We start from the raw sequence: 72,089 nt of genomic DNA on the forward strand, positions 1-72,089 counted from the left end.
GTTTAGTATATTTCCAGTATTTTCAAAGCTTGAGATTTTCTTAATAACCTTTTTTATTTTACCCAAACTTACCAAGAGTGCTAATAATTCTGAAGCTGACTGCATGAATGGCTACGATGTACGTAAATGTGTTTGTTTGTAAATGTGTTCTCCGTCGTTCTTTCCTCCAGCCATCTGTTTACAATCGTTTAGCAAGTCAGGAAGCGAGCCCTCCCTCTTTTCATCCTCCCGCTTCAAAAGGATGATCGGAGGAGCAGCAAGCCAGTGAACAAAACAGAAATGATGGAGAGATGGTGAGCAGTCAAATCTGAAACGTATTGATTTATTCAATCATTTTCCTGCACATCACAACACACACTCATTCATGCATCCAGACCTAAGAGTGAGTTTGAGCAGACAGTCTTATTGGCATGTTTTTGAGAGGTACTTGGAGACAACTCGGGCAGATGCAGAAACACCACACCTCCTCACAGACGGTGATAAAAAATGGGTTTGAACCCAGATCAGAACACTGGAGCTGTGCAGTAATACTACTATTAGCTTTTTTAATGTTCTGAAAATGAGCGGCACGGTGGCTCGGTGGGTAGCACTGTCGCCTCACAGCAAGAAGGTCCTGGGTTCGATTCCCGGGTGGAGTGAGCTGTGTCCTTTCTGTGTGAAATTTGCATGTTGTCCCCGTGTCTGCATGGATTTCCTCCCCAAAGGTCTGGTTTCCTCCTACACGGGCAGAAAATTCCCACAAACATATTCAAAATTTACAACCCCAAATCAGAAAAAGTTGGGACAGCATGGAAAATGCAAATAATAAAAAAAACACAGTTTCTTACATTAACTTTGACTTTTATTTGATTGCAGACAGGATGAACTTGAGATATTTCATGTTTTCATTTCATTTATTAATAAACATCCATTCCTGCATTTCAGGCCTGCAACACATTCCAAAAAAAGTTGGGACAGTAAAGCATTTACCACTTTGTAATGTTGCCATTCCTTTTCACCACACTTAAAAGACGTTTTGGCACCGAGACAACCAAGTGATTTAGTGTTACAGCTTTTATTTTGTCTCATTCTTCCTGCAAACACGTTTTAAGATGTGAAACAGTATGGGGTCGCTGTTGTCACATTTTTCATTTCAAAATTCTCCACACATTCTCTATTGAGGACAGGTCAGGACTGCAGGCAGGCCAGTCCAGTACCCGTACCCTCTTTTTCTGCAGCCATGCCTTTGTAATGTGTGCAGCATGTGGTTTTGTATTGTCTTGTTGAAAAATGCATGAACGTCCCTGAAAAAGATGAGTCTTGAAGGCAGCATATGTTGCTCTAAGATCTCAATGTACTTTTCTGTATTAATGCTGCCATCACAGATGTGTAAATGACCTTTGCCCAGGGCACTGACACAGTCCCATATCATGACAGACTCTGGCTTTTGGACTTGTTGCTGATAACAGTCTGGATGGTCCTTTTGGTTTTTGGTCTGGAGCACACACGTCCATTTTATTCCAAAAAAAGACCTGGAATGCTGATTCATCTGACCACAATACACGTTTCCACTGTGTGATGGTCCATCCTAGATGCCTCCAAGCCCAGAGAAGTTGACACAGTTTCTGGACATGGTTAACATAAGGCTTCTTTTTTTCACTGTAAAGTTTTAAGTAGCATTTGTGCATGTAAATCTGTATTGTACAGCTTAACAAAGGTTTGCCAAAGTAATCCCTCACCCATGTGGTTATATCAGCTATTGTTGAGTGGCGGTTCTTGATGCAGTGCCGTCTGAAGGATCAAAGATCACAGGCATTCAGCTTAAGCTTGTGCCCTTGGCCTTTACGAACTAAAATTCCTCCTGATGAAATATGCAAATCCCTTCCAATCTTTCTTTGAGGTTCATTGTTTTTAAACATTTCAATCAGTTTCTCACACATTTGTTGACAAACTGGAGATCCTCTGATCATCTTTACTCATCAAAGACTCAGCCGTTCCTGGATGCTGCTTTTGTACCAAACCATGATTACAATCACCTGTTGACATCACCTGTTTGGAATCACATCATTATTTAGTTTTTTCACCTCATTATTAGCCCTAAATTGACCCCGTCCCAACTTTTTTTGGAATGTGTTGCCGGAATGGATGTTAACAAATGAAATGAAGTTGAGCAGACAAAACATTAAATATCTTGGGTTCAAACTGTCTGCAATGAAATAAAAGTCAAAGTAAATGGAAGAAACGCTGCATTTTTACTTTATTTGCATGTTCAATACTGTCCCAACTTTTTCTGATTTGGGGTTGTATTTGCTCTATTTACTGTACTTACTGTACTTACACTGTGCTAGAGCTGCTGTAACACTCGAATTTTCCCCATGGGGATCAATAAAGGAACAAAAAGCCTTTCCAGGGCCACTCAGGTGGCACAGCGGTAAAAACAGACGCTGGAACCAGAGATGAGGAAAGAGTGCTCTCAGGGTGTGTCTCTCCGTACACAACGCTGAGCTGCACTGCACTCGTCAAAAGTGTAGGTGATAAGATGCATACGGCATGCTGCCCACGTGCCCGGAGGGGGCGTGGGTTAGCTTCGTTCTCCTCAATCAGAGCAGGAATCGGCATTGGTGGAGAGGAAGCATGACGCAATCGGGCAATTGGACGTGATAAAAAGGGAGAAGAAGGGGAGAAACTGCATAAAGAAAATATTAAAAATATATATATATTTTCCTTTCCAGACAAGTAGAGACTGTTACAGTGTCAAAAAATCATGTTTGTGCCAGTGTTTTGAGAGTAAGAAAAAGAAAGTCAACTAAGCTTGTGGGTACAGTGTCCACATATTTCACTTACTGACACAAAGGAAACTAGAACAGTGGGGGAAATAAAAATGAACCCCTAATCCTCACTGTTCCCCTTTAATAATCACTGTTCCTCCCTTATCTTTCCAGCTCCATCTCTGCACTGTCTCTCTTGCACCTCCTGTCTCTCTCACTTCTCGCTTGCGCTACAAACAATGAGCCCTCGCAGATGCAGCTTCCCACCACGGTTCAGGCGACGCCCACTCCACTCTGGGCAGTCGACTGGGGCCCCACGCAGCCTCTAGAAGATGACACCCACCACTTTCCGTCTTCTCAGGACGCAGATGGCGTGAACCCGGCCACACCCGAGGCGTGGCCGCGGCGCAGAAACGCGCTGCCCGACCAAACCCAGCAGCATCCTCTGACCATTGACGCCAATGACTCAACAGACGGGCAAGAACGAGATGCAGAAGAAAGAGAGATGGAAGAAGGTGAGAGCTGTTTTTTTGCATTTTTTAATCGTATCTAAATCCCCGATTGCATTACGCTTCCTCTCTACTGATGTTGACTTCCATTCTGACTGAGGAGAGCCGTGACTAACACACGGCCCCTCTGACACGTGCAGTAGCCGACTGCCTCTTTTCACCTGCACGAGGCGGGTTCATGGGGCTCAGTTTTTTTAGCATGGAGAGTCACGCACTGATTCCACTTAGAGAATACAGTCTAAGCAATTGAGGGTTAAGAGCCTTGCTCAAGGGCCCAACAGTGGCAACCTATCAGCAGTGAGATTTGAACCGGCAACCTTCCGCTAGGCTACAAACTGCCCTAGGTCACAAAATTCCTAGGTCACTGCTCTACTACTGTTCAAAGCTTTCTTTCTTTTTTGGAATATTGGCTCCTACTGTGGTTTGGTGGAGTCCAGTCTTTAGTTAATGTCATTTTTATGGTTCAATGATGTGCAATTGTTCACTGTGAGAAATATAACAGAGGCAGTTACGTTTTTGCCATGTTCCCCTAATGTAATCCTTGCCAATTCCCCTATTACAAATCTCTTGCTGCTTGCACCACCCCAGTGCTGGCCGAAACTTGAAGCTGAAACTTCATCACACATGCAGTTGCTGGTAGTGGTAGCTCAGTGGTTAAGATGCTGGACTAGTAATCATAAGGTTGCTGGTTCAAGCCTCACCACCACAACTGTTGGGCCCCTGTTAACCCTTAATTGCTCAAACTGTAATCAGTCATAAATATAAGTTGCCAAATGCTGTAAATGTAAATATCTAATAATATGTGGACGCTAACAGGTGTATAAAATCAGTAATATGCTTAAACGTGGTAGTATTAGTTTGGGAAAGACCCTAAACTGTTCCAACATGACTGTGCCCCAGTACACATATTAGGCCATGGTTGGAAGAGTCAGTTGTGAAGGAGCCTCAGTGGTCTGGGATGGGACTTTAATTGCAAGCTGGGTCTTTTTGTTCAACTTTGGTGCCTGATCTCAACTCAGAAGTGCTCTTTTGACTAAATGAGCTACAGACACACTCTACAAGCATTTGAAAAGCCTTGACTTCCCATCAAGTGATAATCATAAAAAATGGGACGGAACGCTGTATTAATGTCCAACAACCCACATACCTTTGCCATATTGTATAGCCCCAGCATGGAAAAATGCACATAATAAAAAACACAGAGTTTCTTACATTTACTTGTATTTGACTTTTATTTGATTGCAGACAGGATGAACCTGAGATATTTCATGTTTTATCTGCTCAACTTCATTTTATTTATTAATAAACATCCATTCCTGCATGCCAGGCCTGCAACACATTCCAAAAAAAGTTGGGATAGTAAAGCATTTACTACTATTTTGGACTGATAACAGTCTGGATGGTCCTTTTCATCTTTACGTCTGGAACGCACAATACACGTTTCCACTGTGTGATGGTCCATCCTAGATGCCTCCGAGCCCAGAGAAGTCGATGCCAAAGTTGATTCTGGACATGGTTAACATAAAGCTTTTTTTTTGCACAATAAAGTTTTAAGTGGTATTTGTGCATGTGACTCTGTATTGTAGTGCTTGTCAAAGGTTTGCCAAAGCAATCCATCACCCATGTGGTTATACCAGCTATTGTTGAGTGGCGGTTCTTGATGCAGTACCATCTGAGGGATCAAAGATCACGGGTGTTCAGGCCTTTGTTTAATGATATTATGCACTGTAGAGGGAGAAATATGCAAATCCCTTCCAATCTTTCTTTGAGGTACATTGTTTTTAAACATCTCAATCATTTTCCTACGCATTTGTTGACAAACTGGAGATCCTCTGATCATCTTTGCTCATTAAAGACTCAGCCATTCCTGGATGCTGCTTTTGTATCAAACCATGATTACAATCACCTGTTGACATCACCTGTTTGGAATCACATCATTATTTAGTTTTTTTACCTCATTACTAGCCCTAAACTGCCCCCGTCCCAACTTTTTTGGAATGTGATGCAGGCCTAAAATGTAGAAATGAAGGTTTATTAATAAATGAAATGAAGTTGAGCAGACAAAACATGAAATATCTCTCATGAAGTGTTTTGATTTGTGGTTGTATATTTCTGCACTACTTTTATAATATTAATTTTTTACTGTGTCTGTACGAACAAAATGACAAATCAGGTAATTAAATATGACTAGATTAGATGCATTAAAATGCAATATTGACATGTTGCTATGGCAAACACTTCAAATAAAATAAATCCTTATTAAAAATTCACCAAAGCAGACATCAAAGTCTGTATTTTATAACAGGTAATTGCAAGCCTGTTCCTGTTGATTTCCAGACACTGTTGTTTCCACCAGCACAGAAGAAAAAAGATGTGGATGTTGATAAGGGACTGATTGTTTATAGCTTCTACGTATAATGAAAGTACAAGTCTGGATTGAACACTGATTTTATGGCATGTCATCATTTTTTTTTACCAACCGCATTTCCAGATAATGGAATAGAAATAAGAATCTGTATTTTGTTGAATCCTTGAACCTTTATTTAACTGATAAAAGTAAAAAGAAAAGATTTGCAATGTTTTCACTGGTCAACCTGATTATATTTTGTGAATATGAAAGAATTTTAAACTTAAATCCTGCAACAAACTCACAAAAGTGTGGACAGACATATGTTTACTAAGGTGTAACATCACCTTTTCTATTAACTACACTTTTTAATCATGTGGGAACTGAGGATACCTCTTGTTGCAGTTTTGCAAGTGGAATCTATGTCTATTCTGGCTTGATACGAGACTTCAGCCGCTCTACAGTCTGTAGTCGCCGTTGTCTGATTCTCCTCTTCATGATTCGTCATACATTTTTAATAGCAGACAGATCCGAGTGCACATGCACTCTGTGTCTGTCTGGCCTGTCACTGTCTTGCTGACATAACCATAGATCTACTGGAAGAAATGACTTGATGGCAGCATATGTCTCTTGAAAATCCCAATATACTGTACATTTTACTTCAATAATACCTTCCAGTGTAATATTAAATTTGTTGTGAAATTCAAAATGTAGAGTTTGTGTTTAGTGATTTAACATTTTTCATTTGCGTAACATGAAATATGAAGCGTCCTAGCAATTCTACAGCAATTAAGTTAGTCTAGCAGACTTTTCTGTGGTTAGTGTGCTGACAATGTTTGATGTATGTGTTTACATATTGAGGGCATTTTGTTCCTTTAAGGATTCTATAATCAAAATAACTATATAAGTGTGCTTCTCTACACACGTGATCGTCTCTCTGTAGTCTGTGCTGCACCTCAAAAGAACAAACCAGTAAAGTTTTATGCTCCTGATTGTTTGTCTATGTACAGTTTACATCTCTCTGTATGAACTCAGCAAACTCTAAAGACTCTAAAGCAATCGGTTAGATAAAATGTCCAAGATGTTGAAGTCTAAAGCAGCTAAAGTCACAACTCAGGTAAATGAGTTTGGAAAACTCCCAACCAATTCTGTGGACGCAGAAGGGGGTGTGTCAAAACATGTCAGAGTATTTACGTATCCGTTAAGGTAGGCTGTGCTGATTATTGTAGCTTCTATTTATTCTAACAGCTTTCTATTAATTTATGAGTTAAAATGTGAAATGTGGCTCTTTTCTTTTAAAATCCATAAAATCTGTGATTTTTGAAAAACGAGGTCCTTAAAATTAAGCACATTTTCCTGTGAATTTAGTAGGGCTCTAATAATTCCCTATGGCACATGCAAGCCATATGCCGTGGGTGCTGATGCACTCCCATGCCATGACAGATTTTGGCTTTTGCACCTTTTACTGATAACAGTCTGGATGGTCCTTTTCGGCTTTGGCAGATAAAACTCGACGGTCATTTTTCTCAATAACATGCTTCAATGTGGACTCATCTAAACACAGCACACTGTCTTTTAAACTGTCTTTTGTTACATTTGAGATTAACTCAGGCTCGGAGAGCTCATGGGACCAAAGTACAGCCTTCTCTTTGCTTAACCTAAGCTTATTTAAATAATGTAGTTTGGGTCATATCTACTCACACTGTGGTTTTAAGAAAACAGCCTAACCTACTGTATGTCAGCTTGAAGCTAGAAACTAAAAAATCATCCATGAAAATTTGCATCATTTTTGTGATCATCTCAACTGTTTGGAGAGTCTCATAGGAAAATACTGTGTCCACTAGTAAAAATATGTTATTTGTTTGTTGTTGGTATAGTCTCAGGTAACCAAGAAATGCAAATAAATACATTTTTAAACATTATTTTCTTGGTGAGACCATTAATTGGTTAACAGAGTTTCAGGTTGCATTTCTGTATGCAGCGGCGGACTGTTTTAAGTGACAATGGTTTTCCGAAGTACTTCAGATCCCACGCGGCTATATTATTCACAGTAGCAGGAATGGTTTCTCATGCAGTGCTGTCTAAGAGCTCAAAGGTTGCACAAGGTTCTATAAACTTCTTAATCTAATTTTCCCATCTCAAACTGTTCTGATTGTCTTGCAGGCTTCAAATTCTAAATTTGTTTATATTTACAACATAAGATCAAGTTAGTCAGCCAAAACATTGTCAGTTATACATATGCCTCACAGCTACAGGGTCCTAAAAACCTGGGTTCAAAACTCATCTCTGGTCACTGTAAATATTCGTATCTGTCATATTCTTCCCACGTCTACAAGGGTGTCCTCCTGGTACATAGGTACCATTCTTCCCACCTCACAAAACGTATCATTAGTTAAACTGGCTACCCTAAATTGCCATGGATTTTAAGTAAGTGAAAGGGTTTTAAGGATAGGATGTATTTCTGTCCTGTGATTAGTATTCCTGATCAGTATTAAGGGCAGTTGTCGCCTAGTGGTTAAGGTACTGGACTAGTAATCGAAAGATCGCTGGTTCAAGTCTCACCACTGCCAGGTTGCCACCTTTGTGCCCTTGAGCAAGTCTCTTAACCCTCAATTGCTTAGAAAATATGCTGTCATGGTACTGTAAATCGCTTTGGATAAAAGTGTCTGCTAAATGCCGTAAATGTAAATTACAGAGGATTGATGAATAACTGAATAAATAAACATTCCACGTATCCTCAAAGTTTACAGGTTAGGTTACAGTTGAGGTTACAGACCTCATTAATTCATATTTTCGATCTTTAATATCATTTTCTAAGGCTTTTATGAAGCTGTTTGGTTTACCTGACTTGTTATGATTTGAAAGTCATCTGAAAATGTGTTGAGCCCCATCCCATATTTTATTAATAAGCTTTATGACTTACTTATTGATTACTTATTGAATAGAAGCCCCATCCCTCCTATTTTTTCTGTTCTACATCACCACTATGTACTTTATATCAACATGCTACATTAGTTTAGGGACGCTGTATATTCTATAATGCATAACAGTGCCACCCAGTGGTGAAAAACTTCAATTCATACCTTTAATTCACGCATTCACGTTTCTGTATCTCATCTCTGTAACAGAAAATTAAAGCAGCATTACATTTTATTACAATAATGTTTTAATAAGTTTATCACATGTAGATCCTCTGCTAAATAAATCCCTGTGCGTTTGCTGTTACTATGGAAGCAACTTTAGAACCAGCGCATTAATATGTTTCTGTAATTTGCCTGCCAGTTGTCAGCACTTTCTATTTTCTTCAAAACATAATAAACACCTCTGATAAACCAGAATAAGAATTGAAACAGAAGTGTGGTATAATATCCTATGAGTAATTTGTTCCGTTCATACAATATAATGCCAAAAGTATGTGGACACCTGACTGTGAACATGTTGGACATTCCTTTTTTTAAAAGCATGTACATTCCTACATTCAAGTAAGCTCCTCATTTTGCGGCTATGGTATATGGGTGCATTAATGCCCACATTGGTCCCCTTGGTGTGGAGGCCTATATTGGGATTTTGAGACATATGCTGCCAAAAAGGGGACGTAATTTTCTGTTAATTCCACTTTTATTTTACCAAGACAATACCAGGCACTCATTTTGCACGTTCTACGAGGGATCTTTAAAAAGTTTCTGGCCGCTAAGGTGGTGCAGCGGTAAAATACACTAGCACACCACAGCTGGGATTTCGAATACATCATATCAAATCTCAGCTCTGCCATCCAGCTGGGCTGGGCGGCTATATGAACAATGTTTGGCTGTTGTTCATCTAGGTAGGGAGCCAGATAGGGACCTCATTCCTGATGCAATTACAACCTCTGCTGGCTGATTGATGGCGTCTACACAGAGTAGAGGAATAATGCTGATCAGGGTGTGGCTCTCCATGCACAAATCTGATCTGCATATTAAACTCGCCTCATGCAGGGAAAAAATGCTGTCGGCTACTGCTCACGTGTCGGAGGGGACGTGTGTCAGTTCGCTCTCCTCTATCAGGGGCGAGGGTCAGCACCAGTAGAGAGGAAGCATAACACAATTGGGTAAAAAAATTGGACGCGCTGGCGCCCAGGTGGCGCAGTGGGATATTCCGCTAGCACACCAGCACCGAGTTTCTGAACTCCTCGGTTTAAAACTCAATGTCGCCACCGGTCGGCTGGGCATAATTGGCAGTGCCTGCAGCAGATACTAATTGGCCAACGTATCTGCAGGGTGGGGGCCGGACTATGTGTGGGTGGGTGGGTCTTCATATGCTGTGTAAGGACCCTGATTGGTGGAAGAGACGCCTGTGCAGAAAGCAGGGGCAAGAAGAGGAGGGCTGTACACGTGTCGGAAGAGGCGTGTACAGCGACGTGCTCTCCTCGGATGCAATCTGGTATCTCTCAGCAGCAGAAGACAAAAATGAGTGTGCTAAATCGGGAGGAAAATGGGGAGAAAATGCATTAAAAAACATTGGACGCACTAAATAGACACAGAGTGCGTGTGTTTGACTGGCCTGCCTGCAGTCCAGATTTATCTCCTATTAAAAATGTATGAAGAGGAGAATCAGACCACGGTGACTATAGAATATTGTGCAGATTAAGCCTTGTATTAGGAAAATTTGGTGAACATTCCACTGTAACAATTATTATCTACAGTTCCCAAATGATTAATAGTGTAACTGGGAAATAAGGTTTGTATCATAACGTGACTTTTTTCTTAATAGAAGGTATTAATTTTAGGACTTTATTTAGCACAGATCTTTGCTCCTCTAACCACTGAGTGCCTCCACTCTAGCCCTACAGTAGATTTAGACATTGTCACGTGTGGTTATTGATTTATAAAGGTCAGCACACCTTTCTCTAGTTTCACTTGTGTCGTCTTTAATCTTCCTCCAGTTGCTAAACGATTCGATTTAAAATCAATTTTTATTTGTTTTACCTAAGATGTATTCCCTAAAGAAAATAAATGTCACGCATGTTTGATTAATTCATGTAAACTAAGTCCATGTTTATTTCACCAAGACAATACCAGGCCTCGTTCTGCAGTACTATGAGGGATCTTCAAAAAGTTTACACACTTTTATTACTTTTTTTTTTCTTTTTTCTTTTTTTTTTCCCTTTTTCTCCCACTTTAGCGCATTCAATCCATTTCATTCTACCCGTCAATCATCCTCTCACTAATGCTGGTCTTTGCTCCTGATTGGGGAGGACGAGGCTGCTCCACGCCCCCTCCGACACATGCACAGCAATCAAACATCTTATCACCCACACTTGACGAGTGCAGTGTGGTAGAGCGCTGTGCACGGAGGGCCACACCCCCTATCGTGCTCCTTCCCCATCTCCGTGCAGGCGCCATCAATCAGCCAGCAGAGGTCGTAATCGCACTAGTCTGAGAGAGAGTCCCCATCCGGCTTAGTCCCGCCCCTTATCTGAACAACAGGCCAATCGTTGTTCATGTAGCCGCTCAGCCTCAGCCGGCAAGGTAGAGCCGAGATTCGATACGATGAGATCTCAGCTCATGAACAGCGTGTGTTTACCGCTGCGCCACCTGAGCAGCCACACTTTTATATTTTGTACTAGAGCATGTAGAGCCAAAAGTATGTGGACACCTGAACATGAGCTTGTTGGACATCCCATTTCAAATCTATGGTCATGGGCATGGATTTTCACGCACACTTTGCAGCTTTAACAGCTTCCGCTCTTTCGGGAATGTCTTCCATTTTTGGAAGTTTTGGAATTTGTGCCCATTGAATGTTGCATATAAGTTGGAAGCTTATCAGTTTTTTTTATATTATTGATTTAGAGGGGTCTGAACATTTTTTTTTTTTTTTTTTTTTTTTTTTTTTACTATTCTTCCCCACTTTTTCCTCCAATTTTCTTCTCTAATCTAGTTGTGTTCAATTACCCTTGCATGCTCTATACTGATTCGACCCTTCACCGCTGACTGAGGACGCCTCTCAACTGACATACGCCCCCTCCGGCACGTACAGTCAGTACAGACTGCATTTTTTACCTGCATGAGTCGAGTTCATACACTGACGGGCACTGTGTATGGACAGCCACACCCCCATCAGCATCATTCTTCAGGCCTGTGCAGGTGCCATCAGTCAGCCAGCAGGGGCCGCAGTTGCACCAGTTATGAGGACCTATGGTCCGACCTTTTACCCCTATGAACAACAGCCAATTGTTGTTCATGCAGCCGCCCAGCTCAGTCGGAAAGGCAGAGCTGAGATTCGATACAATGTATTCAAAACCCCAACTCTGGTGTGCTAGCATACTTTTTACCGCTGCGCCACCTGAGTGGCCCGGGCTATGAACATTTGTTTAAAGAAATAGTGTACTTCAAATAGAGGTTAGATATTATTTAGTTTTACCAAGGCTGTCAGTAATTCCATATATTTTGAGAAACATTGGTCCCCTTGGTGTGGAGGCCTATATTGGGATTTTAGAGAGACATATGCTGCCAAAAAGGGGACGTAATTTCCTGTTAAGTCAACGTTCATTTCACAAAGACAATACAAGGCCTTGGGCTGCTCAGGTGGCGTAGCGGTAAAAACACACGCTGGAACCAGAGCTGGGATCTCGAATACAATTTATAGAATCTTAGCTCTGCCTGCCGGCTGGAGGAGCAGCCACATGAACAACGATTGGCCTGTTGTTTAGATATGGGTGGGACTAAGCCGGATGAGGTCTCTCTCTCATGACTGGTGCAACTACGACTGATGGCGCCTGCACAGAGATGAGAAAAGAGTGCTCTCAGGGTATGTCTCTCCGTACACAATGCTGAGCTGCACTGCACTCGTCAAAGTGTAGGTGATAAGATGCATACGGCATGCTGCCCACGTTTAGCTTCGTTCTCCTCAATCAGAGCAGGGATCGGCATTGGTGGAGAGGAAGCATTTATATATATATAAAGACAATACAAGGCCTCATTCTGCACGTACTACGAAGGATCTTCAAAAAGTTTCTACACTTTTATATTTTATACTAGAGCATGTAGAGCCAAAAGGAATGTGGACACCTAAATATAAGCTCCCTAAATATAACATCCCATTCCAAATCCATGGGCATTATTACAAATTTTCACACACACTTTGCAGCTTTAACAGCTTTCACTCCTTTGGGGATGTCTTTGAAATTTTTGCCCAATGAAATATAAATTATATTATATACACCGATAATAACATACACCTTCATAATATTGTGTTGGTCCAACATTTGCTGCCAAATCAGCCCTGACCCATCGAGGCATGGACTCCACTAGACCCCTGAATGTGTGCTGTGGTATCTGGTACCAAGATGTTTGCAGCAGATCTTTTAACTCCTGTAAGTTGCGAGGTGGGGCCTCCATGGATCGGACTTATTTGTACATCCACATGATATAAAAGAAAACGTGATTCATCAGACCAGGCCACCTTCTTCCATTGCTCCATGGTCCAGTTCTGATGCTCACGTGCCCATTGTTGGCGCTTTTGGTGGTGGACAGGGGTCAGCATGGACATCCTGACTGGTCTGCGGCTATGCAGCCCCATAAACAACAAACTGTGATGCACTGTGTATTCTGACACCTTTCTATCAGAACCAGCATTAACTTCTTCAGCAATTTCAGCTACAGTAGCTCGTCTGTTGGATCGCTCCCCATGTGCATCAATGAGCCATGACCCTGTCGTTGGTTTACCACTGTTCCTTCCTTGGACCACTTTTGATAGATACTGATCACTGCAGACCGGGAACACCCCACAAGAGCTGCAGTTTTGGAGATGCTCTGACCCAGTCGTCTAGTCATCACAATTTGGCCCTTGTCAAACTCACTCAAATCCTTACACTTGCCCATTTTTCCTGCTTCTAACACATCAACTTTGAGGATAAAGTGTTCACTTGCTGCCTAATATATCCCACCTACTAAGAGTGCTGTGATGAAGAGATAATCAATGTTGTTCACTTCACCTGTCAGTGGTCATAATGTTATGCCTGGTCGGTGTATAGTGTACTTCAAGTTTGATGGCAGCTAATTAACCCAAGGATATTTTCCAAAACCTTTCTTCCACAGTTTCACCAGGGATGCCAGTAATTCCCTATATTTTAAGGAACAAGCTAAACAAAAGGAAAAGATGAACTGAATCATTACAGCTGCTGTGATATTGTAGTTATATTTCTTACACACTGCTCTCTGCTCTTTATTGCACTCGCTTTGTACCTCAATCTGAAACTGCTGTTTATTCAGTCTCTCTGTTTACATTTCCCAATCCATTTGACTCTCTTTTTCTTTCTGTGTCTCTAGTGGATCCTCAGTTCTATGTGACCGTGACTATCTCGTCCCTTCTGATTTTCTCGGCGCTCATCATTTCAGCCAAGTTCTGGTGAGGGGATTTCAGAGCTTTATCCGTGCTTCTTGTTATCCAGTGTGTTTGCAGTTGTCTTGTGTGTGACTGTGTATATGTGTGTGTCTTTGGAAACTCTGAAGTTTGGACACTCCATGTGGTGTTAATTTTGTAAGTGAAAATAAGTTAACACATCATCTGCAGGATTTGATTATAGTTACTTTCTGCCAATTTTTTTTCTCCTGATTTAGTGTAGTCAATTTGTCATCCACTGCTGGGGGATCCCTGATTGCAGTCGAGGTGGGTATATTGCTTCTCATGCCTCCTCGCCCACGTGCAGCCCTTAGTGGAACCCTTTCCCACCTATGCACTCTGCACAGGCGCCTCCTTATCTGCCAATCAGAGTCCTTACACAGCGTTTAAAGACCCCACCCACATAGTCCGGTCATCCTGCCCTGCAGGCACTGACATGTATGCCAGACTGGTGGCAATGCCGAGTTTCGAACCGAGGGGTTCAGAATCTCAGCGCTGGTGTGCTAGCGGAATATCCTATCTGCCATTTTTTTTTCAAAATCTTTAAACAATATGTCCAAAAGAATGTGGACACAGCTTCTGATTATTCAGTAGTTCAGCCACACCCATTACTAACAGGTGCACACAGTTAAGCATACACAAATCCCATTTCTGGAAAAAAGTTGGAACGTTTTAAAAATACAGTAAAAACAAGAATTTGTGATGTTTTGAGTCTTTTAAACCTTTATTGAAGTGACAAATATACAATGAAATTACTTGTGTCATGTTTTGGCCAACCACCTTTATCGACTATTAAAAAGTAGGATGCAAGTAGAAGTAAAAGAAGAATGCCTTTATATAACATATATACATTTACACGTGTACACTACAATAAAATTCTTCTTCCATGTATTCCAGCTTGTTTGGAAGCTGGGGGCAGAGCGTGGGGTCATTCATTGTACAGCGCCCCTGGAGCAGGCAGGGTTAAGATCCTTGCTCAAGGGCCCAACAGTGGCTGCATTGCAGAGCCTGGGTTTGAACCGACAATCTTCCAACTGATAGCCCAAAACTCTACCCACTAGGCTACCACTGTCCTTTACCACTTCATAAGAGAATACAAGTTTGCACATAATTTAGGTTTTTCCCATCCACCATACATAATATTGTGAAAAGATTCTGGGAATCTGAGGAAATTTCAGTCTATGTAGGGCAAGGATGTCAAACTCATTTTCACCTAGCGAAACATCTGCATTATGGTGGCCCTCAAAGGGCCGATTGTAACATGTCCTGCTGTGATTGCAGTCTGCCTTTGAAGTCATGGACAATTTGTTGTTTTTCTTGAAGGCTAAATTCTGTGTTTGGTGTCAAAATGCCAAATTTATACTGTATATTTATAATGTATATCTACATTTATATTGTACTCCTTTACCACAGACATGGCCTCATAACACAGAGATGTACCGTTTTTTCTTCTTGAAGCACAAACTTGTAATCACTTTCCCATCTTTCATTAAATCACCTCCTTCTGCTTCAATTTTCTCTTCTTGTACATTTTTGGATTATTTGTAAATATTTCTCAACATCACTTGTTGGTAAACCGCCTCAGTTAAACGCTGATGTGGAAACACTGCCATCAAGTGGCGGGATGCGGTCACTTTGTGGGTCACAAAATCGGCATGCATTGAGGAAGATGCAGTTTATGTACGATTTTACAGGATATTTTACTTCATATTTTCTGTTAGTTTTACATGTTCTTAATTTTAGTTCTTAATTTTTCCTTATGTAAAGCACTTGGATTTGCTGCTGTGTTTGAAAGGTGCTATACAAATAGTCTTGCCCTGCATTGCCTATTTACAGCAGACATTGTCTCAAGCCAAGGGCAACAGTGGCAAGGAAAAACTACCTTAAAATTTCAGTCTCAACAGGAACCCATCCTCCTTGAGTGGCCTTGAGAATAATTACAATAAATTGGATTCAAATAAACCATACATACATAAAAAAAGAAGAAAAAAGAGTTCTATATTATTCAGTCTAGTCTGTAATAAAGTCAGTAGTGAGTTCTGGACATTTTTTATGCAGACACGGCAGATTCCCAAAGGAAAAGAACTCAGTGGCCTACACAGAGACTCCACTGACCACCTATGGAATAAATTGAAACTTTTACCACAAATGTGCTTTTAAGTGAATGGCCACAATTCCCAAAGAGAATCTGTCAAATCGACTGTCAAAACACTTTCCTGAAGAGTGCAGTGCTCTGTGGAGTTGGGGCTGCCACTCAATGTGCCATTCCACCCAATGGGTGCCATTTGTGTGTAGTTACTTCCTTTTTTTAAATCTTTGTTCAACACTAAATCTAGTAACACATACTTAACTACTGAGAATGTGTATTGCTTAATCTCAGGCAACTTTTTTGAATTTGTTGAATTTTCACAAGGTTTCTACATGGATTATGGTTGTATATGAGTAACAGGACTAAATGTAACAGGACTGAGTTTTTAACATAGAATTAGTAAATACATGAAAGGAAGCGTAAGGATTTGAGCGAGTTTGACAAGGACCAAATTGTGAAGGCTAGACGACTGGGTCAGAGTATCTCCAAAACTGCAGCTCTTGTGGGGTGTTCCCGGTCTGCAGTGGTCAGTATCTATCAAAAGTGGTTCAAGGAAGGAACAGTGGTAAACCGACGACAGGGTCATGGGCAGCCAAAGCTCAGTGATACACGTAGGGAGCGAAGGCTGGCCCCTGTGGTCTGATTTAACAGGCGAGCTACTGTAGCTCAAATTGCTGGAGAAGTTAATGCTGGTTCTGATAGAAAGGTGTTGCGTATGGGGCTGCAGATCGGTCAGGGTGCCCATGCTGACCCCGTCCACCGCCAAAAGCGCCAACAAAAGGCACATGAGCATCGGAACTGGACCATGGAGCAATGGAAGAAGGTGGCCAGGTCTGATGAATCACATTTTCTTTTACATCAAGTGAATGTCCGGGTGCGTGTGCGTCGCTTACCTGGGGAACACATGGCACTAGGATGCACTATGGGAAGAAGGCAAGCCGGCGGAGGTAGAGTGATGCTTTGGTCGAGGTTCTGCTGGGAAACCTTGGGTCCTGCCATCCATGTGGATGTTACTTTGACACGTATCACCTACCTAAGCTTTGTTGCAGACCATGTACACTCTTTTATGGAAACGGTATTCCCTGATGGTTGTGGCCTCTTTCAGCAGGATAATGCACCCTGCCACAAAGCAAAAATGGTTCAGGAATGGTTTGAGGAGCACAACAATGAGTTTGAGGTGTTGACTTGGCCTCCAAATTCCCCAGATGTCAATCAAATCAAGCATCTGTGGGATGTTCTGGACAAACAAGTCTGATCCATGGTGGCCCCATCTCGCAACTTACAGGAGTTAAAGGATCTTACCACAACACACCTTCAGGGGTCTAGTGGAGTCCATGCCTCAACGGGTCAGGGTTGTTTTGGCAGCAAAAGGGGGACTAACACAATATCAGGAAGGTGGTCATAAAGTTATCCTGATTGGTGTACATTTATACATGTACAGTCCTGGGGACGGAAATGGCACAAATTCAACTGAATAGCCCTTATATTAATGACTATGATTTTGGAATGATAGCTGTCCATAAGTGGCATAGCCAGTACTGACATTAACTATTATGACATTACCACTTATGATAGCTTATAACCCTGGCATGATGGCATTACCTAACTCCTGGTTTGAGTAAAATGTTACTAAGGTTTGTTTATTCTCACTAAAAGAAGAAATAATGGAAAGAGAGTCCAAACCTCAGCACAAGACTGGATGTGTTTAAATCTGGGCATGAGTGTGTGTGTGTGTGTGTGTGTGTGTGTGTGTGTGTGCATTTAGACTTAACAGAGCGGAACAGCAGCTCTTCCTGCAGTTATCTAGTCATCAAGTGGAAGCAGTATGGCCGAGTCTGTTATTGTGAAAGACGTCGTAGTTTTCCATTGAATGTTATCAAGCAGCCGCCTGCACGCACATCAACGTTCACTGTTTGAATTATCTTAACCGCAGCAGTTCATCAAACCTGCAGATAATTCTGAAGATTTATCGATTTCATCAGTTCCTGAATCCCAGTCTCTGTTAAGGCAGTGTAAAAATGATGCAATATCGCTACTGAGATATGAAACTCGGCTGGAGCTGGAATTTATTGGTTTTATTTAAAAGGTTTTCCTCACCCTGCAGCAGGTTAGTGATCTGTAAACACCATGTCATGACCTGACACAACCACATAAACTTTACCCCCCCCCCCCCCCCCCCTTTTTTATTTTATTTTACACTTGATTTGGTTTAATACACTATATAGCCAAAAGTATGTGGACACCCCTTCCACACCCCTTGCCCGTTTCAACCACATTCATTACTAACAGGTGTATAAAATCTAATATATTAATGAAATGATATGCTTTTAACTTTGTAGCAACCAGTCTAAGATCACCATATGCAATAATAAGCATGGTGAAAAGCACACTGCTACTGGCCTTGAAGTGATGAAAGTCAAGTGATGAATCAAGACAATATTTTGTAGTTTCTGACTTGGCTTGGTCTCAGTATTTACTTAATTATTCAGTATTCACTGGTCTTTAAAGATTTGGCTTTGGCCTTGTTTGAGACAACCAGTCTTTTTGTAAATGTACTCAAATTATGCCACGTTCACACTACACGACTTTCCAAGTCGTCAGGTCGCTGTACAGTTCACACTACACGACTGGATCTCTTGTAATCGGGAGTCTTTCAAGTCGGTGTGGGTTTCACACTACACGACTGATCGGCGATAGGGGGTTTCACACTACACGATCAATCACCAAATTCAAACACCAAATCAATCACTGGAATTGCAGGTGAGCTTCTCTGGTCTCTCAAACTACGTTTTGTCACGAAAACGCGAGAAGTGACGAAGGGTTTAACAATACCACGTCCAAAAATGCACGTCAACAACGATCAAAGTTTGTGCGCTGATGTGCAGCGTAAAAACAAAGAGGAAAAATAAATGAATCTGAGTGGATTTGGCTACGTGAACAGCATGGATTGTTCTGTAGTGAGTTGGACGTTAATTAATATTTTTGTAATGCAGTGTTGGTGTTATGTTTTGTAGAGAACGATCAGGTCAGAAATACTGTAAAACGTGTGTGTGTGCCAATGTATTCTGATATAAACTATATTATGCCCCTGTCCCACCTTTTTACAACTCCTCCCCTGCATTTCCCCTCACCCCGTATCTTGCATTCTCATTAACTGTTCGACATCGCACTCATTGCCAGTTGTGCGACTCAGATCCAGATATCTGACATGCTAGAAATCTCGCTTCGGTCGCCGAGCGCTCGGGTAGAGTTGTTGAGCAGTTCACACATAGCGATCGAGAGCCGAGTTTCGATCGCCGAGCCAACGCCGAGTTGCTCCCGAGCCGGCAAATCTAGCGCTGACCAGTCGCAGAGCGAAAATCAGGGCAAAAATCGTGTAGTGTGAACTAGGCTTTAAGGATACTGATAATTAAAACTACCCAGTAACCAGATGCAGAAAAACAGATGGGATAAGTGTTTTCCTGTCTTCAGACATAATGCTTTTCATTTGAATCGAAACATCTTAAGACTTATTTTCTGTTCTGTTATCTGTCCAGAAAAAAAATAGTTTTGACAGACAAGAGACCTTTGGGTGCTTAGATGTTACCTTGGGTTCCCTTGTGACCTCAGAGACTATTACATACACTGTATGTTGGAGTGATCTTAGAGGTTAACAGTGGTCTTAACTTTTTGACATTTGTGCACAATTTGTCTAAATGTGGATTGGTGGAGTCTAAACCCTTTCCAGCCTAATAAACATTGATCACTTATTATAACGTCATTATTATTATTATTACATGGATAATTTACACCTCACAGCAAGAAGCTGTGTGGAGTTTGCATGTTCTCCCTGTGTCCATGTGGGTTTTCTCAGGGAGCTCTGGTTTCCTCCCACAGTCCAAAAACATGCAGTCAGGTTAATTAAAGCTACAAAAATTACCCTAAGTGTGTGTGAATGTGTGTGTGTGTCAGTTCGTCCTGTTTCCTGCCCTTCGCTGAATGAATCAGACCCACAGCGACACTGACCAGAATAAAGTGGTAATAAAATGGACAATAAATGAACAGGGATAGTCTGATGAAGTTGAAATGGGGGCATATTAAAATGCTAATGAGAACAGCCTAAAGTACAGTCACATTTGAACAGAAATTTAGATTAAGGCACTAAATCTTGTTTATTACTTGTATGGTTTGACATATTGATAAGATGTTTGGCTGTGCCTCCTCAAATTCTGTCTACGCCAAAGTGTTTGGGTAATAACACATAACAAGATTCATTTCCACCAACATTTCACTTCTAGTCTTGACATAGTCTTGCTCTTGTTTGCGCTTGCTCTTGTTTGCACAACCTCATTAATTAGATGTACGATTTACTACAGTAAGGTGCGGTTTGGAATGCATACCATATTAATCACTACAGTTTTTCTGAGCTCTGCTTTAAGGAGGCAAGGACTGGCTTATAACATTAAAACCACCTCCTTGTTTCTACACTCACTGTCCATTTTATCAGCTCCACTTACCACATAGAAGCACTTTGTAGTTCTACAATTGCTGACTGTAGTCCATCTGTTTCTCTGCATGCTTTTTTAGCTGCTTTCACCCTGTTCTTCAATGGTCAGAACCCCCACAGGACCACCACAGAGCAGGTATTATTAAGGTGGTGGATGATTCTCAGCACTGCAGTGACACTGACATGGTGGTGGTGTGTTAGTGTGTGTTGTGCTGGTATGAGTGGATCAGACACAGCAATGCTGCTGGAGTTTTTAAATACCGTGTCCACTCACTGTCCACTCTATTAGACACTCCTACCTAGTGTAGATGATCTAGTGTAACAAGATCCACCTTGTAGATGTAAAGTCAGAGACGAATGAGTTGGTCATCTTCTAGACCTTCATTAGTGGTCACAAGATGCTGCCCATGTGGCGCTGTTGGCTGGAAATATTTTTGCTTGGTGGACTATTCTCAGTCCAGCACTGACAGTGAGGTGTTTAAAAACTCCAGCAGTGTCTGATCCACTCATACCAGCACAACACACTAACACACCACCACCATGTCAGTGTCACTGCAGAGCTGAGAATCATCCACCACCTAAATAGTACCTGCCCTGTGGTGGTCCTGGGAGAGTCCTGACCATTGAAGAACAGCATGAAAGGGGGCTAACAAAGCATGCAGAGAAACATATGGACTACGGTCAGTAGTTGTAGAACTACAAAGTGCTTTATATGGTAAGTGGAGCTGATAAAATGGACAGTGAGTGTAGAAACAAGGAGGTTGTTTTAAAGTTATGGATGATCAGTGTAGTTAGTCCAGATTAGTTCTGGCGTAGTAAGACTTCATTCCCAAAAAATTTTTAAGCCCAAAGTTTGTGCAGATTTTAAATCACAGCACGACTGTAAAACTGTTCATTTATCCTGAAACACTTACTGAAAAGGTCTCCGTAATGCCCCTGGTTTCAGATGCAAATGGATACGACGCCCATCCGGAATATTTTTACATAATAATATCGTTCTGTAATATGAAGAGCAGGAGAAGATTTTGCAATCAGTTTTAGAACCCATCATTCACCCACGGCATCGATAGCCGGCAAGAATACACGTTTAGATAATTGTGTTTTTTTAATGGTTCCATTCCCTCGCTCGCTGGATTAATTCGTGTCTGCTTTGTGAGCAGCAGCTTTGTTTAGTCCGTGAACGATTACGGAGCCTTTTTACTGCACACATAGATCAAGCAGCGCTGCTTATTGTCAGATTAACTGAGTCGCCATCAATTTGTTCGGTGGAAAGATCAAGCACATACACTCCCTGTGTGCATTATGCATTCTCAGTGCGTCACCCTCCTGTCCGCCTAACGACCCAGCGCCCGTTATTGCCTCTTACTCTGTGCAGAACCCGATCTAGTCCTCTACCCACTCTGTGTGTGCATGAATATTACATGAGCAGTACTGGCACTGTCTACCTGTAGCGCTCTTCCTGTCTAGCTCACACGTAATAAACTGCCGGCTGGAATTAGACGAATGCAGATGGTGTAATTATCCCGGCGTTTCTGTGTCCTCTGTAATGACGGCGTTGAGCTGAACACGGGCTGTATTAACCAGCCTGTAGCTCTCTACTCTGTTTTCTTGCTTTTGTTTTTCTCCTCTCTGAATTTCTCTGAATTGTGTGTGTGCTCTCTGATCCCCCGTTCTCATTTTTTCCTCTCTTTCTCAGTTACGACCGCAGTCTCTCTCAGCGTCCTCCTCAGCGGCCTCTGTCCAACTCCGTCAATCGATCACTGGCCCAGGAGGATAGCAGGACCACACTTCAAAGTACTCCATCCTTTCCTGACAGAGAGAGGTAATGCCTGTGTGTTAGGGCTACACATGATCTCTAATGAGATAGAACTTTCGGGGGAACTGGGATTATTGGTGGGAATGAAATAAGAAGATATACAATGCTGTAAAAATAAACAGCTGTGGCTACATGATTTCTTGATTAGATTTTTCGTTTGCATATTATATTTTTATTGTTTTAGATCATTAAATGATATTTAACAAGGCCGCTCAGGTGGCGCAGCTGTAAAAACACACGCTGGAACCAGAGCTGGGATCTCGAATACATCGTATCAAATCTCAGCTCTGCCTGCCGGCTGAGGCTGAGCAGCCACATGAACAACGATTGGCCTGTTGTTCAGATATGTGCGGGACTAAGTCGGATGGGGTCTCTCTCCCATGACTGGTGCAATTACGACCTCTGCTGGCTGATTGATGGCGCCTGCACAGAGATGAGAAAAGAGTGCTCTCAGGGTGTGTCTCTCCGTACACAACGCTGAGCTGCACTGCACTCGCCAAAGTGCAGGTGATAAAATGCATACGTCATGCTGCTCACGTGTCGGAGGGGGTGTGGGTTAGCTTCATTCTCCTCAATCAGAGCAGGGATCGGCATTGGTGGAGAGGAAGCATGCCGCAATTGGGCAATTGGATGTGATAAAAAGGAGAAAAAGGGGAGAAAATGCATTAAAAAAAAAGATATTCAACAAAGTAATATGACAACCTGAGGAAACATAAACTGTAGTTTAGGGCATTATTAATTACATACAATATATCTATATTAATGCCCATGGTATTGGAATGAAATGTCTTTCAAACTCATGGTGAGACGTAATCCAAAAACCATCAAAAATAAGTGTGCCATGAATAAGAAGCTCATTGGCTCCTTTTTTGCTTTTTAAACTGTATTAATAAACCCCATTTCTAGAAAGGTTGGGACATATTGTGCATATTGTACATATTTAGACAGTGGTAGCCTAATAGTTAGGACTGTGGATTATCAACTAGGTTGTCGGTGGTTGCCCCTGCACTCTATCCCCATGTTTCAAATATATATACAGTATATATACACACACATACACACATATATACACCAACTAGGCAAAACATTATGACCACTGACAGGTGAAGTGAATAACAATATATCTTCATCACGGCACCTGTGTGGTCCAACCCAACAGACGAGCTGCTGTAGCTCAAATTGCTGAAGAACTTAATGCTGGTTCTGATAGAAAGGTGTCAGAATACACAGTGTATCACAGTTTGTTGCGTATGGAGCTGCATAGCCGCAGACCAGTCGGGGTGCCCATGCTGACCCCTGTCCACCCCCGAAAGCACCAACAATGGGCATGTGAGCATCGGAACGGGACCATGGAGCAATGGAGGAAGGTGGCCTGGTCTGATGAATCACGTTTTCTTTTACATCACGTGGATGGCCGGGTGTGTGTGCGCTGATTAGCTGGGGAGCACATGGCACCAGGATGCACTATGGGATGAAGGCAAGCCGGCGGAGGCAGTGTGATGCTTTGGGCGATGTTCTGCTGGGAAACATTGAGTCCTGCCATCCATGTGGATGTTACTTTGACACGTACCACCTACCTAAGCTTTGTTGCAGACCATGTTCACCCTTTCATGGAAACGGTATTCCCTGATGGCTGTGGCCTCTTTCAGCAGGATAATGCGCCCTGCCACAAAGCATAAATGCTTCAGGAATGGTTTGAGGAGCACAACAACGAGTTTGAGGTGTTGACTTGGCCTCCAAATTCTCCAGATCTCAATCCAATCAAGCATCTGTGGGATGTGCTGGACAAACAAGTCCGATCCATGGTGGCCCCATCTCGCAACTTACAGGAGTTAAAGGACCTGCTGCTAACATCTTGGTGCCAGATAACACAGCACACCTTCAGGGGTCTAATGGAGTCCATGCCTTGATGGGTCAGGGCTGTTTTGGCAGCAAAAGGGGGACCAAGACAATATTAGGAAGGTGGTCATAATGGTATGCCTGACTGGTGTATATATATATATATATATATATATATATATATATATATATATATATATATATATATACAGTGTATCACAAAAGTGAGTACACCCCTCACATTTCTGCAGATATTTAAGTATATCTTTTCATGGGACAACACTGACAAAATGACACTTTGACACAATGAAAAGTAGTCTGTGTGCAGCTTATATAACAGTGTAAATTTATTCTTCCCTCAAAATAACTCAATATACAGCCATTAATGTCTAAACCACCGGCAACAAAAGTGAGTACACCCCTAAGAGACTAAACCCCTAAATGTCCAAATTGAGCACTGCTTGTCATTTTCCCTCCAAAATGTCATGTGATTTGTTAGTGTTACTAGGTCTCAGGTGTGCATAGGGAGCAGGTGTGTTCAATTTAGTAGTACAGCTCTCACACTCTCTCATACTGGTCACTGAAAGTTCCAACATGGCACCTCATGGCAAAGAACTCTCTGAGGATCTTAAAAGACGAATTGTTGCGCTACATGAAGATGGCCAAGGCTACAAGAAGATTGCCAACACCCTGAAACTGAGCTGCAGCACAGTGGCCAAGATCATCCAGCGTTTTAAAAGAGCAGGGTCCACTCAGAACAGACCTCGCGTTGGTCGTCCAAAGAAGCTGAGTGCACGTGCTCAGCGTCACATCCAACTACTGTCTTTGAAAGATAGGCGCAGGAGTGCTGTCAGCATTGCTGCAGAGATTGAAAAGGTGGGGGGTCAGCCTGTCAGTGCTCAGACCATACGCCGCACACTACATCAAATTGGTCTGCATGGCTGTCACCCCAGAAGGAAGCCTCTTCTGAAGTCTCTACACAAGAAAGCCTGCAAACAGTTTGCTGAAGACATGTCAACAAAGGACATGGATTACTGGAACCATGTCCTATGGTCTGATGAGACCAAGATTAATTTGTTTGGTTCAGATGGTCTCAAGCATGTGTGGCGGCAATCAGGTGAGGAGTACAAAGATAAGTGTGTCATGCCTACAGTCAAGCATGGTGGTGGGAATGCCATGGTCTGGGGCTGCATGAGTGCAGCAGGTGTTGGGGAGTTACATTTCATTGAGGGACACATGAACTCCAATATGTACTGTGAAATACTGAAGCAGAGCATGATCCCCTCCCTCTGGAAACTGGGTCGCAGGGCAGTGTTCCAGCATGATAATGACCCCAAACACACCTCTAAGACGGCCACTGCTTTATTGAAGAGGCTGAGGGTAAAGGTGATGGACTGTCCAAGCATGTCTCCAGACCTAAACCCAATAGAACATCTTTGGGGCATCCTCAAGCGGAAGGTGGAGGAGCGCAAAGTCTCGAATATCCGCCAGCTCCATGATGTCGTCATGGAGGAGTGGAAAAGCATTCCAGTGGCAACCTGTGAAGCTCTGGTAAACTCCATGCCCAGGAGAGTTAAGGCAGTTCTGGGAAATAATGGTGACCACACAAAATATTGACACTTCAGGAACTTTCACTAAGGGGTGTACTCACTTTTGTTGCCGGTGGTTTAGACATTAATGGCTGTATATCGAGTTATTTTGAGGGAAGAATAAATTTACACTGTTATATAAGCTGCACACAGACTACTTTTCATTGTGTCAAAGTGTCATTTTGTCAGTGTTGTCCCATGAAAAGATATACTTAAATATCTGCAGAAATGTGAGGGGTGTACTCACTTTTGTGATACACTGTATATGTATGTATATACTGTATATATATATATATATATATATATATATATATATATATATATATATATATATATATATATATACTGTATATATATATATACTGTATATATATAAATAAAATTTATAATATATACAATATAATATACACATTTAATGGTGTATACATACAGTATATATATATATATATATAATATAAATATATATAATATATATAAAATATATAATATATAAAATATAATATACACATCTACAAGACATAAGACAACAACAATATACTGTATATATATATTCCAATGCTATAAGTCAATTAATCTGAACTGAATAATGATTGGGTATAAAAGGATCCACCAAGTGCTCAGTGTGTGCAAGCAAAGATGGGTCGTCGCTCACGACTGTCTTCCAAGCTTCATGAGAGAATTGTCAATCATATCTGTGAAGGTACCACTGACACAGAGGTGTATATTGTGATTTTAGAGATACACATGCTGCCATAAAGGTGACGTCTTTTCCTGGAAAGTCCATGATTATTTCAGCCTGATTGTGTACATGCTAAAACAGCGTGGCTTTGTGGTCACAGACTGTGTGTGCTTGACTGGCCTGCCTGTAGTCCAGATCTGTCTCTTATTAAAACTGTATGGTGCAGCATGAAGAGGAGAATCAGTCATTGGCAAGTCTTGTATTAAGCAAGAATGTGTAAAACTGTGACATTTAGTGTCCTTAGTTCCTCAACCATTAAAAAGTCTCATTTATAAGAAAGGTGATAGAACACAGGGGTCAACATTTCTCTGTCCCAACTTTTTTGAGTGTGGTCTGTATGAGAAGTTTTGCATGAATATGTGTTTGAAGTAAGTATGTGATTAGAGTTAGGGTAGAGAAATTGAGAAATAATCTAGCTTGTGAAATCTCATTTCTATGCCAGCTAGAGGATTTAAAAGCTAATTTCACACAAGATAAACCCTGCCTTTGCACTTACTCTCCTTCCTCTGCTGCTTTGGTTCTTTTTCTTTCTGCAGAATTCCTGTGGTCAATCTCTGAAGAGCTCACAGTAACAGACTGAGAAATCACTTCCTCCGGGTGTGGGATGAAAAAAACTGAGACGGTAAATGTGGGAGCAAATTAACGAACATGCAGACGTGCATGTGGATGGAAATCTGGATTGATTGGACACATGAGCAGAAGGACGGCTTCATGAATATATTTTGGTGAGCTGTAAATATGGGAACGTTTTCTGGATGGATATACAGATGTTGCAACGAAGACACGGTGCATTTTGTAAGCCCAGAAGTTCCAACTTTCTCCAGCTGTTTTGAAGTGTTATCAGATGCAATTGCGTCTCTCTTGGCCGTATAATGTTCCATTCCTGTATCTCAGCCATTTACAGAGGATTAATGGTTTCTATACGCTTGCTTAGCTGTACTATCACCTTTCCTGTAGACCCAATCAGCTTAAAAATGTAGAGCTAGAAGATTTACCTCCGGGTTTTTCTTTCTTGGTTTTTATAAGTGTTGGGATAAAAAAAAAAATCAAACAGTTCCAACCAATTTACAATCAGTTCTTCATATATACACTGATCAGCCATAACATTAAAACCGCCTCCTTGTTTCTACACTCACTGTCCATTTTATCAGCTCCACTTACCATATAGAAGCACTTTGTAGTTCTACAATTACTGACTGTAGTTCATCTGTTTCTCTACATACCTTTTTAGCCTGCTTTCACCCTGTTCTTCAATGGTCAGGACCCCCACAGGACCACTACAGAGCAGGTATTATTTAGGTGGTGGATCATTCTCAGCACTGCAGTGACACTGACATGGTGGTGGTGTGTTATTGTGTGTTTTGCTGGTATGAGTGGATCAGACACAGCAGCGCTGCTGGAGTTTTTAAATACCGTGTCCACTCACTGTCCACTCTATTAGACACTCCTACCTAGTTGGTCCACCTTGTAGATGTAAAATCAGAGACGATCGCTCATCTGGGGGACAGTTGGGGACAGTGGTAGCCTAGTGGGTAGAGCTTTGGGTTATCAACCGGAAGATTGGCGGTTCAAATCCAGGCTCTGCTATGCAGCCACTGTTGGGTCCTTGAGCAAGACCCTTAACCCTGTCTGCTCCAGGGGCACCGTAAGGTGGCTGACCCTGCGCTCTGACCCCAGCTCCCAAAACAAGCTGGGATATGCGAAGAAAGAATTTATTTGTACTGTACACCTGTATATGTATATATGACGAATAAAGTATATCTTCTTCTTCATCTACTGCTGCTGTTTGAGTTGATCATCTTCTAGACCTTCATCAGTGGTCACAGGATGCTGTTGGCTGGATATATTTTTGGTTGGTGGACTATTCTCAGTCCAGCAGTGACAGTGAGGTGTTTAAAAACTCCATCAGCGCTGCTGTGTCTGATCCACTCATACCAGCACAACACGCACTAACACACCACCACCATGTCAGTGTCACTGCAGTGCTGAGAATTATCCAACAATATAATCCAAATATTACCTACTCTGTAGTGGTCCTGACCATTGAAGAACAGCATGAAAGGGGGCTAACAAAGCATGCAGAGAAACAAATGGACTACAGTCAGTAATTGTAGAACTTCAAAGTGCTTCTATATGGTAAGTGGAGCTGATAAAATGGACAGAGTGTGTAGAAACAAGGAGGTGGTTTAATGTTATGGCCGATCGGTGTATGTGCCAACTGATTGTGTACACGCCAAAACTGTGTGTGCTTGACTGGCCTGCCTGCAGTCCAGATCTGTCTCTTAATGACAATATAAGGTGCATCATGAAGAGGAGAATCAGACAACAGCGAGCAGCAGAAGTCTCGTCTCAAGCAAGACTTGCATACCATTAAAAAGTCTCATTAATAGGAAAGGTGATAGAACACAGTGCTAAACATGTGCCAACTAAGTTAAAATTCTAACTTAATTAGTGCTATTCATGTTCATGTTTAATTTATGGACTCAGAGAAAGGAATCTGACAAATGATTCATGACCAGATTCCTAGACTAATTAATGGCACAACGTGAGAGATAGGTACCAGCTATTTGTTTACAAACCTTCTGATTGGGTCTGTTGATGTACGATCTCTAATGTGATTCGTCCAGTGTTTTGCACATGCATTACCTGTTGTTGCGTTTCTGGTGCTCTGTGTAGCGTTTCTTAAGGTTTAACGCGTGACTGCATCTTGTGCAGAGTTCATTGTAGCCTGAATTCTCTGGCTTTGCATTTAGACTGTTGAGTTTTATATAGCCGTCACTCTTGGCAACAGCAGATGTTCTTGATGTTTACAATCCATGAACACGACATCGAAAGATTTTTACTAGACGACATTACACACCATGATTACACGTTATTTTTATTGAATGGCTGAAGAATTGTGGATGCACATTGGATAACACATTGGTATTCTGCAGCACTGACCTCTGAGCTGTCAGGATATTGTAAGGTGTGATAGTATTGCTCAGACTTAATGAAGTAGCAAGTCATGCTAGAGTATTATAATCCAGCTGAAAGGTCACAGCAGTGTATTAACAGCTTCGTTTATGGGGTGTATACAGTGGGGGAAATAAGTATTTGATCCCCTGCTGATTTTGTAAGTTTACCCCCTTACAAAGACTTGAACAGTCTATAATTTTTATGGAAGGTTTATTTTAACAGAGAGAGACAGAATATCAACAAAAAATCCAGAAAAAAAACATTAAATAAAAGTTATAAATTAATTTGTATTTAATTAAGGGAAATAAGTATTTGATCCCCTACCAACCAGCAAGAATTCTGACCCCCACAGACCGGTTATGTGCCCATGTGGCACACAAATTAGTCCTGTCCCTGTATAAAAGACTCCTGTCACAGAATCAGTTTCTTCCGTTCAAATCTCTCGACCACCATGGGCAAGACCAAAGAGCTATCAAAGGACGTCAGGGACAAGATTGTAGACCTGCACAAGGCTGGAATGGGCTACAAGACCATCAGCAAGAAGCTTGGTGAGAAAGAGACCACTGTTGGTGCGATAATTCGAAAATGGAAGAAATACAAGATCACAGTCAATCACCCTCGCTCTGGAGCTCCATGCAAGATCTCACCTGGTGGGGTAAGAATGATTCTGAGAAAGGTAAGGTCAGTCCAGAATTACATGGGAGGAGCTTGTCAATGATCTCAAGGGAGCTGGGAGCAGAGAAATGCTGGATATGACCCCAAGAACACCATCCCCACCGGGCATCTGTGGGGGTCTTGCTGGTTAGTAGGGGATCAAATACTTATTTCCCTTAATTAAATACAAATTAATTTATAACTTTTATTTAATGTTTTTTTTTCTGGATTTTTTGTTGATATTCTGTCTCTCTCTGTTAAAATAAACCTTCCATAAAAATTATAGACTGTTCAAGTCTTTGTAAGGGGGTAAACTTACAAAATCAGCAGGGGATCAAATACTTATTTCCCCCACTGTAGGTGCAATACTGAGATACGTACATTGAGATGGAAAAATATTGGTCACTTTCTGAGTGACCTTGCGTACTTGTCACACTAAATTAATTCAAATCATTAAACAAATAATATTACACAAATGGCACTTTGTACAACACAATTTAATTTATTAAAGAAATGTCGTAGCAATCATATTAATTACCCTTGACAAAAGCTTCCTTTGAGCTGCTCCATGGGATTCACATTGACTGGATTGGAGAATTTATTGGCATGATCATGGGTTCTTACAGCAGTATACACTGATTAGCCATAACATTAAAACCACCTCCTTGTTTCTACACTTACTGTCTATTTGATCAGCTCCACTGACCATATAAAAGCAATTTGTAGTCCATCAATTTCTCTACATACTTTTTAGCCTGCTTTCACCCTGTTCTTTAATGGTCAGGACCCCCACAGAACAGGTATTATTTGGGTGGTGGATCATTCTCAGCACTGCATTGACAATGACATGGTGGTGGATCAGACACAGCAATGCTGATGAAGTTTTTAAATCAGAGACGATCGCTCATCTACTGCTGCTGTTTGAGTTGGTCATCTTCTAGACCTTCATCAGTGGTCACAGGACGCTGCCCACGGGGCGCTGTTGGCTGGATATGTTTGGTTGGTGGACTATTCTCAGTCCAGCAGTGACAGTGAGGTGTTTAAAAACTCCATCAGCACTGCTGTGTCTTATCCACTCATACCAGCACAACACACACTAACACACCACCACCATGTCAGTGTCACTGCAGTGCTGAGAATGATCCACCACCTAAATAATACCTGCTCTGTGGTGGTCCTGTGGGGGTCCTGACCATTGAAGAACAGCATGAAAAGGGGATAACAAAGCATGCAGAGAAACAGATGGACTACAGTCAGTAATTGTAGAACTACAAAGTGCTTCTATATGGTAAGTGGAGCTGATGAAATGGACAGTGAGTGTAGAAACAAGGAGGTGGTTTTAACGTTATGGCTGATCAGTGTATAACACAATAGTTAAGCTGAAGAACAAAGAACAGAACTGTGGGCCTCCCTTTATACTGCTCTAGTCACGTTATTTGGTTACAACATCTGTTATGGAAAGATAAAATCTAATCTGTCCATAACAGTCGCTCCAAAACTTCAATTCTGTTTATCTTTGGTGATATAATGTAGGCCTGCTTCTATGTTTTAACCAGTTGAACAATTTACACCTCAGCTTTAGCTCATGGACAGATGACCTCACATTCTTTATAAGAATTTTCTATTAAAGAATGGATTATTTAGAAACCTCCAATAATGTCCTGATGCAGCAAAGTACCCCCACCATGATCTTACTTTGACATGCAGTATAAGCTTTTCTGACAGAACTCACAAAACAATGAAATCAAGCACAACGAGAACCAACATTTCTCTTGGTAGGCAGTGGTTTCCTCCATGCGAACCCTCCCACAAATCCCATTATCATCTCCTGTGTATTGCAGAGACATAATTGCTGATTTTAGCTAAAGCTTTAGTGCTTTAGATGTGTTCCTGGCATTATTTGTGTGTTAAGCCCTTGGAGAAAACAGCAGTGTGGCCACTCTCAACCAGATTCACCACGGTTCCAAGTTTCCTTCATGTGGAAATAATGGCTTTCAAGGTGGCTCAGGGGAGTCGTAGAGCTTTAGACATGGCTTTTTCTTCTAAACTTTTTCTTCTGGGATTTCCCTACAGGAAAGCATAGTGTTCCTGTAGAAACGTCTTGAAGACTGTGGCATTATGATTCATGATATTTTAGAGAACTGATATTTACAAAGCTGGTTAAAATCAATTCTGATTGTGTTCATTTAGCCAAACTGGCTCACAAATTAATTAATGTTGATTAAAATCAGGACAAATGGTTAATTTAGAATTAAATTAGATTACTTGGGTCCTCATTGGGACTGTCACACCCAGAGCAGCTTGCTGTTTTGCTTATGCTTAGATAAGCACACAGGAGACGAATTAAAGTATAAGCAAAAATCCAAGCTGGACTGGTTTGTCTTTACATCTCTCCTGTCAGTTATGCTAAAAACACACCCTCGAGAGCTGTGCATTCCTAAAACGCAAACATGGCAGACTCTTGTGCTCAATGGCCAACATTGTGGGTCTTCAAGAATGAATCTTTTAATTGTTTATTGTGGTCCACCTTAAAATCACTAAACTTTATCCATTGCACAATTAAAGAGAATGGAAAGGACTGAGAATTAAACAAATGGTCAAGTTTTGTGAACGAATGTGCCTCTTTGTTGTGCAGAACAGGACAGTTTATACTTTGTATGTACTCGGCTGATATATTTGACAGTTTAACACAGGGCTGCACAAGGAATTGAGTTATGATCATTATGACCATGACTGAAATATTTATAAGTTGGGTAAATTGCTAACCTTGGGTCATTTTTAACCTGACGCAATAAATCACACTATTCCTGTCATATCTTTTAACTGCCTACTTGCATATTAGAATGGCTTAGTTTTTTTAATTTTTTTATTTATTTACATTTAAGTATTTAAAAGATGCACATTGTCTTTATTTTCCAGTTTTGCAAGGAGTACCAATATCAGAGCTCTGTCAAATGTCCCTAAATAGTTTAAATGCACACTTAACTCAGCAAGCTAATACAAAAATACATTACGACATTTAAGGGTTGCATTACAGTAGCCTCCTGGGAACAGACATTATCCAGCAATAGAAATACTTGTCTGGAGAAATGTGAGGGAATTGAGCTTAAAGGATGGATGGAAACAACATAAAGTTGGTACGAAGCCCCTTATGGGTCACTAACGAGAAAAAATATGTGAAGAGCAAAATCTGTACCCATGGTTTAGTAATACTGAAATCTGAAATCTTAGAAGAACCAGCTGTTCATGAAGGTCACAGATTAAATCTGAGAGTATGATTTACAAAACCATGAGCACTGTTTTGCTAAGTTGTGGGTACACTTTACAAATCTGTGGGTACAGTTTTGCTATATTGTGGGTACACTTTACAAATCTGTGGGTACACTACAAATCTGTGGGTACAGTTTTGCTATATTGTGGGTACAGTTTACAAATCTGTGGGTACAGTTTATAAACTAAGAGTACAGATTGCTAAATTGTGGGTACATTTTACAAATCTGTGGGTACAGTTTATAAACTAAGAGTACAGATTGCTATATTGTGGGTACATTTTACAAATCTGTGGGTACAGTTTATAAACTAAGAGTACAGATTGCTAAATTGAGGGTACATTTTACAAATCTGTGGGTACAGTTTATAAACTAAGAGTACAGATTGCTAAATTGTGGGTACATTTTACAAATCTGTGGGTACAGTTTATAAACTAAGAGTACAGATTGCTAAATTGTGGGTACACTTTACAAATCCGTGGGTACAGTTTATAAACTGAGAGTACGGATTACTAAACCATTGATACAGATTTTGCTCTTCACATACAGTATTTTTCTCGTTAGTGACCCCTAAGTATGTTGGCGAAAAAAAAAAAAAAAGGAAGACTGAAAACTACCAAGAGTGGAAGAGCTTGTTTGTAAATGTCTTAAAATTATTTAAACAAGCAGAAGTTGTAGAAGTGAATGCTTTACAAATTGACTTTACATTTTATTTCGCATTTTATTACTGTATTGAAACGACTAAATTTTTTCTTTGCGAACATTGTTTACAAGCATTTTTTGGGCTGTGTCCCGAATTGAATTTGTTGTGCTACCTAGTGTGTATCTATAAAATAAGCCTTGCACTTATTAAGTGTACTATTTACTACAGTAGTGTGCAATTAGTGACACAACCTGCTTAAACATTAAGCTTTACCTTAATTAATTGTGACAAGCTTCTAATTTGTCTTGTAAAAAGATTTTAATCCCAGACACACGGAGGCTAAAATCTCTCACAAAATGCCCCAATAATGATAAACATACCCCTGTGAGACTACAATAAATATCGGCAAAATAATATAGCTGGGTGAGGACTGGATCTGGCAACCCTTCCATTAACTGTCATGTGTATTAATTATAAAGCAATGAATTGGATAAAAGTAAAAATATGTGAAATTGAATTTAATGCCAATCTAGCATTTCAGACTGATCCACTTTGATACTGGTACTCTATACTGTATGGAAAACTCCGTATTTAGATGAATAAAGTATATTGTGCAATGTGAATAATATATTTAATAATAAATTGCAATAATTGGCAGTATAATCATGATTTGTATATGTTGGAAAATGATTGTACTCATCAGTTCCTCAGTTTGGCCATTACTGTGCAGCCCTAGTTCAAACGCTCCCAAACTTTTGAATCAATATGGTTAAGACACCTGGTTTCATGGACAGGAGGTTTAATTCTACATACATGCTGTGATTTTCCTGTGATGTAGTTTTCTATTTTCAAAGTAGCACTGCCTTAAGTACTGTGTGTGATTCACTGTACGATGCCGATCAATAAAAAACCATCATGGTGTTTTCAAACCGTGTGGATGAAGTATTGATTTATTACACCCTGGACTCTGAGCATGGATATATTCAAAAGAAATGGTTTATTTTGCATGGAAACAGAGCTTTTCAATTGATACACAAGCTTACACAATAGGGGCTGTGCTGAGCGCTGTCATTTAGCTCCTGTTAAAAAAATTAAAAGAAATGACTGTGGGGAAAAAACTGGACCAAAACATGTACGAGTATTGTCAAAGTGGAGAACTTAACTCCCAAAAATCATTGTGGCAGCATAAACCACAGGGACAGTGAGTGGTAGCCTAGTGGATAGAGCTTTGGGCTATTAATTGAAAGGTTGAGGGTTTGAAATCTTAGCTCTGCCACTCAGTCCCTGTTGGGCCCTTGAGCAAGGCCCTCAACCCTCTCGGCTCAAGGAGCGTAATACAATAGCTGATCCTGCGCTCTTATTCCAGCTTCCAAAAGAGCTAGTATATGTAAAAAAAAGTGTTTTCTTTGTACTATATATGAATATATTACAAATAAAGAAGAAGTTCTATTCTATTCTAAATGAGGAGGTAAAAGATTAATCAGTGCAAGGCAGCCTAGAAAATATAGAGGACTTTTGTCCCCTGCTGACACAGATATAATACATTTATTAAATAAAAAAAATCATAAAACTAGACTTACACCGACCAGGCATAACATTATGACCACTGACAGTTGAAGTGAATATCACTGATTACCTCATCATCACTGCACCTGTTAGTGGGTGGGATGTATTAGGCATCAAGTGAACATTTTATTCTCAAAGTTGATGTGTTAGAAGCAGGAAAAATGGGCAAGCGTAAGGATTTGAGTGAGTTTGACAAGGGCCAATTTGTGATGGCTAGACGACTGGGTCAGAGCATCTCCAAAACCGCAGCTCTTGTGGGGTGTTCGCGGTCTACAGTGGTCAGTATCTATCAAAAGTGGTCCAAGGAGGGAACAGTGGTAAACCAGTGACACGCTCACGGGCGGCCAAGGCTCATTGATGCATGTGGTGAGTGAAGGCTGGCATGTGTGGTCAGATCCCATAGATGAGCTACTGTAGCTCAGATTGCTGAAGAAGTTAATGCTGGTTCTGATAGAAATGTGTCAGAATACACAGTGCATCACAGTTGCAGGGCCGCTTTGGCAGCAAAAGGGGGACCAACACAATATTAGAAAGGTGGTCATAATGTTATGCCTCATCGGTGTATATTAGAGTTGTAACTCACCCCTCTGTGGCTAGAACAGCCTTAATTTCTGACAAAGGCTTTATAAGAATTTTGTAGCATGTTTCTGGGTACTTCTATTCATTCAGGAGCATTGTGAGGTCGGGCACTTATGTTGGATTAAGGACTGGCTTGCAGTCGTTTTGATTGATTCCCAGTGGGTTAAATGGGGTTAAGTAAGGGTTCTCTGCAGGCCACTGGTGTTCGTCCACACAAAACAATGTTTTTATGGATCTTGCTTTGTGCACAGGGCCACAGCCATGCTGGAACAGGATGTAATCGTCCCCAAATTATTGGAGCAAGGTTGGAAGCATATAATTTATTTTATACACCAGTTTAATACACCAGGGTTTGAAACACATAAACTTAGAAATAAGGAGGGGTGTCCACACATTTTTAGCTAAATAGTGTAGCTTTACATGAGTGTTTTCTTTACAAAGTACACATTACTGAGTACTGAATACACTGATCTTCAGTTCCTCAATGTTACTGGCATGAGTGATGCTAGGCAACAGTTCTCTTTAAAATATTCTGTACATACTCCCAGAAAAAATGATTGGTTTTCTTAAACTACACTGATCAGCCATAACATTAAAACCACCTCCTTGTTTCTACACTCACTGTCCATTTTATCAGCTCCACTTACCTCATAGAAGCACATTGTAGTTCTACAATTACTGACTGTAGTCCATCTGTTTCTCTGTAGGTATTATTTAGGTGGTGGATCATTCTCAGCACTGCAGTGACACTGACATGGTGGTGTGTTAGTGTGCGTTGTGCTGGTACGAGTGGATCAGACACAGCAATGCTGCTGGAGTTTTTAAACACCTCACTGTCACTGCTGGACAGAATATTCCACCAACCAAAAATATCCAGCCAACAGCGCCCCATGGGCAGCGTCCTGTGACCACTGATGAAGGTCTAAAAGATGACCAACTCAAACAGCAGCAATAGATGAGCGATCGTCTCTGACTTTACATCTACAAGGTGGACCAACTAGGTAGGAGTGTCTAATAGAGTGGACAGTGAGTGGACACGGTATTTAAAAAGTCCAGCAGCGCTGCTGTGTCTGATCCACTCATACCAGCACAACACACACTAACACACCACCACCATGTCAGTGTCACTGCAGTGCTGAGAATGATCCACCACCTGAATAATACCTGCTCTGTGGGGGGTCCTGACAATTGAAGAACAGGGTAAAAGCAGGCTAAAAAGTATGTAAAGAAATAGATGGACTACAGTTAGTAATTGTAGAATTACAAAGTGCTTCTATATGGTAAGTGGAGCTGATAAAATGGACAGTGAGTGTAGAAACAAGGAGGTGGTTTTAATGTTATGGCTGATCGGTGTAAATATATATATATACAGTAGTGTTCAAAAAAATAGCAGTGATTTTAAAAAAGTGAATAAAGCACAAAATCATTATAATAACTTTTATTTCCATAAATGCAAATGCACTGAAAATACTACACTTTTAATTCTAAATCAAAACATTAACAACATTTTTATTTGTGTTCATCCTTTACAGAAAGTTAAGAAAAATGAATATTAGGCTGTTCAAAATAATAGCAGTGCCAGCATTTTTCATTGAAAACTCAAAAAAATTATCTATAACATGAAAAAATGTTTGAGGTTTTACTTTACTTTAAATTACTGAACTAATATTTAGTGGCAAAACAATTGTTTCTGAGATCTGTGTTGCATGGAGTCGACCAACTTCTGGCACCTCTGAACAGGTATTCCAGTCCAGGATGATTAGACGACATTCCACAGTTCTTCTGCAGTTTTGGGTTTTGCCTCAAAAAAACATGTTTCAGATTTCAACCCACAAGTTCTCTATGGGATTGAAGTCAGGGGATTGGGCTGGCCACTCTATTACCTTAATCTTGTTTGTCTGTAACCAAGATGTTTTGGGTCATTGTCATGTTAAAACACCCATTTTAAGCGCATTTCTTCTTCGACATAGGGCAACATGATCTCCTCAAGTATTCTGATATATTTAAACTGATCCATGATCCCTCGTATGTGATAAATAGGTGTAACACCATGGTATGAGAAACATCCCCATATCATCATTTTGTACCACCATGCTTTACTGTCTTCACAGTGAACTTTGGCTTGAATTCAGTGCTCGATGGTCGTCCGACATACTGTCTACGGCCACTAGACCAAAAAAGAACATTATAAAACGGATAGTTCCGGTCCTAAAATCTGATTGGCTGAGCTGCGTTCGAAGCCGTTGTAAAATCCCCGATAAACGCACACCTATGACCACCTCACATCATTCCATATTAATACGCCACTGAATAGAGAAAGTTAATGTTATTTTCGCCCTCACGTTGCCTAGCAACACTGTTAATCGGATTACCTTGCGTCGCGGAAGAACGCTTTATTGTAAGTTTATACACAATAAATACATTTATGATTAAACATTGTTGTATTTATTATATTTTATGTTGACCGCCGTTTTATAAAAGCAATAAGCCACTCGAGACCGTACGTTACTGTTACGATTTTAGCACGGGGAAAGAAGTTTTAGGCACTCCGCTTCGCGTCATGCCAAAAACGTCATCCCCGTGCTAAAATCACAGTAACGTACGGCCTCTCGTGGCTTATTGCTTTAATTTTGCTTTCATCAGTCCACAAAATGTTGAGCCGTTTCTCTTTGGACCAGTTAATGTGTTCTTGGCAAATGTTAACCCATTAAGGACATGTCTTTTTCTTAACAACGGGACTTTGCAGGAGTTCTTGCTGGTAAATTGGCTTCACTTAATCATCTTCTGTACTCACTGCTAACTTCAGATGTTCCTTGATCTTTCTGGAGGTGATCATTGGCTGAGTATTTGCCATTTGGCTATTCTTCGATCCATTTGAACAGTAGTTCCACGCTTCCTTCTGTGTCTTTCAGGTTTTGGTTGTCACTTCAAGGCATTTGAGATCATTTTAGCTGAGCAATAATTTGCTGCACTTCTCTGTATGTTTTTCCCTCTACTATCAACTTTTTAATCAAAGTACGCTGTTCATCAGAACAATGTCTGGAACAACCCATTTTCCCCAGTATTTCAGAAGGAAATGCGCTATGACCAACCTGTGCAACATTTGCCACCCTCCTACCTTAAATAAGGGCCAAATTTGACACCCCTTCTTCTGCAGAATGAATGACTTCACCAATTGAACTCCTCACTGCTATTATTTTGAACAAGCCCGTTTCAATCAATGCTTCGATTGCTCAGAATGAGCGGCATGCATGTCCTAATTGGTGGGTTTGTTTTGTTTTCATTACTCTACTACACTTTCAAGTAAATTTTTTGCTATGTAGAAATAGCATTTCTACTAAAAACAGTGATTTATCAGGTTAATGGTGTTGGACTGCTATTGTTTTGAACACCACTGTATATATATAGCCAAAGGTTTGTGGACACCTGACTGTGAGCTTGTTGAACATTCCATTTCATTTCGTCTTGTGGTTTTCAAGTTATCCTGCAGATGATTTAGTTTCAGTTGATTCACATTCTATCTGGTTACAATAAACTTGGCATAGGCGAAAAGCATCACAGCATGAAGCAAATTCCTGTTTCTTCCACCAATTTTGATCTCCTTATACAGATAGTTTGAAGTTTATCTTGCAAATACTAGAGCTACTTGCTATCACTTTAAAATAGAGGGTCAAAATGGATTGACATAAAAGAGCAAACTTATCACTTTACTTTACTTGTAGTCCGTACTTTAACCACTTAATTGGGACGGCATTGTGCCTAGGTGGGCAGCACTGTCGCCTCACAGCAAGAAGGTCCAGGGTTCGATTTCCAGTTGAAGCGGTCTGGGAGCATGTTCTCCCTGTGTTTGAGTGGGTTCTCTCTGGTTTCCTTCCACAGTCCAAAGACATGTTGGGTGAATTGGAGATACAAAATTGGCCTTGACTGTGTTTGATTAATCATGTGTAACCGGTAACTATCTGTCCTGTCATGAATGTATCCAAAGTGTAAAACATGACCTTAAAAACCTAATAAACAAAAAAACATTTAAATGGTGGTAAGAATTAATAGCTCCATAATATAACATTCTCTGTAATGTTTGCTTTGAGTTTCCACACACTGCAGCCTACGGCTAGTTACTATCTGCGTAATTAGCTTTAATATTTTAATAGGAACAACAAGTAGTTTTTAACAATGAGAGTACAAATGTTTGTAAACACCACTGAGTATGTATTTATTTATTAGGATTTTAAGGTCATGTTTTACACACTTTGGTTACATTCATGACAAAACATGTAGTTACTGGTTACACAAGATTCACCAGTTTACAAGTTTTAATGTCAAACAGTCATGGACAATTTTGGATTCCCAATTTACCTCACTTGCATGTCTTTGGACTGTGGGAGGAAACCTACGCAGGCACATGGAGAACATGCAAACTCCATACAGAAAGGACCCGGGCCGCTCTACCTGGGAATTAAACCCAGGACCTTCTTGCTGTGAGGCGACAGTGCAACCCACCGAGCCACCGTATCACCCACCACCGAGTAAAAGGTGCAATTTAAAGATTTATATATAGATAAGCACAGATCCCTCGTCTGACCTCAAGCTAACACTGACAGTTGTGTCGGACACCCAGCAAGATCGGTGGCACAGCTAAGATTCAAACTCAGATCTCAGCGGCCGCCACCCGAGCGTTATTTTCACGATAATCTTAGAGAATCGGACAGTTTGTTATTTAATTAAACCATTTAAAAAGTGCATAATCATGCTGTATTGATTTATTGCTCTATTAAACCCGCATTGCTTCTGCGCTTTTGGTTACTCCATGAAGCTCCGCTGCCTTCCATATGTTTAATGCTTTCCAGAAAATAAAACTGATGTTACAATCTAGAGCATTTTTTTATTTTAGATCAGAGGTGCGATAGCAAAGTGTGGATCTATTATCCGTTCGTTTTACCACTACAGTTCTGTTTGGTCAGGGGAATTAATTTAGTATCGTGATTAAACTTCTTGTTGACTTCAGTGCTGCCATGTTATGCAGCCGGCCAATCATAAAAATGGATGGAAAATAGGATTGGTTATAGCTAGGGAACTACTAAATTAACGGGAAAATGTGCTTTCATGTAATTAAATGTAATTTCACAAACCTTGTTTTTCAAAAATCAGAAAAGTGCCACATTTCACTACAGTCATTAAATTACACTCATGAATTGAATGATAGAATAAATGGAAGCTACACTATACAACCTACCTTAATAGTTGCATGTAAACCTTTGCTTTGTGTACGGAGAGACACACCCTGTCCACATTATCCCTCGACTCTGTGCAGGCGCCATCAATCAGCCAGCAGAGGTCGTAGTTGCATCAGTTATAAGGTCCCTATCTGGCTTCCCACCCTGTATGAACAACAGCCAATCATTGTTCATGTAGCCGCCCAGCCCAGCCGGATGGCAGAGCTGAGTTTCGATTCAACGAGTTCGAGATGTCAGCTCTGGTGTGCTACCATTCTCAATGGCATTTCAGTTAACGGATTTGGTTGTTGTGTTGAATTTTCCTGTCTTACGATCACTTTAATTTGGTCAGGCTGGGTGGGTCCGGCTTTAAAGGAATCACTGGGCGCAATGCAATAACGCACCCCAGCCAGGACACCAATCCATCACAGCCAATCATGTCTGTATTCATGCTGACAGATTTGCTGGGGATTTGAACCCTAGATTTTGTAGTTTACCACTGCACCACCTGAGCATCATTATCAAAAGCATTAAGTTTTTATTTACTGAAAACTAGTACTGCCCAACCCTGCCGACACACCCGTGATCATCTCACACACAAGCTGAAAGAGTTCACAGCTACCATCTGTTCTGAAAGACTGTGAACCACTGACGTTCTCTCACACCGCCTCAAATTAACACTCCTATTTATAGGGAAAGAGAGAGAGAGAATGAAGAGTGGATAAAGTCAGGGGATGTAAAGCAAATTGAATGTTAGGAGAACGGATATGGAGATATGGGTGGAGTGAAACCCAAAGGATAGAGGGTTAATATAAAACGGATCATCTCTCACACTCTCTCATTTCTGAGTGGGAGCAGAGAATTAATTGCGTCATTACCATTAACGTCATGCAGGGGAAATGGAGGGAAAGAGACCGAGAGCGAGCTGGAGAAAAATTGGTTTTAGGTAGCGCAAAGCTATTTTCATAGTGGGAAATGACATTGTGAGAAAAACACATCTGCCAAAAAATATGTGGACGCTCTAACGGCTCTGTCAGAATCTGATCGGCATCTTTGTGGGTGTGTAATGAACATCCTGATTAGCTGATTTTGAACCACAAACTGTATTACTGTATTTTTAATTATGGTCATTTAAACCCCCAGTCGTTTTACCCCCTAAAGCTTTTTAATGCGGGAAGAAGAAACATAATTTATAATAAATAATAATAATTATAATAAAGAACCCACCTTTTTGGTAATCTAGTAATCAGAAGGTCATTGGTTCAAGCCCCACCACAGCCAGGTTGCTGCTGTTTGGCCCTTAAGCAAGGCCCTTAAACCGCAATTGTTCCGATTGTATACTGTCACAATACTGTAAGTCGCTTTGGATAAAAGCGTCTGCTAAATGCTGAAAAATGTAAATGCACATCTATTAGGGCAGGGCTAGTTCAGCGTTTAGGGTACAGGACTAGTAATCAGAAGGTCGCTGTTGGCTGGATGTTTGTGGTTGGTGGACTATTCTCAGTCCAGCAGTGACAATGAGGTGTTTAAAAACTCCATCAGCATTGCTGTGTCTTATCCACTCATACCAGCACAACACACACTAACACACCACCACCATGTCAGTGTCACTGCAGTGCTGAGAATCATCCACCAACTAAATAAAACCTGCTCTGTAGTGGTCCTGTGGGGGTCCCTAATAGCAGTCAATTTGTTTTCCACTGCTGGAGACTCTGATTGTGTCCGAGGAGGGTATATTCACCTACCTCACGCTCCCTCCGACTATTATTGGCTCATTCTGGCCTCATGCTCGGAGAGCCACGGCCTGACCTCCGGGTTCCTTCACCTCTTGTGCAGGCTTGGGTTACTAACCAGAGTCCTTGCACAGCGTTGAAGACCCCACCCACTTTTCAGTCTGTTCTTTTCCCACCCGGCAGACTTAATGGCCAATTTTGTCTGCTGCAGAAATTGCCAATTAAGCCCTCAAGGGTGCGCCCAGCCGACCGGTAGCAGTAGAATCCCAGCACTCGTGTGCTAGTGGCCCTTTAAATCCAAATTTTTACATATCCAGGTGCATCTTTTTTTTTAAACCCGACTTCAATAATTAAGGGGAGGGGTGTAGACACACTTTTAGCCATACAGTCTACAGCACAGTACAGAAGCCTTTAGTTAAAAAAAAAACAACCAAAAAAAACCAAAAATCAATATAATTGAAGTATACACCTATTAGGCATAACATTATGACCACCTTCCTAATATCGGGTGTGTTCGAAAAGCTAGGGAGCTCTCTACATAGACAGCATTTTACGTCATCCTACGCGCTCTCCCGAGAAGGAGGCTGTTCGAAATCCTAGATGCCTTAATATCCTCACTAGTTAGGCATCTTAAAATTTCAATGTTATTTTGACTCAAGAATGAGTGAGCATCGGAAGCGTCCTTAGTGATCAAGGCAATCCCAGCATTCAGTGCGACAGCTCTTCTCTCACAGAAAAATAATAAAAACATGGCTGACGGGGCGGAGAAACTAATTGGTTTGAATGACAAGATGCTAGATGCTAAATGCGAAACCCGATGGAATCGCTGTCTAAGTAGTGTGTTCGAATATCCTGACTTATAAGTCATTGACTTATTAGAATCCTCTCTACTGAGGCAGCTGCCTATGTAGGCAGTAAGACAGCAAGGCAGCTCCCTAGCTACAGTAGCTCGTCTGTTGGATCGAACCACATGGGCCAGCCTTCGCTCCCCACAGCCATCAATGAGCCTTGGCCGCCCATAACCCTGTCGCCGGTTTACCACTGTTCCTTCCTTGAACCACTATTGATAGATACTGACCACTGCAGACCAGTTTTGGAGATTCTCTGACCCAGTCGTCTAGCCATCACAATTTGGCCCTTGTCAAACTCGCTCAAATCCTTACGCTCGCCCATTTTTCCTGCTTCTAACACATCAACCTTTAGGATGAAATGTTCACTTGGTGCCTAATATATCCCACCCACTAACAGGTGCCGTGATATAGAGATAATCAGTGTTATTCACTTCACCTGTCAGTTGTCATAATGTTTTGCTTGGTCGGTGTAGTTAAGAAGGGGCGAGATATGACAGATGGAAAATGTTTATTTTCTTTTATCAGGGTGCTGCCTGTTATGGAACAACAAAACTCAAATCACTCGGGAAAGAAAACACGAATATGGATCAATATCAATTTAAAACATTTCTAAGCATACAAATGTACATCTGTGCAGTCTGTACTCACTCACTCACTCACTCGCTCACTTACTCACTCACTCACTCGCTCGTCGTCTGTTTATCTGCGGTTACACGGTGCTTCGAAGCAATGCAACTGAAATCTGCTCACTGTCAATCCAACAGTGTCAAACAGTCTCAGTTCGTCTGTCCTGTTCGATAATTCAGTGATCAGCAGTTTCAGTCCCTTCATTATGTGCCTCAGCGCTCAGTTCGACTTCGACCAGATTTTTCCGCTCCCGCGGAGCCTAAACGCACACACAAGGATACACACAAGGATCTTGTTTAGCAAAACGACGTTTTAAACACAAGCAAATCAAAAAGGTTTTCCAGTCAGGACAGAGATAATAAGCATCTCGTAAAGAATTAATTGGAACTGCGGGGTGTCGGTAATCCTCTGTAATAGCACTTAACCAGGGCAAAATTAAACCACAGCAAACACACTAAATACTAATGAAACTAATGCCTACAGACAGTGCAGGAGCACACACACTTCATTTCTTACTGTTCCTGTCACAGATGCTTCATTATAGTGATGATCAGAGCGTACACACACACACACACACGCGCACACACACACACACGCACACACACGCACACACACACACGGCGTATCTGCAGTAACTCACTGAATGACCCCGTGGCTCCTGACTTTCCCAAGGCTAAACACATTTTAGATTTCAGTCATTTTTAATGATGCGTAAATGCCAAGTTATGCTTTGCCTCACAGTCCGGGCCCCTCAGTTCAGAGAGAACTCGCCGCTCCATCACGACATTAAAGCAACAGCGTTCTAATTCCTGTCACCATTCACATGCTGCGTATAGATTATAAACAACATGCTCTTTATGCTAGCATTACCGTTGTTTCTTCTTTGATTATCTTTTTATGCATTTCCCTTCCCTTTCTCTCCCAATTTAGCGTAGCCAATCCGCTGCTGGGGACCCGGACAGCGTCCAAGGAGAATGCACCTCCTTGTTTCTACACACATTGTCCATTTTATCAACATCACTTACCATATAGAAGCACTTTGTAGTTCTACAATTACTGACTGTAGTCCATCTGTTTCTCTGCATGCTTTGTTAGCCCCTTTCATGCTGTTCTTCAATGGTCAGGACCCCCCACAGGACCACTACAGAGCAGGTATTATTTGGATGGTGGATCATTCTCAGCACTGCAGTGACACCTTCATGGTGGTGGTGTGTTAGTGTGTGTTGTGCTGGTATGAGTGGATCAGACACAGCAGCACTGATGGAGTTTTAAACACCTCACTGTCACTGCTGGACTGAGAATAGTCCACTAACCAAAAAAATCCAGCCAACAGCTCCCCGTAGGCAGCGTCCTGTGACCACTGATGAAGGTCTAGAAGATGACCAACTCAAACAGCAGCAATAGATGAACGATCATCTCTTGACTTTACATCTACAAGGTGGACCAACTAGGTAGGAGTGTCTAATAGAGTGGACAGTGAGTGGACACGGTATTTAAAAACTCCAGTAGCGCTGCTGTGTCTGATCCACTCATACCACCACCATCATGTCAGTGTCACTGCAGTGCTGAGAATGATCCACCACCTAAATAATACCTGCTCTGTGGTGGTCCTGTGGGGGTCCTGACCATTGAAGAACAGGGTGAAATCAGCTAAAAAAGTATGCAGAGAAATTGATGGACTACAGTCAGTAATTGTAGAACTACAAAGTGCTTCTATATGGTAAGTGGAGCTGATAAAATGGACAGTGAGTGTAGAAACAAGGAGGTGGTTTTAATGTTATGGCTGATCGGTGTATATTCGCCTGACACACACTCCTATATGTGCGGAGTCCACCAATCCCTTCTTATTCACCCATACTTCAGTTGATTTGCGCGATAGGTCAGGTTTGCATACAGAAAGCCACGCCCCGATCTCTGCACTCCTCCACTTTCTGTACCGGCGCCCTGGGCAACCAAGGTTGTTACACAGCGTTGATAACCCCACCCCCTTAGTCCGGTCTTTCCCACCTAGCAGACTGGAAGCCAATTTTCATCTGCTGCAGGCATTAGCCAAATATGCCTGTTAAAGGGCACCCAGCCGAGATTCAAACCTGGGAGCTCAGAATTATCCCGCTGCGCCACCTGGGTGCCTACAGTTGTTTTAATGTTGGTAGAGCAATGCCTAGAATTGGACAGTATACTGGCCATAAATACACACACTCATGAGCCATAACATTAGAGACCCATTAATAGCATTTATTAAAAACTGTGCAAGTTATGGTCAGGAATGTATTAACTGCTCAGCTACTAAGGGCCTGACTTTACAACAAAAATGGCCATAAATCCCCACAGTTACACTCCAAATTCTTACCCTTTGACTTTCGAACTCTTTTTCCCCTGTTGCCGTGGTTCCTGGGAGGAGGCAGGGTCTCTCGGCTCTGCGGGCTGATCTGCATCCTGATTTGTAGCCGCTCCCCCGGGGGCGGGACCAGAGGACGGTGAAGCGGAGCTCGCCTTCAAAGTTTTCTGTAGGTTTGACACCTGTAATCCAAAAAAATCCCAACAATTACAATTGCAGTCAATATTTACAATTCACTTGACAATCTGTGATTTTATTTTATTAGGATTTTAATGTCATGTTTTACACTTTGGTTACATTCATGACAGGACAGGTAATTACTGGTTACACAAGATTCATCAGTTCAAGTTTAATGTCAAACACAGTCATGGACAATTTTGTATCTCCAATTCACCTCACTTTCACGTCTTTGGACTGTTGGAGGAAACCGAAGCTCCTGGAGGAAACCCACGCAGATACAGGGAGAACATGCAAACTTCACACAGAAAATACCTGGACCGCTCCACCTGGAAATCGAACCCAGGACCTTCTTGCTGTGAGGCGACAGTGCTACCCATCAGCAGTGAGAAACCCTGTCAATCTCTCTCCCTGGGTGTTAAATACCTAGCCAGGTTGACAGCACACCCCCTAAGAACACTGTGGTCCTGGTATTGTTAATAAGACTCAAGATGCAGACACACTCCTGGACCAGTTTTATCCTTTTCATAGGCATTAAAAACCAAATCATGCATTATGTAGCTTCATTAATAAAACTTGGGCAGTTGTAGCCTTAGGTACTGGACGAGTGATCAGAAGGTTGCCAGTTCAATCCCCACCACTGCCAGGTTGCCAATGTTGGGTCCCTGAGCAAGGTCCTTAACCCTCGATTGCTTAGATTGTATACCGTCACAGTACTATAAATCGCTTATAGTAAATGTAATAAGAGGGCGGCACGGAGGCTAAGTGGGTAGCACTGTCGCCTCACAGCAAGAAGGTCCTGGGTTCGATCCCCAGGTGGGGCGGTCCGGGTCTTTTCTGTGTGGAGTCTGCATGTTCTCCCCGTGTCTGTGTGGGTTTACTCCGGGTGCTCCGGTTTCCTCCCACAGTCCAAAAACATGCAAGTGAGGTGAATTGGAGATACAAAATTGTCCATCACTGTGTTCGATATAACCTTGTGAACTGATGAACCTTGTGTAATGTGTAACCGTTCCTGTCATGAATGTAACCAAAGTGTAAAAACATGACGTTAAAATCCTAATAAACAAACGCCAAATACCAGGCACACCACACAAAACATGGGGGATTCAAAACAAACAATTTAAAATTGACTTTAGTCACCAGGCTTTGAGAACAAACAGAACACAGAACCCATTTTAAGACTATTATTAGGGGTTTATCACATCCAAACATTCAGTTTGCGACTATTTGAAGTCAGCCGGGTCCAGAAAAGCAGGTCTAATGTGAGTCGTAGCAGCTACGATCAATCCCAACACAATAAAAATACAGGTCAGCACAGCCAGAGGTCTGCACCTTAAAAGATTACGGAAAATCCACCAGCAAAGGAGGCTGCGCCCCGACATCCGAGCTTTTACAGGAACAGAAAATTAAACAAACAACATATTATACTGTCACTGAAAATATGCTAACACGGCTGTTTTTACTGCATTAGTTCAGCAGAGGAAAACAAATATACCGCAGTCATGACTGAAACATTGCATCAGTGAACAAACAACCAGAAAAATTATATATGAAGTACGTAGAGACTGTAAACCTCTTAATTATGTTGAGAAATGTTCTTCTCTAGTTAGCTAATGGCCACATTTCTCACTGTCTGCACTGGAAGGTCAAATGTACTCGCTGACGTCCATGGCAAATTTGTTTTCATCATGGTTTACTGCTGTTCCTCACATCAAAATGAGTTTTTCCTCTCCACAGATGAGTGTAGTTCTGTGATATTTGGGAAACCTATTAAATATTTGATGTTCACATTACACACTTGGATAGGAACATGGACTGGAACTAGTGTCCGAATTGAATTGTTAAAATGGAAGCAACTGAGATGTCATCTAAGTGAACAAATGAAAAAAACCTGATTTATCTTTTTTTTTTAATGCATTTTCTCCCCATTTTCCTCCCAATTTAGCACACTCAATTGGTCTTCTGCTGCTGAGGGATACTAGATTGCATCCGAGGAGAGAACGTCACTGTACACGCCTCTTCCGACACGTGCACAGTCCTCCTCTTCTCGCCCCTGCATTCTGCACAGGCGTCTCTTCCGCCAATCAGGGTCCTTTCACAGCGTATGAAGACCCACCCACCCACACATAGTCCGGTCGGCCAATTAGTAGCTGCTGCAAGCACTGCCAATTATGCCCACCAGAAGGAACCTCAAAAAAGGCATTAAGGAGGCCAAACGCAGATACAAACAGCGTATTGAGGAGCACTTCGAGAACAACAACCCCCGCAGCATGTGGAATGGAATTAAAACACTGACGGACTACAAGACCAACACCCTGCAGGACAGTAATGACACCAGTCTACCTGATGTGTTAAACCAGTTCTTCGCTCGCTTTGATCAGCAAAACAGCGGACTTGCCCCTCACATCACACCACCTGTTGAGGAGCAGACACTGGTTCTAAAGTGTCATCAGGTGAGAACCACCCTGCAGAGAGTGGACCCCAACAAAGCAGCGGGCCCAGATGGAGTTTCTGGAAGGACACTAAAGGTCTGTGCCAACCAACTAGCTGAGGTTTTTACAAACATATTTAACCTCTCGCTAAAACAAGCTGCCGTCCCGACGTGCTTTAAAACCTCCACAGTCATACCAGTACCCAAAAAGTCTGCAGTGAAATGCCTTAATGACTATCGACCAGTGGCACTAACACCGGTAGTCATGAAGTGCTTTGAGAGACTGGTTCTTTCACATATCAGAGACATCATACCCCCGGATTTGGATCAACATCAGTTTGCATATAGAACAAACAGATCCACTGAAGATGCTGTCTCCATGGCACTTCACACCACACTGTCACATCTGGAACAGTCTAACACGTACGTGAGGATGTTATTTGTGGACTTTAGCTCTGCATTCAACACCGTAATTCCTCACAAACTGGTCAAGAAATTGGGGTGCTTGGGCCTGGACAGTTCCATCTGCTCCTGGGTTTTGGACTTTCTCACGGACAGACCACAACGTGTCAGGATAGGACATCACACCTCCTCCACTCTGATCCTGAACACCGGTACCCCGCAGGGCTGCGTGCTGAGCCCCATGCTCTTCACCCTGTTCACGCACGACTGCACCCCAATCCACACCTCCAACACGATAATTACATTTGCTGACGACACCACAATTGTTGGCCTAATTACAGATGGTGATGAATGTGCCTACAGGGACGAGGTGAAATGTCTGGGTGAATGGTGCAAAGTCAATGACCTAGTACTTAACACCTCCAAGACAATGGAGATCATCGTGGACTTCAGGAGAACAAAGAGGTCAGAACATCACCCCCTTCACATCTCTGGAAAAGTAGTGGAACGTGTGGAGAGTGTGAAATTCCTTGGGGTCCACATATCCAACAATCTAACATGGACACAGAACACCTCGTACCTGAACATGAGAGCACATCAAAGACTCTATTTCCTGAGAAAGCTAAAACAAGCTCAGCTTCCTCAAAAACTCCTGGTGAACTTCTACCGCAGCACCATCGAGAGCGTCCTCACCAACTGCATGACTGTGTGGTACTCCAGCTGCACAGCCTCAGAGAGGAAGGACCTACATCGGGTGGTCAGAGCGGCGGAACGTATCATCGGGACCGAACTCCCCAACTTGGACAGTGTTTACAACAGCCGTTTACAGAACAAGGCCGACAGCATCAGTAAGGATGCAACACACCCTGGGAACTATCTGTTCTCCCTGCTACCATCTGGGAGGCGGTACAGAGCTATTCGTGCACACACGAACAGACTGAGAAACAGCTTTTTTCCAAGAGCTGTGGCCTCCATCACCCCTCCAACACCTCATAGACTGTGAACTTGAACATTGCGTATTTGCACATCTTCATACAACCATTCTCTCACTCAACATAAATCATTTCTGAAACTGAACTGGTATCTCCACACAGCACAGTCACTTTACATATTCATATTCACCCATATTTTATTATATTATTTATCTTGAAATCCATACTTTAGATTGTACTGGTTATTGTGTAAATATCCATATGCTTATGTAAATATGTTTGCCTCTTTTTAAATAACCATATGCTTATGTAAATACTTTGCTTCTTCTTTTTATCTTTCGGAGAGTGTCTAACTAAATTTCGTTGTATGCAAGTATAATGACAATAAAGGTTCTTCTTCTTCTTCTTCAGATGGCACCCAGCCAAAAACTGATTTATCTTGGATTTAATTGAATTAATTGGTAAAAAAAACAGGACAGCATTGTTTAACCTAAAATATGCAGAACAATGTCTCAACATTTAATACACAACTTAAATCTTTAAAATGAATATTTTAGAAATAGGCTTACCATTTGCATCATTTTTCTCTGGAGAGCTTTTATTTATTTATTATTTATTTATTGATATATTTGGGTTTTAACGCCATGTTTAACACATATGTGTCATTTAATGACAAAAATAGGTACAGTGGTATCTTGAAACTCAACCTCAGTTGGTTCTGGGAGTGGCGTCGAGTTTAAAAGGAGTTGAGTTTCAAGGTATTTTTCTCCATAAGGATGTATGGGAAACCTGTTAATGTGTTTCATGGTCCCATGGACTTGCATATACACCGATCAGCCATAACATTAAAACCACCTCCTTGTTTCTACACTTACTGTCCATTTTATCAGCTCCACTTACCATATAGAAGCACTCTGTAGTTCTACAATTACTGACTGTAGTCCATCTGTTTCTCTGCATGCTTTGTTAGCCCACTTTCATGCTGTTCTTCAATGGTCAGGACCCCCACAGGACCACTATAGAGTAGGTATTATTTGGGTGGTGGATCATTCTCAGCACTGCAGTGACACTGACATGGTGGTGGTGTGTTAGTGTGTTGTGCTGGTATGAGTGGATAAGACACAGAAATGCTGATTGAGTTTTATAACACCTCACTGTCACTGATGGACTGAGAATAGTCCACCAACCGAAAACATCCAGCCAACAGCGCCCCGTGGGCAGCGTCCTGTGACCACTGATGAAGGTCTAGAAGATGACCAACTCAAACAGCAGCATCAGATGAGCGATCGTCTCTGACTTTACATCTACAAGGTGGACCAACTAGGTAGGTGTGTCTAATAGAGTGGACAGTGAGTGGACACGGTATTTAAAAAGTCCAGCAGCGCTGCTGTGTCTGATCCACTCATACCAGCACAACACACACTAACACACCACCACCATGTCAGTGTCACTGCAGTGCTGAGAATGATCCACCACCTAAATAATACCTGCTCTGTGGTGGTCCTGTGGGGGTTCTGACCATTAAAGAACAGGGTGAAATGCTTCTATATGGTAAGTGGAGCTCATAAAATGGACAGTGTGTGTAGAAACAAGGAGGTGGTTTTAATGTTATGGCTGATCAGTGTATTTTAGGCTAATGTAAAATAATAGGGTTGTTTTGACACTTATACACTGACAATAACACAAATAAAAAGCTCTTACAATTTCTCAGCATCCCGAGCAATAACACAAGTTTAAATGTGAAACAGAGAGGAAAACCCAGCTAAACACAGATACATGTGGAGCTTTCAGGGTGAAGCTGACCGTTATTCCACACAAATGCAGATTTGTCTCATATTTGCACTTTGATGACGTTTTACTGTACCGGTCAAGCCCAGCACGGAACAAAGCGACTGTTCATTGTTAATTTGAAATTAAATGAATACATTTTTCAAAAACAAACTGAACACGTTGAGTTTAAGGGTACACATTTCTCCACTAAAAGTGTTCAGTTTCAAAGATTTTGGGTTTAGGGGACGTTGAGTTACAAGGTACCACTGAGTTATGTTTCTGTCTGTTTATTTTAACTTGCCTTTATATTATATTATATGACTGCAAGGCAAGTTAAAACTGTTCTGTGGCATTTTAAAGCACTGCTGTACATTTTTTCTGCAGAATACAATTTCTACTGTTGTCATTTTAATTAAAATCTGTTGTTGCTTGTATCATCTTGATTGTGAGCAGCAGGTTTGCACAGCAGTTAATCCTCTCTACCTTCTGCACAAAGATTACATCTAATGCTACCTATACACAACTGAACCTTTACACTTCACAAAACAAACGACTTCAAACTACATTGACCTGTTTTCTGGAGATATTTAATAAGAAATGCAATTGTATGGACCAAAGTAGGAAAATGTTTCCTGAGGGAAACATGCTGTAATAGCAAATAACAAGCAGACACTGTTTACACAGCACAGGTGAGTGATTTTCTGTCAGTGTACCAAACCTCATCCTGTATGCTTTAGTGCGTAACTATACAATGAAACTGATTGTGCGGTAATCAGACACACCATTAATGGAGGTGTGGATTGGAACAATTCATAAATCCAATTCTAGGGAACTCAGGTGGCACAGCAGTAAAACACAGTAGCACACCAGAGTTGACATTTCAAACTCGTCGTTTCAAATCTCAGCTCTGCTACCTGGCAGGCTCGAGGCCTATGCGACCACAATGATTGGTTTGTTGTTCATACAGGGGGGAGCCGGATAGGGATTCCTCATAACTGATGTAATTACGACCTCTGCTGGCTGATTGATAGCGCCTGCACAGAGACGAGGGATAATGTGGACAGGGTGTGTCTCTCCGTACACAAAGCTGATCCACATATAAACTCGCCTCGTGCAGATGAAAAGATGCAGTCGGCTACTGCACACGTGTCGGAGGGGGTGTGTGTTAGTCACGGCTCTCCTTAGTCAGAGTGGAGGTCAGCATCAGTAGAGAGGAAGCGTAATGCATTTGGGTAATTGGATACGCTAAAGTCGGGAGAAAAAGGGGAGAACATGTATAAATAAATAAATAAAAAATCCAATTCCAGCAGGACTTTGTTCTAAATATTAAATATTATGTTTTTAGCGGTATGTTCTACAATTACTGACTGAAGCCAGAGGGGATTCCTCATAACTAATGCAATTACGACCTCTGCTGGCTGATTGATTGCGCCTGCACAGAGACGAAGGATAATGTGTTCAGGGTGTGTCTCTCCGTACACAAAGCTGATCCACAATTGAGCTCGTCTCGTGCTGGTGAAAAGATGCAGTCGGTGGAGGTCAGCATCAGTAGAGAAGAAGCGTAATGCAATTGGATAATTGGATACGCTAAAGTCGGGAGAAAAAGGGGAGAAAATGCATAAACAAATAAATAAAAAATCCAATTCTAGCAGGACTTTGTTCTAAATATTAAATATCATGTTTTTATCGGTATGTTCTACAATTTCTAGCGGTAGTTCTACAATTACTGCCTGAAGCCAGAGGGGATTCCTCATAACTAATATAATTACGACCTCTGCTGGCTGACTGATTGCGCCTGCACAGAGACGAAGGATAATGTGTTCAGGGTGTGTCTCTCCGTACACAAAGCTGATCCACAATTGAGCTCGTCTCGTGCAGGTGAAAAGATGCAGTCGGTGGAGGTCAGCATCAGTAGAGAGGAAGCGTAATGCAATCGGGTAATTGGATACGCTAAAGTCTGGAGAAAAAGGGGACAAAAAGGCATAAACAAATAAATAAAAAATACAATTCCAGCAGGACTTTGTTCTAAATATTAAATATTATGTTTTTATCACCACTTTATCCTGGTCAGGGTCATGATGGGTTCGGTTTCCCTGGAATCGCTCGGCACAATACAGTAATGCACAAACAAATATTAACAAAAGATGCATTCAGGCTCACTAAAACTGGACAGTTCTAGAGCTACAGAGTGACAAGCAGAAAGCAGGGTCGAGCGGTTTTGTTTGACAGGAGTGAAACCTGCTTGCTTTATTGCACTCTTCCTGTCAGCTGGAATCAGTCTGACCATTCTCTCCTGACCTCTCTCTTTTTTTCTTTTCTTTTTTATGTTTCACACCTTTCTGTGTGAATCCTAGAGACAACTGTGCATGATAATCTCTGGAGATCAACCGCATCTGACCTCCTTAAACCAGTCCATCGGGCTGATTTGACACCGGAGCGCTGACGCATGACAGGCCAATGATGTAGAATTACATTAATGAACAGATATTTCTAATACAGTGGACAGTAAATGTAGGATTACAGAATTGCACCATATTGCACCAACATCCAATCGATATTCAACTCTAATCAAGCTTTCAGGCCACAGTCAGCCGATGGCAATACAGTGGTACCTTGTAACTCTACATCCCCTAACCTCAGAATCTTTAAAACTCTATGCCCTTCATAGAGAAGTTTGTACCCTTAAACTCGACGTGTTCTGCTTTCAACCTCCTTGTTTAGAAGCACTTTGTAGTTCTACAATTACTGACTGTAGTCCATATGTTTCTCTGCATGCTTTTTTAACCTGCTTTCACCCTGTTCTTTAATGGTCAGGACCCCCACAGGTCACCACAGAGCAGGTATTATTTGGGTGGTGGATGATTCTCAGCACTGCAGTGACACTGACATGGTGGTGGTGTGTTAGTGTGTGTTGTGCTGGAATGAGTGGATCAGACACAGCAGCGCTGCTGGAATTTTTAAATACCGTGTCCACTCACTGTCCACTCTATTAGACACTCCTACTTAGTTAGTCCACCTTGTAGATGTAAAATCAGAGACAATCGCTCATCTATTGCTGCTGTTTGAGTTGGTCATCTTTTAGACCTTCATCAGTGGTCACAGGACGCTGACTACGGGGCACTGTTGGCCGAATACATTTTTGGTTGGTGAATTATTCTCAGTCCAGCAGGGACAGTGAGGTGTTTAAAACTCCATAAGTGCTGCTGTGTCTGATCCACTCATACCAGCACAACACACACTAACACACCACCACCATGTCAGTGTCACTACAGTGCTGAGAATCCAAGTAATACCTGTTCTGGGGTGACCTGTGGGGGTCCTGACCATTAAAGAACAGGGTGAAAGGGGGCTAAAAAAGTATGTAGAGAAACAGATGGACTACAGTCAGTAATTGTAGAACTACAAAGTGCTTCTATATGGTAAGTGAAGCTGATAAAATGGACAATGTGTGTAGAAACAAGGAGGTGGTTTTAATGTTATGGCTGAACGGTGTATATGAACACCATGGAACGCATTAACAGCTTGCCCATAAATCCTTATGGGAAAAAATACCTTGAAAATCTGTATACGCCTTTTAAGATCTCCCAGAACCAAGTGATGTCGAGATTCAAGGTACCAGTACATCCATAGTCATCATACATTTACATTTAGTAGACACTTTTATCCAAGGTGACTTATAGTATACAGTCTAAGCAATTGAAGGTTAACAGCAACAGTGGCAACCTGGCAGTAGTGAGATTTAAACCAATGATTTTCTGATTATTAATCCAGTACCTTAACCGCTAGGCATCAAATCAAGATTCTAGTCAGACTTGCATCATGCGTACGAGCAATGCATTTTGTTCAGGCAAAAACATAATACAAAAGCTGTTGTGATATCAGCTCTGTTGACAACATTGTCAGCAGCCTACTGAGGCTGTCGTCTGCTGGTATAAGATGAATAACGACACTGATCGCCTGTGCGAGGCCTGATTATACGGTATCCTGGAGAATGAGCTCTACACAATGAAAAGGTACTCTGAGCCATGCAGCCACATCTCAGTGTGGCATGTAATTATTTGAACAAAAAAAACCCTTAAGACTTGAAAGCAAAGCAGACAACCAGACTGAAACAGTACAGCTGCTTTAGACTTGAGTGCCAGTTTGAATGAATTATAGATCTTTTTTAATGTAATGCTGTGCTCAATTCACACAACGTGAAGATTTACTGGAGAATAAAGTTATAGTGACAACAAGAGACCTTGATGAGTCAGGGTTGCTGCAGGTCTGCTTCTACCGGGAAACACTGAGCACAAGGAAGGAACACCCTCATCACAGGCTATCCCCCACCCTCAGACATAGCCATGTCTATGTAGACCCAACAGGACAACAGACCTCGGTGCCACCCGAGCACACAGACAAGCGCATAAAAGTTAAAATATCCTGCAAATACCTTTACAATAGAGTTTTTTATTTATTTAATTAGGATTTGAACGTCGTGTTTTACACACTTTGGTTACATTCATGACAGGACAGGTAATTACTGGTTACACAAGAATAATCAGTTCAAGTTTAATGTCAAACACAGTCATGGACAATTTTGTATCTCTAATTCACCTCACTTGCACGTCTTTGGACTGTGGGAGGAAACCGGAGCACCCAGAGGAAACCCACACGGACACGGGAGAACATGCAAACGTCACACAGAAAGGACCCGGACCGCCCCACCTGGGGATCGAACCCAGGAGCTTCTAGCTGTGAGGCGACAGTGCTACCCACAGAGCCACCGTGCCGCCCTATTAAAAATGACAACATGACTGTGAATGTGGACACCTGAGCTTGAGCTTGTTAAACTCTCAGGTATGAAAACTATGGGCATTAATATAAAATAATTTCCACAGTATGTTAGACTGTGTTTAGAAGAGTTAAAGGCAGTGATATCTGAAAGAGAAAGCCTAGGACGCAGTCAATGTTCCATTGATCTAATTGATTTTTAATAGGGTTGAGGTCAGGGCTCATCAAGTCCCGTCCTTACTTGGCATGCAGGGCACCAGTCATGATGGAACAAGAAAGAGCCTTCCCTAAACTAGAGCCACAAAGCTGGAAACATAGAATGAATGTATTAATCTGTAAGCAATGTGTGTGGATGTGACACCTGAACTTAAAGGGGAGAGTAGGTTATTTACCACATGTTATCATGACAAGCTAATAAACACACTGACCTCAGTTTCCACTTGAACTTTGACCTTGAGTTGACTCTCTCTGTATTGATTAGCTCTGGAAACCTGCTCCTCAATTCCACTCAGCACTGCCTCACATCCAGCACACCTGACAGAGAAGAGAAAGGTCACATCTGTTATCATGACCAAAATAAGGGTAAATAACTGTAGTGCATTACTCTCTTTTTTACCAAATCCAGTCATATCAAATGGGAGCCCATCTCTCTCATAGTTGCACCACCCCCTTTTTAAAATTATTCTATTTGTGAATTTTCCCTAATCTATTAATATCCTTCCTCCATTGCTGCAGACTCCTACCCTCACGTGTGTAGTAGCCAACAGCTTCTTTGAACCTATCCATACAGGGATCAGTATGGCGTATGGAGAGTCACACACTGCTCGCTATTATTCTCCATCTCTGTTCAGGCGGCATCAACCAGCCAGCAGAGGCCGAAATTGCATAAGCAATAAGGAATCCCTTCTTCCATCCACCCACAGACCCAATCATGTCTGTACAGCCACATGCTGACTGATAGCAGGGCTGCGATTCGACCCTTGAGAGCTTGAGATCTCAGCAGCATTGTTTTACCGCCTCCTAAACACCCGTAAGTCAAAATCCTAACCAGATAATTTATGCAATATTTAATATTCAATACAGTAATAGATAGCATTTCTCTCAATTTAGTCATTTTTCAGTTTTCTATTGGTTGTGACCCATGCATGTTGGAGTAGCAAGGAGGTAATTCCCTATCCAGCCTTCCTTCATTGTGATCAGCCAGTTGTTCAACCGACAACTTGCTTGCAGTTTGTGGCTTGTCCCTCCTCAGACTACTGTCTGTAGGTACTTGCCACGGCTGCCTGTAAGCACACCTTGTATTTTTGCCGTTAATTTAACCCGGCAAGAACGATTCGGCCTTCATCAAATTCACTCAAGTCTTTATGCTGATTGGATCTGGTAAACTCAACCACCATCAGCCCGACAATTAATATATCCCTGACCCTCATATGTGCAGGTGTTATGAAATCAAGCTATACAGGCAACAGCCCTTAACCTGCCGTTAACCTGTTACACATGTCATCAATTGTGCCCATTGTTATGATAAAAAAATATAAAATACGATAAACACACAGATAGAAACACATACCACTCCTGTAGCGTGTTAGCGATGTTGGGCAGCTCGTTAGGGCCGAGATCACGGCCCACACTGAAGTCCACCTCCACCTGCTGGTTGCGCTGGTCCAGTTTGCCGTGGATGATGTCGCAGTAGACGGCCTCGATGAGCAGATCCTCCAGCTCTCGCACGTTTTTCAACTCCAACTGCTGCAGCAGCAGGGAGTACGGAAGACACTGGAGCAAAGAAAAATGTCTATTATAGTTTTGAAAGAGACCATGAGAATACTTGTTTACTTTACTGTCAGGGCCCCTAATTTTTTCTGACAGATTTTAAAGAGATTTCTTACAGAATTTATACTCTTTTCTTCAGAACTCATACTGTATGAACTTCATTAACCTGAAATTATGCGCCTTGTATGCAGTGGTGTTATGTAACAAAGTAATAATACTATTAAGTGATAATAATTAAGTAATAATACTATTAATACTACTATTTTTGGAGTATCGGCAACTTTGACTTTTACTCCAAAACGTTTCCTAATTAAAATGTATAATTTTACTTAAATACAAAATAAAACTGCAACTTCAAGTTCTTTATTTCAGGTTTCTTTTCAGGTACTTTATACACCACTGCTTATATGTAAAAAAAAAACATACTCAGGTGGCACAGCAGACTGATGTACTGACCCCAATTAAAATTGCTATCAAAAAGTGAACTGTCATTTTGGTATGGACACGCACAAAGTTGAAGCTAAGTGAATTAAAGCAGTGACTCTTTCAGATTAAATGCTAAAATTTGGGGGTGGGGGGTATTTACCCCATTTTAAATCGCTGCTCTGCCATGTGTATATCTTTCAGCTGCATCTTTACACCAGCAGTGGATTCTTACAGAAAGTCTGAGCAAGTACAGAGGACTGCACTATTTTTAAAATTTCTCTGCTGTCCATTCTGGCACCTTAACCAGACAGTAGGAGTTACTGCTGTTGCTAGGGTTGGGCGGTATGACGGTATTGCGGTATACCGCAGTATTTAACAATGTTGACGGTATTTTAAAAATGTGAAGCGCCTTTTAAAAATGTGAAGGAGACTTTAAGATCTTCGCGCATCCACAGTAAGGGAGGGGTAGGAGTGGTAGGCAGTTGGAGCTCACTGATTGGCTGTGGGGGTGCTCACTGTTTGAGATGATAACACAAAAGCTAGGGAGCTCTCTACATAGGGTGTGTTCAAACACATAGTGAGCTGCCTTGCTGTCTTACTGGCTACATAGGCAGCTGCCTTAGTAGAGAGGATTCTAATAAGTCAATGACTTATAAGGCAGGTTATTCGAACGCGCTACTTAGACAGCGATTCCATCGGGTTTGCTTGCTAAGCTAACAGTTAGCATCTTGCCATTCAAAACCATGGGATGGGATGGCACAACGCGCTTGCATGTCAATATAATATCTCCGTGTACCGAATACGGTTACATTCACTGACAAGCCCGAACTTGCAAACAAAACACATTTGTGCAAGTTTATACAATATAATATTATCTCTCTCTCTGTGTGTGTGTGTCGCGCTCACTCTTCGCGATACTAAAAGTGTTTCGGATTTGAATTCCGACAATAAACAGCTTTTATTATGACTGATTAATTCCCCTTACTGATGTGAAGCAGAATGGGTGTATTACAGCCGATAAGAACGCCGCAAAAATGAAAACATATATATAATGGCTCCCAGAGATGCGACTCGGTTCATTTGAAAGAGTCGTTCAATAGAATCGGATCGCTCGCGAACGACCCATTACTAACAGAGAGACGTCCGCAACCAACACCAGCCCCCCCGCGGTATACGGTATTTTCTGAAGGCGGTATGACGGTATGAAGGTATGAAAATCGGCAATACCGCCCAACCATAGCTGTTGCTGCAGCAAGAAGGCGATTCACCACCCAGCCTTCCATTGCTCAGACAGAACCAATTGTGTTTGTAATACCACAGGACTCAAACTATACACACTCATATACACCTAAAATATGACAGCTGGTGACAGAACAGCAAATTTACCTTTAGGTTGGAGGCCAAGCTGATGATTGACAGATGACGGAGCTTGTTCCTCTGGGAAGGGGTAAGTTCAGGTAGAGAGGCTGCCCTCTCTGAGAAGAAACAAACGATCAAAGATCTATTAAAAACTGAATCACTGCCAGACAGGTTAGTTCATATGTTTAGTGAAACGTTTCAGAATCTGAAAACTGATCAAGCTAATACATTTCTGCTCAGATTTGTGCCCACCTTTATAGTCAGAGTAGGTTCCATAGGTGAAGAGATTGAGGAGCTGATAGACGGGAGCGTGGGGACCTGTCTCCAGCTGGTGGGGGAGACAGAGAGATGTTGAGATCAGGAAGGAATAATGCACATGGTGTTTCAGAGGTGTGACAGCACTGCAAAACTGCTCAAGGTGTCAGTGTGAAAGTATGTTAAATATATCATCATTTCAGTATGTTGAGGCTCAACACTAAAGCTTTTACAGTGCCTATAGAAAATCATAACCTATAAGCCTTAAAAGTGAAAAATTACACGTTTAAAATATCTTACATTATAATTTAATTAGTAAAATACTTGGAGTACCAAGCTCCTTAAAATATATCTTATAAATTTGCTTAGGTACAACCAATCACATCCTTCCACTTCCACATCCTACACCAGGCTAATAGGCCCACACTTGTCATCAGCTGTATTGGTTCTGATTATTATATACATTTACATTACATTTTCAGCATTTAGCAGACGCCTCTATCCAAAGCGACTTACATTACAGTTACAGTATATAGTCTGAGCAATTGAGGGTTAAGGGCCTTGCTCAAGGGCCCAACAGCAGCAACCTGGCAGGTGGGGCTTGAACCAGTGACCCTCTAATCACTGGTCTAGTACCTTAACCACTAGGCTACAGCTGGCCCTAATACTCTATGGAATTATTATGGAACAAAATCAAAATGACAGGGCCGGTTAAGGTACTGGACTAGTAAGCAGAAGGTCGCTGGTTCAAACCCCACCACTGTCAGGTTGCAACTGTTGGGCCCTTAACCCTCAATTGCTTAGACTGTAAGTCGCTCTGGATAAAAAGCGTCTGCTAAATGCCGTAAATGTAAATGTAAAATCAGCTGTTCAATGAGAATTCCACTACTTCATCAGGGGAATTAGTAGAGTATTGATCAGAGAAGCTACCAAGAGGCCAACAGCAACTTTAAAAGACAAGTCTGTATGGCTGAGAATGGTACCCTGTGCATATGATTGATTAAAATTAAAGAAAACATGCAGCCCTATTCTGGACAGCTAAAGATGGGCAGGAGGTTTACCTTCCAGAACCACAACAGTCCTATACACACCGTCAGTGGCTTAAGGATAGTAAGGTAAATGTCTTTCAGTGGCAAAGTCAGAGACCTGACCTAAATCAGACAGAAAATCTGTGTATGGATTTGAAGAAAGCAGGGGATTGCCGGCCACTATGAAATCTGACTGAACTTAAACAATTCTGCAGGAGAGAATGGGCAAATATTCCCCAATCTAGGTGTGCAAAGCTAGAAGAGACATATTCAAACAGACTGATGGCTGTAATTAAAGCGAGAGTTGGCTCTAAAAAGTACTACATCAGGGGACTCATTTCAGGCTATAAGACAAAAAAAAGTGACTATTTTAAAAGCAATATTAACATTTTTATAGGCACTGTATTCAGGTTTAGAGAGTTTTGGCACTTTAACATCGATTATGCCATTATAAGCTGTAGTCAGGAGTTCAAGAGTGTATAAGTGGATCTGCTGTTTGGGTGCACTGGATGGATGGTTGGATTTCTGTTTACCCAATCAAACACTAGACAATGTCAAGTGTCTGTAAACATACACAGAAGAGGGCTGTTGGTACTATGGACATTTTTAGCTTCCCAATGATGCTGCAAGACAATTTTCTCGTAATAATTATGAATACGGGCAGGACAGTGGGTCGCACTGACACAGCAAAACGGTCCAGGGCTGGTGCTGTGTGGTGTTTGTGTTGGTTTCCTCCAGTGTGTGTGTGTTTGCCCTGTGATAAACTGGCAACCTGTCCAGAGTGTTTCTTGCCTTTCGCCCAGTAAATCGCACCCACCACGACCCGTAATAGGATCATTTATTTATTTTATTAGGATTTTAACGTCATGTTACACACCTTTGGTTACATTCATGACATAAATGATAGTTACTTATTACATAAGGTTAATCAGTTCAAAAGTTTACTGTCAAACACAGTCATGGACATTTTTGTATCTCCAATTCACCTCACTTGCACGTCTTTGGACTGTGGGAGGAAACCGAAGCTCCCGTATGAAACCCACGCATACACGGGGAGAACATAATAGGATAAAGCAATAATAAAACAGACAATAATTAAATGAATAATTATAAACACTATATGGCCAAAAGAATGTGGACACCTGGCCATAAGCGTTGTGAAGAGGAGCTGGTGTCTGTTTATGGCTCTCTGTGTCTATTCAGTCAAAGGAGCATTTCTTGCATCAGACCACACCTGGCCACTGTACAGCCCCTGGGCCATATCCCGCCTGTTGGGTGTCTCTGATCGGCCAGCATGAGGTCAGTGGTAATTAGAAATAAGTTTGAACAATTGTGCATGTGTGCAAGTGTATTCAGCTTCACAATAACGTCTTGTCGAATAGAACTGTGAATGCGATTGATACAAAATACAGGGTAAGTCAAAAGTCACAGGACACTCTTTTATTTCAGAAACGAAAGGGAAAATGACATATCTGAATACCCCAGCAAGTAATGGGTGAGGGGGCCTAAATTTTAGGCTATGTCCGGAACATGGCCACCATCTCTTTTTTTTTATTTTTATTATCTATCCCCCCCCCCCACTTTTATCCCCATTCTAATCGTGTCCAATTACCCTGATTGTGTCCTCTATACCAGCGATTCTCAACTGGTGGGTCGCGACCCGAAAGTGGGTCGCGGACACGTTCTGGGCGGGTCGTGGACAGCTTGTAAAAAATAAATACATTAAAAAAAAATTTAAAATAATTAATGCTCATCTGATTTTGTACTCGTCTTTTACCTGGAAAAAAAAGAGACAGAGAGAGGCACGCATCAGACGCGCACAGCATTCTCGTTGCCATGGCAACCACCATTCGTTTGTTCGGACGCAAGATGGCGAAACGCAAATATAACCCGGAGTATTTGAAATGTGGATTTTCGTTCATTGAGGACAAACACGGACAGAAACCCCAGTGTGTTATTTGTAATGAAGTGCTGGCACATGAGAGCATGAAACCATCCAAACTAATGCGACATTTACAAACGAAACATCCCGCATGTAAAAACAAGCCGGTGGAGTTTTTTCAAAGACGACTTCATGAGCTGAAGGTATCACAGAAGTGTCTGACAGCATCTTGCTCCAAACAAGAACATGCGCTCCGGGCGATGTGATGGCTGAGTATCCATCTCTCGCCACTCTTGCAGTCAAAACGATCCTACCATTCAGCACGACCTATCTTTGTGGAAGTGGCTTTTCTACCTTGGTCCAGCTCAAGTCAAAGCAGAGAAACAGGTTGAACACTGAGCATGATCTGAGAGTAACTCTGTCTACTGTCACCCCAGACTTTGAAACTGATCAAAAGTAAAGTACAGGGTGGGCCATTTATATGGATACACCTAAATAAAATGGAAATGGTTGGTGATATTAACTTCCCGTTTGTGGCACATTAGTATATGGGAGGGGGAAAACTTTTCAAGATGGGTGGTGACCATGGCGGCCATTTTGAAGTCGGCCATTTTGGATCCAACTTTAGTTTTTTCAATGGGAAGAGGGTCATGTGACATCAAACTTATTGAGAATTTCACAAGAAAAACAATGGTGTGCTTGGTTTTAACGTAACTTTATTCTTTCATGAGTTATTTACAAGCTTCTCTTTGTTTACAGCCATTGACATGTCGCAGAGGTTAACACGTGAGGAGCGGATAGAAATTGTGTTGATGTCTGGTGAACGCAGTACCCGGGTCATTGCAGCAGATTTCAATGCAAGACACCCTACGAGACCACCCATCTCCCATGCTACAGTTAGCAAACTGCTTGCCAAGTTTCGTGAAACTGGTTCAGTGTTGGATTTGCCAAAATGTGGACGCATGAAAACTGTCACTAATGAAGAAACATCAGTGGCTGTCCTAGCTTCATTCAGCAAGAGCCCACAGCGTAGCACTCGCCGCATGTCACTGGAGAGTGGCATCAGTCGAACATCCCTTCGGCGGATATTAGCTACTCACAAATGGCACCCTTACAAACTCCAGCTGCTGCAGCATCTCAACGAGGATGACCCAGATCGGTGCACTGAATTTGCAGAATGGGCAAAACAAAAATTGGAACAGGACCCTCAGTTTACACAGAACATTTTGTTCAGTGATGAGGCAAACTTTTATGTGAATGGTGAAGTTAACAAACAAAACCACCGCTATTGGTCTGACACTAACCCACATTGGATAGATCCCTCCAAGACTGTTGGAACACAAAGATTTATGGTATGGTGTGGTATATGGGGTACAAAGATAGTGGGGCCATTCTTCATCAATGGAAACCTCAAGGCCACTGGATATTTGAAATTGCTACATGATGATGTGTTTCCCTCTTTATGCACTGAAGCTGGCACGTTCCCTGAGTTTTTCCAGCAAGATGGTGCACCACCACATTATGGGTGTCAGGTCCGAGCATTCCTAGATGAACAGTTTCCTGGAAAGTGGATTGGTCGTCGTGGGCCAGTTGAATGGCCCCCAAGGTCTACCGATCTGACCCCCTTAGACTTTTATCTTTGGGGTCATCTGAAGGCAATTGTCTATGCTGTGAACATACGAGATGTGCAGCACCTGAAACTACGGATACTGGAAGCCTGTGCTAGCATTTCTTCTGCGGTGTTGCTATCAGTGTGTGAAGAGTGGGAGAAGAGGGTTGCATTGACAATCCAACACAATGGGCAGCACTTTGAACACATTTTATAAGTGGTCAGAAACTTGTAAATAACTCATGAAAGAATAAAGTTACGTTAAAACCAAGCACACCATTGTTTTTCTTGTGAAATTCTCAATAAGTTTGATGTGTCACATGACCCTCTTCCCATTGAAAAAACTAAAGTTGGATCCAAAATGGCCGACTTCAAAATGGCCGCCATGGTCACTACCCATCTTGAAAAGTTTTCCCCCTCCCATATACTAATGTGCCACAAACAGGAAGTTAATATCACCAACCATTCCCATTTTATTTAGGTGTATCCATATAAATGGCCCACCCTGTACATGCCCAACTGTCTCACTGACTTCCACAAAAGACAGGTTAGGTGAAAGCATCTTGTTTTGTAGCCTTATTTATTTTATGCAGTTTTGATATTTAAATTTATTGTAGTAACTTTTATACCTGCAGTTGGCATGGTCCTCCTCAGTTTCTTACTAGTGTACTCTGAATGCAGAGATATGCAGAGAAGTGAAATATCGAATTTTGTGGCCTTATTTATTTTGTGCAGTTTTGATATTTAATTTTATTGTAGTAACTTTTATACATGCAGTTGGCATGATCCTCCTGAGTTTCTTAAAAAATTGCTCTTAAATTCACTTTGCATGCATATGTATGTTTAAATGTGTTTTTTAAGGCTATTTTTCAAAAATACATTTGTTTGGTTTGTATTCTATAAAAGTGGGTCGCGACTTAATGACCATGAGAAAATGTGGGTCCCGGGCTGAGACCAGTTGAGAACCCCTGCTCTATACTGATTCGACCCCTTTGTCGCTGACTGAGGACACATATCTGTATATTGCGTGTATATAATCTTATAGTTTGTATATTTTTGTGTTTTTGTGTTTAATGTATACACTGCTTGTACACTGTATTATTACTAGAGAGATACCATCAGCCAGAAACAAATTCCTTGTGTGTATCCACATACTTGGCCAATAAATCTGATTCTGATTCTGATATCAAAGAAGACCAGAATTTTCTCAGAAATCGATTGCCGCAATCATATTTGCAATATCTCTTGTGGTTTAAAAGTTATCCTGGGACTTTTTCACTCACCCTGTATATGAGTTTTTGACAAGACATGGACTTCTAAGTAGGTATTTATTCAAGTAAAATGTAAAGCTTTGTGTTTAGTTTGTGGTGACCAGATCGCTGTGTTTAAGGATTACAATTTAACTCGCCATTACGGTACTAAAAACACAGAGAAAGACAAGAACCTGAGTAATGCAGAGCACTCCCATATAAACTGCAATAGCAACAAGGTTTTACACATTTAGGACTGGAGCAGTCAAGACCAGCTTTGTGAACAAAGCTAACCCACGCCCCCTCCGACACGTGGGCAGCAGTCGTATGCATCTTGTCACCTACACTTTGACGAGTACAGTGCAGCTCAGCACTGTGTCTGAAGAGAGACACCCTGACAGCACTCTTTTCTCATCTCTGTGCAGGCGCCATCAATCAGCCAGCAGAGGTCGTAACAGCATTAGTTATGAGAGAGTCCCTATCCGGCTTAATCCCACCCCTATCTGAACAACATGCCAATCGTTGTTCATGTGGTTGCTCAACCCAGCCGGCAGGCAGAGCTGAGACCCGATACGATGTATTTGAGATCCCAGCTCTGGTGTTCCAGCATGTGTTTTTACCGCTGCGCCACCAGAGTGGCCGATTATAGAGTTAAATAATGTTGATGTTTTTACTCTCCATGCTTCTCATTTTCATTGCCTGATTGTAAATCTATTCTTCCAATAACAGCTTGTTAAAAACACAAATTTGCTACCTTTATACGGATCAGCCTATTGGTCCGGCCCTCCACAACAGTCCCAGTTTCTCATGTGGCGCCTTGCAAAATTTTATTGCCCACCCCTGCATTAAACACTGATGGTGAACATGAAGGCCTGTCTTGCAAGTAGCGTTTCAAGGTGGTCAAAATTTCTGGTGTGAATGTTGACTCACTCATGTAGACTAAGATTGTGAATAGTTTGATTCAATTATTGCTGAATCAGATTTCTTTAACTTATCAGATGAAATTTTCAAGCAACCTTGTGCAGCTGAAATCTGCAAGTCAGTCAGTTAGATTGGCAGCTCCACCACCAGCACCACACTGAGCCCCCCCGCTGCTGTTTACACAGCTGACACAAAACTGCTGCAAAGCTCAAATCTTATCATAAAGTTGGCTAATGACAGAAGAAAAGCACCGTCAGCACCGATGAGTCAGCATACAAAGAGGAGTTAGAGCAGCGTGTAGACCCATGGCGGTAACCCTGGGCAGCACATTATCGGCTCCATAATGAACACAGTCAAAAGACTCCCTGTAAGGACATAACAGAGAAGCTCCCGGATCACCAGGTACTCAGACAAAACACATAACAGCGGCATTGTTTTCTGTGTGTTCTGAGAAAAGCAAACATCCCTGTCCCATCCCATCCTCACCACATTCTAGTGGGGACTATAGACAGCATCTTAAGCAGCTGTGTCGCTGTCTGTTCGGAGAATTGTTTTAAGTGAGGACAACATCACTCTGGTCTCTTTCCTCTCTCCACCGAGGACACTTACTAGAAACTGCATGTGCAAAGCTCTGTCATGACCTCTCTTGTGGACTCTCTACCCTCCTGCCATCTGGCAGAAGGTACTAGAGCATCTGGGCAGGATCTGTCAGACTCAGCAACAGTTTCTTCCCGCAGGCAATCAGGCAGCACAGAAATGTTCTGTACTGTCGTGCCTCCCATTGTATTGTCATTGCAGTTAGAACGGGGTCGTGACCGGCTCTGCCTTTTGTATTTACAACCCCAAATCAGAAAAAGTTGGGACAGTATGGAAAATGCAAATAAAATAAAAATGCAGTGTTTCTTCACATTTACTTTGACTTTTATTTGATTGCAGACAGGATGAACCTGAGATATTTCATGTTTTATCTGCTCAGCTTCATTTCATTTATTAATAAACATCCATTCCTGCATTTCAGACCTGCAACACATTCCAAAAAAAGTTGGGACAATTTAGGGCTAGTAATGAGGTGAAAAAACTAAATAATCATATGATTCCAAGCACGTGATTGTAATCACGGTTTGGTACAAAAGCAGCATCCAGGAAAGGCTGAGTGTTTGATGAGTAAAGATGATCAGAGGATCTCCAGTTTGTCAACAAATGCGTGAGAAAATGATTGAAATGTTTAAAAACAATGAACCTCAAAGAAAGATTGGAAGAGAATTCTACAGTGCAGAATATCGTTAAACCATTCAAGAAATCGGGAGGAATTTCAGTGTGTAAAGGTCAAGGGCCCATGCAGACAGGGGGAGAACATGCAAACTCCACACAGAAAGGACCCGGACTGCCCCACCTGGGGATCGAACCCAGTACCTTCTTGCTGTGAGGCGAAAGTGCTACCCACCGTGCCGCCCACTGTGCAGCCCACAGGTATGTTATAACCAGGTTGTGGGGGGGGGGGGGGGGGGGGAGACACATAGAGCATAGCGTGGCTCACCGTACTCGATGTGGCTCTGTGTGGGAACCCAACGCTGGAAAGTAATCAGAAGTGGCTGATGAGTGGGCACATGTCTGAAGGGGCGAGTGATGGCTCCAGCGCTCCTTAGCCAGAACGGAGGTAGTGCAAGCAAAGGAGTTACAATTGGGAATTGGAAATGACTCAGTTGTGAGAAAAAGGGAGGAAAATAATAGAAAAGTTAAGTCCCACTGAATATGCAAAACAGCAGTAGCACTGATACAAAATTACTCATTAAAGCTAGAAGCCAAGATGTTTTTTCTCTCAGCATAAAGTAACACTTTTATTTAACGTTTATTTATAGGCAGCTGCTCTTTGCACCCACTGTTTCCTCTGTGGATTTTGGGTGAGGTGGTGTCTGTGGGCATGGGTTCAAAACTTAAACTGCTCTGATGAGCTTGGATGCTGTGTATGCATGTGTATTACCTCTCGAACATTTGGCAGCTCCAGTATGTCTGAAAATACATAAAGGCCTGGAGTCTCCAGCAGAGAACTGATCGCCTGAGCCAAGGCTGAACCTGACAGAGAGAGCAGCTGATCCACCTCCATCTGAAAGACATAGAATCACGACAACACATGGTGAAAAGACGACCTTAACTGGAAGCTTGTTTCATTCTCGGTTGGACCTCTTAACAGATCAGATGATCCAGTGATTAAATGCTTCGCTCTTGGAGGGCCACATCACTCCTGGATTTGACATTCTACTAGGGCCTAACAGATGTAGATATTGGCTGGTCGATCATCTCTAGGGATGTAACGATACACTCTAACCATGATGCGATGCGATTCATGATACTGGGTTCACGATACAATTTTTTCCCGATTTTTTAAACAAAATTAAATTAAAGACAAATGATGACAGTCACCTTTTATTATCTCTGTTTAAAATCTTTTATCTTATCTTTTATTTATCTAAATAATGAGTGTCCTTTTATTTCTGAGGTAGGTACAAACTATGCAAGACAATGCTGCATATTCCCTTTTTGTGTAAAAAAAAAAATCTGAAATGAAATTTTAAAACAAATCCCAAATTAAATAAATAAATTAATAATACAAATAAAGAAAGTATCCTCACATAAATAAATTTGGCTGGAAAATTCCGAACCTGGCAACCCTGTAGTGACGTAAACCAGGCGAGGTGAACAGCGCCAGTGCCCTCTGCTGTTTAAAGTGAATATCGATTCATTACGTGCACGGTGGCTAAGTGGGTAGCACTGTGTTCGCACTGTGTCCTGGGTTCGATCCCCAGGTAGGGTCCTTTCTGTGTGGAGTTTGCATGTGTCTGCGTGGGTTTACTCCGGGAGCTCCGGTTTCCTCCCACGGTCCAAAGACATGCAAGTGAGGTAAATTGGAGACACTAAAAATTGTCCATGACTGTGTTCGATATAAACTTGTGTAAACTGATGAACCTTGTACCGTTCCTGTCATGAATGTAACCAAAATATAAAACATGACATTAAAATCCTAATAAACAAACAAACATTATACATGTAAACTGATTTGAATCGTTACACATGTGGATCGATTTTTAACTGTCTTGTGGTGCATCGTTACATCCCTAACCATCTCAGTTAATAATAAACATACAGTTCCTGATGCTACGGGGTAGACAAATCAGTAACACCTTGTTGAGAAAAAGATGGAAAGAGGAAAGTCAGACTGGTTTGAGCTAAAAGGAGGGCTGCAATCATTTCTGAGGTATAAAAGTGAAAGCAAAAGACAACATCAGGTTCAGCTTGTTAGATAATAACATGCTGCTTATGCCAAATTCTGATCATACCACCTGCTTGTCACAGCAGAAATCATGATTCGTCAAATGAGGCAGCATTTTTCTAATCTTTGAATTTACTGTTTTGGTTAGTCTGTTGTCACCTGTAGCCTTAAATTAGGGCTGGGCGGTATGTCGCGAATATCGAAATATTCGATATTACTTTTTACACAATGTTAGAAATGACCATATTCAATATATTGAGTATGTCTAGGATACACAGGTTACCTTTTGAGAACATTTAAAACAGAGCACAAGCGCTGTGCATAAAACGCTTTCTTTAGCGCATGAGCCGGTGGGCGCGTGCACGCACACACATGTAAACTGAATCACTGAGTAAAGAGTCAGAAACGACTCTTTTCAAACGAATTATTCATTGGAACCGAATCAGGGAGCTGTGCTCTTATCTATTATAAAGATTCATTCGTTTTGCTCACACAAATGAATCAGTTCATTTGTGAAGGAGATTCATTCGTGGGTCAAGCCTTGAAAAACAGCTGTATAAACCAATCAGAGCTTCCGAATTCAGATTTTGGGCGGAATTTCAATCTCTTTCTTGATTGGTTTCAGCTTTTTACCTTATAGGAGGATAAACACAGTTGAAAATGTATTTATATATTATAAAAAAATTCTGGAAACATATAAAGTGGCCCTTAAGAAGAAAGACAAGGTGATTATATCCCTAATGGAACAACACACAGGTAAGCAGCGGTTATGATTTTATGCTGCTGTGTGGATGATCTGGGTCGCGGTGCTGTTGTTTAACGTGCGCTTTCATTTTGCAATGATAGCAAAGCATTATCAAATATT

General features: G+C 41.6%; 2 protein-coding genes across 3 annotated transcripts in view; one reads left to right on the forward strand and one right to left on the reverse strand.

The window, feature by feature from the left end:
- The first annotated feature begins 246 nt into the window (after positions 1-246).
- pianp (PILR alpha associated neural protein) lies at positions 247-22,383 on the forward strand. Its single transcript, XM_062992769.1, has 4 exons — positions 247-293; positions 2,922-3,262; positions 13,910-13,988; positions 22,254-22,383. The coding sequence occupies exons 1-4, from the start codon at positions 280-282 to the stop codon at positions 22,381-22,383; spliced, it is 564 nt and encodes a 187-aa protein (XP_062848839.1). The 5' UTR covers positions 247-279.
- Positions 22,384-44,497: 22,114 nt separating this feature from the next.
- LOC134310965 (COP9 signalosome complex subunit 7a-like) overlaps positions 44,498-72,089 on the reverse strand; it is a 31,468-nt gene continuing 3,876 nt past the window's right edge. The window contains exons 2-8 of one of the 2 annotated variants that reach the window (XM_062992764.1): positions 69,938-70,060; positions 61,264-61,339; positions 61,039-61,127; positions 59,027-59,229; positions 57,885-57,990; positions 46,984-47,153; positions 44,498-44,892 (exon numbers count right to left, since the gene is read on the reverse strand). In XM_062992764.1, coding sequence (XP_062848834.1) covers positions 44,853-44,892; positions 46,984-47,153; positions 57,885-57,990; positions 59,027-59,229; positions 61,039-61,127; positions 61,264-61,339; positions 69,938-70,060 — 807 coding nt within the window. In that variant the 3' untranslated portion in view covers positions 44,498-44,852. Of the gene's footprint in view, positions 44,893-46,983; positions 47,154-57,657; positions 57,763-57,884; positions 57,991-59,026; positions 59,230-61,038; positions 61,128-61,263; positions 61,340-69,937; positions 70,061-72,089 lie in introns of those variants that run through there. The other variant, XM_062992765.1, reaches the window with a different exon arrangement.

Source organism: Trichomycterus rosablanca, chromosome 3 (genome assembly GCF_030014385.1).
Source record: "Trichomycterus rosablanca isolate fTriRos1 chromosome 3, fTriRos1.hap1, whole genome shotgun sequence".
In the NCBI taxonomy this organism is placed as follows: Eukaryota; Metazoa; Chordata; class Actinopteri; order Siluriformes; family Trichomycteridae; genus Trichomycterus; species Trichomycterus rosablanca.

Coding starts and splice junctions, on each gene's coding strand:
- pianp (XM_062992769.1), top strand. Junction 3,263..13,909: donor AGAAAGAGAGATGGAAGAAG/GTGAGAGCTGTT, acceptor CTGTGTCTCTAG/TGGATCCTCAGTTCTATGTG. Junction 13,989..22,253: donor ATCATTTCAGCCAAGTTCTG/GTGAGGGGATTT, acceptor TCTCTTTCTCAG/TTACGACCGCAGTCTCTCTC.